Here is a 72,089-nt window from a genome sequence, read left to right on the forward strand (position 1 = left end):
GTTTTCTTTGTATTGTTTTGTTCTGAACTTGTTTGTCTGACTGTCTGCAATTGTTTTCTTTGCCATTGCATTTAGTGTCTATGTGTATACATGATTCCCCATTTGTTCGCTAAACGTCTGTATTGCCGTTTTAGATTTCAAATGACGTAATCTATGTATGATTGGTAAATTTTAAAGTCGGATATTTATCTACCACAAGTTTAAGTTAAATGTTCATTTAAAATGTTTTACAAATAATAGTTTTAAATGGGATGTAAAGATTTGGTTTAGCAGTTTGTCTGTACCTGTAAATACCCTATACAAAACGAAAGTCACATCCTTAATTATTTGAAATCATAATGCACATGATAAGTCCAAGCTCAGTGATAAATCACATTCGATGGTGTTTTAATCGCAGCAAATAGGACAATCATCTGTAATAAGACAATCATATTAACCTTTTTAGAATAAAAACATGTTTCATATAATTTTAAGTATCTATATAATTTAGTTTCATGGTGATTAGTGCATGCAAATGCAAACAGAAAGTCAAAGTAACACTAAACGACCCAAATAGTGAAATTGATAACAGGAACAAGATTATGGTCATATAACCATATAGGGTTATAAATAGATAATTACATTATGCTTAATTTGCAAATAATCGAGGAAGAAGTATATAAATGTAAAATGCACAAGTTCCTCGTTGTATTTAAATTAGTATTGTTTGTTTTCAAAATTCAATACTATTTAAAACATACCATAAATGACAAGGAAATGTTTTGAAGTACAAAATTTAGTTCCTCTATATTTATGAGTACATGTGAAAGGATAACCAATTTAAGGTAGGTGTACAACTACATGTAAGACTATAAATCAACTTATTGTGAAGCATTGGAAACTAAATGTATATGGATAAGTTTGTCTTTCTTTTAAGATAGTCATCTCCCTTGAATAGATTTTGCCTGATGTTTCAATGAAGATTACCTACGTTTCCTTTCATGAAGTGTCAAATCATTATAAACTCCTCAGTGTTACTGTGGTGGATCATTTAGGGAGCATAATGTTCCCGAGTTTAACCCGTATTGGTACAAAAGTGTTCTTTTAGAGACCCTTTATATCTTGCTTTTCGGTGTGAGCCAAGGCTCCGTGGTGAATACCATACCTCTAATGGATTACTTTTATGAATTATGACTTGGATGGATAGTTGTCCCATTTACACTCGTACCACATCTTCTTATATTCATTTTTTAAGCTGTGTTTCTGACCATACAACCGCTAAAGTTTGTATATATGTAATTTCTTTGATGTTCAAAGGAGAAGCAAAATATCGTGGCATTTTTACAAATTTCTAAAATCGTAAACTTTTCGATTTTTATTGGGAAGTAAAATACTTTTGTTATATAAATAAATATGTCATCGATTTTAGTTTGAAACACAGATTTTTTTCTCTCAATCGATGCCAATTCATTCAATTACTAAAACCTTCACAGTTTTAGCATTTGTGCTAATTTGTGACGTTTTTGTCTAAAATGGAAGTAGCCGCACTTGTATCCAGTTTTAGTATGTATACATGCTTTATTTTTAAAATATACTTTTCACTTGTTTGGTCTTCTTGAAAAGGTTTGTTTGTGCTCTATTTAGACCACACTACCAAGAATGTTTTTGCATGCACACGTATAACAAATGCGGTTTTTATCCTATGCAATCATAGGTTTGAATGCAGTTTAGACATGCATATGCGACCACTTGTAAACATGTTATATATACAATAAAATCAGTTGTAAAATGACGTTTGACAGTATATGTATATTGAAGCTTGATTTTGAGCGTCGTTAATGACATACTCAGTTTGAATATTTTACACAACAAATTGAAATTATTAAAGAAGACACTTTTAGTGTTTAAAATGTAAACAATCTTTTCATCAGATGCACTTCTAATTTTAGGTGAAATTAGTCCTAACGGGATCTTCTACTTTCTGTTATTTAGAAAACTCTTCCATTTTATTTGACCCTATGAAGGAAAAATAGACTGGACAATTTGACACTTCTTCATCGATTAAACTTCTGCTGTTTGAGTATTGTCAGTTTATAAATCGATTAAGAGTAAATAAGCGTTGGCTTTAAAAAAGTATAACTTTTAAAATGAATGTGTTTTTAATTTGTTTCATCAGGTTAAGATATTTATTTTGGATGAGTATTTATTTAGAATCTGAAACGACAACATATTGTTGTGTGCCAGTTCCAATTGCACTGTCTTAATTCCGATTTTGTACATGTATTACAATTGATAGAAGTGGATTGGTCTGTGTTTAAAACCACCTTCTCATATAACACTATTTCTACTACCGTTAAAATCTATCTTAAATACATATTGCAATCAATATCGTAACCGGCCTTGAAATGATGTCGTATTAATTTTCTAACACACGTGGAATATCCAGATTTAAAAAATTAATACCCGTTTCTTCCTGCTCGAAATATTTAAAAGTAACTCAAGGAATTAAAAATCATACATTTATAAAAAGATTTCAAAGCTTTGGTCTCAAAGGGCAAATGTTACAACAACCTAAAGAAAAGACGGAGAAAGAAAATCAAATATTAACAAAAGACTACAGAGAAGTGTGTACAAATTTCAGATTTAAGGAGGCTTTTGTTAATATTTGTTTTTCTTTCTCTGTCTTTTCTTTAGGTTGTTCTTTAATTGTGAGATGTAAAAACACGCAGCCACGCCCAGTCGGAATGAGGATGTTAACTCACTTTTGAGGTGACCGGTTGGGCAGTGACGATTGCCTCTGTAACAAATTAAATACCCTCGTCTACCAGTGACATTTGAAACTGCCCTTTCTTTATGAATACGGACGAGCTACATGTATTTGCTACAGGACTTTAAGTAAACAAAGCTACCAACAGTCATTCAATCAATCAAACTTGTTTACGTATATTTCATATATTTTGTTCGTTCAATTGTGCTTATTTCTCTTTTTCGGATACATACTATATGACATAAATCATTCAATATCATTTTAATTATTATTTATGTACAAACAGGTTCAAATGCTATATACATCGTACATATGAAAAATTAATATATTAAAATGTTTTCCTTTTTTAATGCAGGAAGTACTAGTATCCTATGACGAATATGAATGTAATTGGTATTGAAAAAAATGTATTTTCATTCTTTTTGATGTTCACATTGTACAATGTTTATACTGAAGCCATATCCCTCCAGTAAGTGTCAAATATTTAATATCTAGAAAAACGAATAACATTATTAATATATATTTTTTTTATTTTAAGAAGATTACATCGTTACATACAAATATACTCTCATTAACTCGACATCACAAAACTTAAAAGATAAATTTGGATTTTTAGTGAAATGTTTTAACTGTACAGTTATCACGATTACCATACATCAATAATATCATACACAAAACAATACTTTATTAGGAAAACAGTTATAACTAAGTTTACGTGAAATATTGAGTTGATTAACATCTATAAGATCAAGTTACCTACTGCGCATAAACAAAACGGACTAAACATTTATGATTTTAGTACTTAATACAAGGTAACTGCAAAAAAACTTTTACATGATGCTTAAGTGATTGTTTTCCGCATACCTATGTTTTTATGGTAATAAACTAAGCGCTTATTTAACGTAAACAAAATGAAAGATTTGGGCAAACTAGAAAAGTAGAGAACATTTTTTTAATTTTATAAGTCTTGATGTGACAGCTTCAACTACTTGTATAAAACTTTAAATTTCAGAGTACAGAAGACATTGATGCCCAAAAAAAATCGTTTACACATGTGTTATGATACAAAGTTTCCGTATGTCAATTGTTGTTGGCATCATATTTATGGTTCAGCAACTGCTTACAAAACTTCATTTTTGTTTTCGTCATGTGATTGTTACTAAAATTATGGATTGGTTATATCTGTCTTTCTGGTAGGTTTTAATTAACCTTGCAGATTTATTCAGTTCATAGGTGAATGCAATATGTTTGCGATTTGAATGTTTCTCTGATATTTTGAGCAATATGTTAACTATATTTGGTGTATGCAATGATTGTACGGTTTGGCAGGGTTAATATAAGCTTGACGTCATGTTTATGGTTCATTGTATAATAGTACAATTTATTGTTTTTTGAGTGTAACATCAGATAATATAAGCATGAGATCAACAACATTGGAAGCATATGATAAATTATATTTTGAGTTAAGGCCGTAAATTATGAACAATAGTTAACTTTATTTTGTGTATGGAAAGATGGTGAGGCCTACATGACTGTTTGACAGGGTTAATCTCACTGTAACCTCAAACACATGGATAATGATAACTTTGAATATGTAATACTTTCAAAATACATACAAACAATCAGTAGAGAAGGCTATATATTTGAGCGTGTTAACTTTTCTATTTTGTTACATATGTTTTTATTAAACTGTTTAACCTCCTTACTTTGCAACACGATATCATATTATCAAAGCTATCCTCGTATTATCGATATTCATTTTGTTTTAATTTATTTTCAAAAATGTTAGGCGACAAATTCTGCAAGATATCATTAAACACAGAGATTATGACAAAAGGATCCCACCTGGCATAGATTTGGGCGGTAAGTGCTATACATAATTTACTTTGGAATATAACGCAGACTATCGCCAATGCCGAAAAATAAATGAGAATTTTCTTTCAATAGAGCGTGAGTTCAGATGCTTTCGTTTGAATGGATTGATACTTTACAAACGTTAACAGTATCAACAGTGCATACTTATTAGTGGTTTAACAGTATGCATATTTTAAATATGTCTGATATAGAAAAGAAGATGTGGTATGTAACAACAAGCTAAGAAACAAAATGAAACAGAAATTAACAGTTATAAGTAGATACGTACGGCTTCAACAATGAGCAAGTCCATATATTTGTTGTCTTCGCAAATTCTTTTATCGCAATCATTGACGTTCCACATTTGATTTTACACAACAGTCATTAAATGGGAAATTATAGCAAGATGCAAAACCAATTCTATTGACGCTTTTCTTTTGTCGTTATTGTTTTTAACGACCAAGAGAATCGTTTCAGCTAGTAAGTTTCTCGCTATTACTACTTAACAAAGTCCTTATCATGACTACAAAACTTGATTTAACGACTTGGTTTACTCGAGTATAAAGCTAACAAAAAAAGTACACCCTGGTCCAAAACGGATTTATAGACTTTAAATAATAGTTAATCAAAAGAGATGTTTTAGCTCACCTGGCCCAAAGGTCCAAGTGAGCTTTTCTCATCACTTGGCGTCCGTTGTCCGTCGTTAACTTTTACAAAAATCTTCTCCTCTAAAACTGCTGTTCCAAATTAAACCAAACTTGGCTACAATTGTCATTGGGGTATCTAGTTAAAAATATGTGTCCAATGACCCGGTCAACTATCCAAGATGGCCGCCATAGCTATAAATAGAGCACAGGGGGTAAAATGCAGTTTTTGGCTTGTAACTCAAAAACCAAAGCATTTGGAGCAAATCTGATATGGGGTAAGGTTGTTTAACAGGTCAAGATCTATCTGCCCTGAAATTTTCAGATAAATCGGATAACCCGTTGTTGGGTTGCTGCCCCTGAATTAGTAATTTTAAGGAAATTTTGCTGTTTTTGGTTATTATCCTGAATATCATTATAGATAGAGATGAACTGTAAACAGCAATAATGTTCAGCAAAGTAAGATTTACAAATAAGTCAACATGACCGAAATGGTCAGTTGACCCCTTTAGGAGTTATTGCTCTTTATAGTCAATTTTTAACCATTTTTCATAAATCTAAGTAATCTTTTTCAAAAATCTTCTCTGAAACTAATTGGCCAAATTGAACTAAACTTGGCAACAATCATCATTGGGGTTTCTTGTTTAAAAGTTGTGTCCGTTGACCTGGTCAACCAACCAAGATGGCCGCCATGGCTAAAATTTAAACATTGGGGTAAAATGCATTTTTTGGCTTATAACTCAAAAACTAAAGCATTTAGAGCAAATCTAATAAGAAGTTAAATTGTTTATCAGGTCAAGATCTATCTGCCCTGCAAATTTAAGATGAATCAGACAACCCTTAGTTGGGTTGCTGCCCCTGAATTAGTAATTTTAAAGAAATTTTGCCGTTTTTGGTTATTATCTTGAATATTATTATAGATACAGATAAACTGTAAACAGCAATAATGTACAGCAAAGTAAGATTTACAAATAATTCAACCTGACCGAAATGGTCAATTGACCCTCTAAGAAGTTATTGCCCTTATAGTCAATTTTTAACAATTTTCATAAAATTTGTAAATTTTTACTAACATTTTCCACTGAAACTACTGTGCCAAGATAGAGATAATTGTAAGCAGCAAGAATGTTCAGTAAAGTAAGATGTACAAACACATCACCATCACCAAAACACAATTTTGTCATGAATCCATCTGCTTCCTCTGTTTAATATTCACATAGACCAAGGTGAGCGACACAGGCTCTTTAGAGCCTCTGGTTTTATTGCGTCACATTATTTATTGTTGGTACTACAATAGGTTGTCAAAACAATTTTTAAGACATGATTTAATTTAATATAACCAATGAACAATCATTAGATTTTTTTAAAGAAAAAAAGTATTCACTAACTAAACTTGTATAATCATATTTTAATATACTGAATGATGCCATAAATGTTTTAGATATATACGAAGAACAGCCCACCAATGTTAGCGTGCAGTTATTTATCACAGAAATGTACGATGTCAACGTTAACGAAATGGTATAATTCATTTTTTTTATATATTTAAATAAACTCATCATACATTTAAGTCTTTTTCAAACTTCTTAAATATAAATGTATCATTTGAACTCCACGTTCTATGTCCTTATTTCGATTTAAATTGAGAATGGGGGAATGGTTCAAAGTGATAATTACCCGACCAAAGAGCAGAAAATAGCAGAAGGTCATCAATGGGTCCTCAGCACAGCGAGAATATCCCACATCCGTGGACGGGTTTCATCTGATCGCTAAACAAAATGTGTACAGTAGTTAATAAAACGGGATGTCACACCAAACTCTAAAACCTATATAAAATAACGAACTAATTAAAAAAAAAAAAAAAGGTCAGAGATTTCTGATTTGGAATAGGCGCAATAAATGCGGCGGGGTTAAACATGTTGTATGGGATCCTAACACCCATCCTATACCTCTTGCCAATTAAAATTAACAAACACACGGTCAAACTCGGTATTCAGATTGTATGTACTTAATGATCGATGTAGTCACGTGCAATTAAAAACTAAATTTCACTCCCCCAATTTTGTGCCCATACTTCTGTTTACTTTTCTTGCAAAAGACAACTGACATTCAATGGGTGATTAATTTTATAATAAAACTTTTTCCCCTCTATATTTCTGGATGAAGTATATTACACCTTCAAAGTAAGACGTCCTTATCATAAAATAGAACAAATGTATGCGTTCTTAATTTTAGCTACCAGTGGCAGATCCAGAACTTTTTGTAAAAGAGGGGACGCTCCAGTCCCACTTCAGTGATTCCCTATATAATCAACCAAATTTTTCCCACATAAGAGGGGGCCCGGGCCCCCTGAATCCGCCTATGGGCTAAATATTCAATGCGGGTTTTCTATTACAGGATTTTTCCATCACTTGTTATTTACGGCAGAGATGGGTAGACCATCGCCTAAATTTTAGCCATCCAAACATAACTCTAGAATTGACTCAAGATGAAATTAGTAGTATTTGGACCCCAGATACATTCTTTCCAGAATCTAAAAAAGGAGATCTACACACCATCACAAAACCGAATACATTGATGCATATTTATCATAATGGAACGGTTCTGTACAGTTTGAGGTATGATATACGTGCTGTAAACAGGATTATTTCGTAAAAAAATGAGACAAAAAAATGAAATTGAGTAATAAATTAATGAAAGGCAATGTTTATTTTGTTTTGCGATGCTTGAAAATGACGACGATTCGTTACCGTAACAAAACACGAGAATAGTGACCTTGCTCTGTCTTTTCATATTTTGAGATCACATATGAAGGATTTGCAGCTCCTTATTGAATTATAAAAAATGTAATTTACTTTCAAGTCATCTACAATGAAATAATTCGAAAAATAGTGGAACTATATACATGTTTATCGCTAGATGCTATCAACCGTTAATTTGTAAATTTAAAACCGACAAACTTTATGATACAAATCGTAATGTCAACACTAAATAAGAATGACCGCAAGACTATAGTTTGTTAGATTATAAACAGTACATACATGGAACAGTATACTAACAGCTCTTTGGTTTAACGACCGTAAACCGGTCTTCCGTAATATGAAGTCAAAGAACAATGTGCACACATTCCGATAAGTTTTCACCAAATACAACTAGTTAATGTTAATATATTCCTGGTAAAGAACAATTAGAAGGTTTATTTAAAACTATATCTTGTAGGTTGCATTTACAGCTGTCTTGTTCGATGGATTTCCACTTATACCCTCTTGATCATCAAAGATGCAAAATTCATTTAGAAAGCTGTAAGTCTGGTCGTTTATCTATTGATTGGAGCATAAATTCATCAGTATTTGTATAATCGGTCCAATGCAACGGTCGAATTTGATATTAGTGAACCGTTTTGCAAACACTATCGAGTTGTCTAAGGTATCAAATTTAAACAAATTTATTCTTTTCCTTTATGCGTTGACAAATATATGGCATATATCCATTAAACAGCAAGACAACACCACAATAAAATTGAACATGAGAACGGTTTATGGCATCATACGGTCTTCAAACACATATAAATGTCTTAAACAAACTTTACGGATCGCCCTGAGTATAGACAATTTATATGTAAATGCAACAGAAACCACTAAAGACCCATTCATATAAATAAAGAAAAGAGTACTGATCAAATTACTATGGCGAGTTCAATCCGGTTAGTTTAGTTCTCAGTTAACTTGTCCTACTTTTTGTCTATATATATATATATGAAATAGTGAAATGCGATGTCTTGATATCAATTCACCGATTATATAATACGTTAAAATATCTAAGAAACCTTAATAGTTCGTGACTGTTACTCAAAGTCACGACTGGAGGTGACTTTATTTCTGTAGTACAATCTAGTATTCATCAACACTAATGCAGAAACTGAATATGGATTATTATATATAATACTAATTCTCTTATGTCCAGTTGGGAAAATGCATTAGTCTAAATTTATTTTTTGTTTTTCATTCAGTACCTTTACTTTTCAAGTTAAGATTAAAAAGTAATAGAATTGTCGTTTCACTCTAAAATTATGCCATTAGCGTAAACTTCCAAGTTCTACGATGATGTGATTTTTTTTTATGTTGAACTTTTTGTGCACGATACAAGCTTAAGGGGTTTGGACATTTTGGGTCTCGGCGTCAAGCTGTGTGTGTTTTGACTCATTCCTTAATACACATATTTTATTAGATGTCTAGCACAACAATTTACGATAAATTCCCTAACTTTGATTGACTGAAATCAGGAGACAGTTTACTCTATCTCACGGTTATTATAATAGTATGACCTTTCATGGAGACACTTACTCATTAATATACACGTTTTACATTAAACATAAAGTCAATGCTTAAAAGTATAACGTGTTGGCTACATGCAAAAACGGTCAGGTTAAGATTGTAACACTCTACTTCTTTCGATACATTTCGTTACTTTTGTTATGACTGTACATGTAACATTGCTATGAATGATGTCATAGCTTACAACTTTCAATTCATAATGTTAATTATAATAACTACAGAACATGCAATATGATAAATTGAAAAACATTAATCCTAGCTGGTAATATTGCAGATGTATTTACCCCTCGCCACGATCGATTAATTGATTGATTGGTGGATTGATTGTTGATTGCTTAACGTCCAGTTGCAAATATTTTATGCATGTTGAGGAAGAGAACAAATTAACAGTAAACACAATAAGTGGGTGCTGTAACAGGTCCGTCTGGGAAGAAGGTCGGGACATTTGGACAGTCACTGTAAAATGAGGGAATATGGATAATGCATAAAGACAGAAATTTTCCTGAAACAGGTCACTTTTGGAACCTTTCTTGATAATAACCACAGCTCTATCACCTTCTTTGATGTGTTTTTGTCTAAATAACGTTGCATTACCATACGGCACTTTTATTCTTTTTCTCTACTTGGGTCCAAAACTGGGCTTTTTAAAACGACTAGATAAAAGAAGTCCACAACAAATTACATTCCCACTAAATCTTGTATTACAAGTTCATATAACAAGATAACTAAATATACTATGGAAAACGTTATTGTCCAAATGGGCCATTGCTATGCATTTTTTCGTTACAATGTAATAGCTTTCAGAAATTTACTAAAACTTCTGAATTTGTGAAATTTATATAAATATCTGTATAAGTCATTCCATATTTTATTCAAAATGTTAATAAAACTCTTAATAATGTCATACAGACGGGCTGACTGCAACCAAACTTTTGTATTCATGGATTGATGGAACGCCAGTACATGTGCTGAACGAAAATCTACCATTGTATGATATAAACGGAAGACCACCAACAAGTGTTAGTTTATGCCACACAAGTCTGTTTAATGGAGGTAAACATCAATTGTGAAATATAACGAAACGTTACATGTGCTTGTCACTTTAAAGAAACAAAACAAAAATTGATATGTGTTTGTTGACTATCCTTTTTCACAATTCATATATAGTATGAAATTTCTTTCATGAAAGAATTTTAAAATGTCTTCCAATTTCGCCTACCACTTTCAAGACTTTTATGTACAGATTATACTGCCATAAGATGATAAGCATAATTGTGCACGCTAACATTATTAAAGTATGATCGTCTGTTTGACTCATTCATTGTCAAAATAATATTCATGGATTATTTTAAAATCACAGTAAGAGTTATAGATGATTATATCGGGAGTTACTCGATGCGTTCTCTATCACATTTAGTCAAAATATTCTTGCCATAATCCTTATGTTCTAAACTCTGACTTATACATATCATTTCAAACTCCGAAACAATAGTGACAGTGATTTACTAAACTCTCAATGTCAGTTAAGGTCAAGGAACAGAAAATTGGTTCTGTCGCAGATTTTGCTTAAATTAAGCATACAATCTTGACTCGTTGAACTACAATTGAAAATTGAAAAAAATAATGCGTTTATCCCTTTTATTTTCTGAAATATCGCAGATGGATTTATATTTAATAATCGTGAAAAGTTGTATAGAAACCATGTAAAATCGGCGGAAAAACTTCTAAAATTTGTCTTAAAATCGATAAATCTTTAATTCTACTCCATAGATGTTTCATAAAAAAAACTGTATGTTGTTGACATAAATTTCTGTTTAATGATATACATAATCATATGAACATCGAATTCGTTTATAGTCAAATAATCAATTTATTTCCTTGAATATCATGATATTTACTACATTTTCAGGTACTGGTTTTTCTTGCCTTGAAATGGTTATTGAACTAAAGAGATCCATTGGATACTACATGACTGAAATTTTTATTCCCGACATTCTCATCGTTGTTCTGTCGTGGGTCTCATTCTGGTTACACCCTCTAGCTGTTCCAGGACGTGTATCACTAGGTGCAGTAACTGTCCTGACGATGTCATCTCTAGGATCAGCGTCAAGACGGAATGCCCCACGTGTGTCGTATGTTAAAGCTGTAGATGTGTGGAGTTTGTTTCAGATCCTGTTTGTGTTTGCTGCACTAGTTGAGTTTTCTGTTGTAAATGTACTTGCAAGAATAAAAGTGTCTGATGCGAGAGCTTCACAAATAGCACAGGAGAGGGTATCGAAGCACAGAGAGGTGAGTAACACGATTTGCGCATATATTGCCTGAGAAAAGAAAAATGTTTACCGGTAACTTGTATAGAGTTAGAAGTATCGATATAATATTAACACAACATTTATAAAGACATAAATTAAAAAATATAAAAATCGACCTCCAAGGTAAACAAAAAAGGGAAGTTTATAATACCTGACAAAACCAAATGTGAGACTATATCAGCTGACAGAACGAATGGAAAACAGCTTTTATTTTCCTTTCTTTGTACAATCATTTCCCGACAAACACATGGTGGGCTAAAACTGTATTTTATCTGCAACCTTTGTTGTTCCAATATGGCCAGGTTCTTCTCTCTCATCTGGTCGGCCTGTAACTGAAAACTAATTACCATTTCAGAGCGATCCTTTTCAATACTAGATATTTTATCCCTTAGTAATGCTACCTTTGATGCAAGATCTTCCCCCGGTGGCTTTACTTCTTTAAAAGTTATTAAATTATCTTTTAATAAAGATGTCCAAAGAGTACTAGAAATTTCTGTAATATCAAAGATGTTGTCTTCAGTAAGAGTACCTTTTTCTTCCCTTGCCCTTAGTATGGCATTTGCTTTAGCCTCCCCTATGCCTTTTAATGACTTCAGTTGTAAAAATGTAGCTGTGTTAATATTCAGTGGTTCTGTCATGATTGAATAAATCTATTTCTTAAAAAATGATAATACACAATGTCTTGCTATATAATTAATCAGTAACACTGACTAAATTGTTAATAGGATAAGTTTCAGTAACACTGACACTTGCCTACAGGTATCTCTTTGTCATTGACAATGACAAAGAAAAAATAATCGGGCAAACTTCAGTTTCTAAAATGATTAAATAATTGCCAAATAAATAATCAGTGAAACTGACAAAGGATTATTGACAATTGTTTTAAACACTTAGAAAATTCTCCGTATATTTCGTCAATTTCGAATCTTTTCTCGTTTCAAAATTCGAAAAGAAAAATTTTGCCGCTACAAAATCATTTCCGGTATTCTCCAGGTGAGTTGAAACAAACTTCTGACACCAATATAGTATTTGCAACTAGACTGATATAATAAGTAAGGTTACCTTGAGTTATCCAAGTACGTGTATGGCAAATGGCAGATACGAGTTGAGGGTTAGACGTCTGTCTTCATCAAGCTCTCTGGTTATTCTGCAATGATCAAAGTACTCACCACAGGAAGTTGACAGTCGCACTATAAGTCAATGTCCGGTTTCGGTGATATCAGATCCGGACAAGTCGATTACAACAATATACTCAAATTTGAATACGTCGGATATCTTTTTTAAAGATAGTTCTTGTTAAACACTAGTAGGCCTTAGTATACTTAAGCATGATTATTTTTTACTACATGAATTTTTATTGCATTTGACTATATATTTCAGTCTCAGGGAAATGTCCAAGATCCAGATAAAGATGAAAACAGAAGACCTTATTTAGGAAGGGCCAAGAAGATAGATAAAATATCAAGAATTGCCTTCCCTGCAGTCTATCTCTTTTTTAACTTTCTTTTCTGGGTCATTGTGCCAAATCTATGAATTGTGAAATTAAAAATTTTGGAATTATGATAATGGTTAAACAAAATGATTAACATACAACAACATATGACGTTCTTTTTATAATCTAGAGATTGAATGTAATTGTCAATGAAATTAATTATTTTACCTAGAAATATAACAATGCTGCCTGTTTATATAAACTGTCCTCATTGGCAATGTAAGCCATCATTTGGCATTTGTCGTCGCAAACATTTTGGTCGATACAACTTGTGGTGGACTATCATTTTTCGAGTGAATAATTAGTTCTGTAGTAAGAAATTCCGCCTTGAAATGATTTACATCAAACCTTTTTAAATTGTCTGTTCATAAATTAGAAATCATCAAGAAACTAATTAAGTTTCAACTCCCTCAAGCACAGTTGACTTTCTTGTTTTTCATCTAGATCTTCAGTTTTAATCATGTTTTTTCTGATGAGTTTGTCTTCAATTGTATCGGTTCTTGAACATATTTGGCTTTCACATATTCATCTTTCGATCATTGTTTCGGATGATGTATTTTCAGAAAAGCGATTCTGACGGAAGAAATTTATGAAGTGTTGTTTTTATTTATCTAAAGAGTAAATTTTTCCATGTTTTCCCCCTTTTATCTTAAAAAGTTTACAAGGTGGAAAAAAATTGTAACGGCAAAAATGACCACCAAGAGTAGATTGTCGAGTATGTTTATATAACTGAAGACGTCAATTTACTCCGTATCGGAAGGTTCGTGTTGCTCAGTCTTTAGTTAGTGTTTTGTTAATATCCAATGAAATGTGTGGCTCACACTTGCATAGCAGTGTTCATTTGAAATTACATTGACATTTGTCATTTATGTAGATTTCCAAAAAAAAAAAAAATCTGCAGATAGTCGGTACGTCATCACTTTTCTTATTTTTCAAACTCTCTCAAAAAAAAATTGTGGAGACAGTGGCATTGGAAATTTACTATTATGTTCCTTTTCAATGATACTGCCTGGAAACTTAATCAATAGATAAGTTATGTTGATTGTCAAAATTATTTTACACATTTTTGGGGGTATCAGGAACGAACAAAGGCAGTAACAGGGAGGACAAAGTTGTTACAGTAGAGACAAACATAATTTATGTCACAAAAATCAATCACAAAAAAATCGATTTTGAATTTCCTAGGGATACAAACGAGAGATATACGTATTTAAACATTATGCACGAACCATTTATACGTGTATCATCCCTGTCCGGGTAAAACAATGTGTGTCATTATAAAGATGAATAATGCACACAGATTTGCCGCTGGTATGGGTATTTATATTTGGAATGGCAAATAATGGCAAATATACCAATGACCTGCAACTTTAAGAAGGCAATAAATAATCAATCGGTAGAAATTCTTATACCAATTAATGTGTCGACCCATACGTACATGATGTGCACCAACTGTAGACTTAAACTGTGTTCTAATCTTAACTTTTTATCATCCTATAATCCTAATATCATCTCATTTGAGTAAGATAGTGGTAGCTGTGAAATATATATGTGACGGAGAAGGGATTTTCACATTGTTATTTTATGAATAGGGACGGGGACTTCACACCACAACCGAAGGTATAATATATACTGACATTTATATGTTGTGCACCCCCTTTTTTTGGAATAAAAGAAATTAATGTGTGTCATAAGTGTTGCTGTCGTCTCGCAAGGTCTGTACCTCTATTTGCCTGTAACGAGAAAGTATCATGTCTCCAAGAAACCAGTACAAAGTTGGCAAAAAATGATGATAGTTTTACACCCCAAGCAGAACAAAATATCAGACCAAGGAAAGAAATAAGCCAAATTAGGTTCATTCACTATTTAAAGAAAATTTCTAAGTACAAATCGCAAAGGGTAAAGCATTCAAAGAGTATTGAAAAGAAACAATGCGTATTTTATATGACACGCTTAAATAATAGCTGTACAGTAAAATCGGCAGCTGAATTCTAAATAATAGATGCACAATTAATAATTTTGTCCATCCTGTTACCAGTTAATCTAATCCAAATAATTATGACGTCTTGCAATGCTATTTTTTTTCTGGGACGCCTTCCTACGACGTCATAACGCCGAAGCCATTTTTTACGTCTGGAGTTTGAGAGTAAATTTTGGGGGGAACTTTGACACCTAATTTTGACAACAAATTTTATTGCCAGTTAGAAATTTTTACGTAGTTACAAAGTCCTACCTTTTTTGTGCTTATTGGTGTAAAATATTTCCAGAAATATTCCAAAAAAAGGATAAAACAAGATACGATTCCATTTGAAGTGGGGGAATATTTATTTTGTTTGGAAAAGATTTCCCACAATTATCAACGGCACGTGACTTCCGGTAAATATAAAATCCGGTCAAATTTGGCAGACCCGAATTTCCGGATAATGTAAATCGAACGTTCCGGAAATTCGGATCCATTAAAATTTGACCGAATTTGATGAAAATATGCGAATTTTCATACTTTCAACGAATATAAAAAAAATATGAAACATTTTGCACACTTATATTTATATGTACTATCTTGCACAATGTGTAAACTCTTATGTTAAATTGAAAAATTATGTCAAACTTACAAATAAATTAGACAATAGATAATAACCGAAAACTGTACATTGTATCGAAATGACTGGTTTAGACTTGAATCAGAGCGTTTCTCATGACTTAATCAGTTAAAATCTTTCACATAAACTAAATGAATCAATTGAAATAGACACAAAAGTGTTTAAAAAGTGTTCAAAATATTTCGTTAGATGAACCTGAAATTTGAGGCCAATATCGGCCCTTACCGGACCTACTCCTTTATCTGAAACAAGTTTATTGAATCATAGTAGTGTTGCATGTTGTGTAAAAGAAATAGATGAATACCCAAAAATCCCAAATCCAGTTCCCAAATGCCTATGGACAGCTGTTTTACAAGCAGCTTACGGAAAGTAAGGACAATAGTTAAAACGGCTTCTAGGATCAGAGTAGAGCCAGACTTGTTAGAATGTGCACACATTAATCAAAGATTATCGTTGATTACTCAACGAAATCGATTTTCTCGCTTACACCGGTACGGTGAAAGTTAGTAAAGCAATCGAGTTGTGATGACCAATGATGATCTGTTTATCGCTATTTTACCTATGCCGATGTTGTTAATTTCATTGACAACGGACACAATAACTAGCGATAATGGTATCTATAATTATTGGGAAACAGTTCTTTCAGTCATATATTAAACTAATATTGATAACTATGAAAAGTATATCGCTTATTGTCTGTCCCTCGCGTCCAACTTTTGATAATAGTTCCTTTTGCATTAGATCAGACATTGTTCTTACTATTCTCATATGCACGATAACATACACATCATTCTTCTTTGAACCTTAACTCGTTTGAAATATTTCACAGTATCTAATTGTATTGTGACGATGATTCAATAACCCACTACTGATATCCTCTCCGTTTGTTTTGCAGTGTTTTAATTTATACTTACATGTACATGTAATGTGTAGGATTTTGTGGCTCGTTGCTAGCCAATTCTTCGTTTTCTCTCTTTGTAAATATCTGCAAAAATCAGCTCTGATGTTCCTATTCTTTACGTTGATTCGTCGTTAAGCTTCATGATATTTATGAATTATTCAACGAATTTCAGACATTGAAAAGTGGGATTCTTGATTAAATGGAATCTTCTTAATTTGCATCGATAACTAGGGAGCACTAACTACATGTGTATCAGTGATCAAATATCGAAAAACATTTGATCTGAGTAAAACATTTTGAACATGGTTAATTGAAAATTCTTTATGATATTGAAATCAGAATCTAATTTAGAATATTGCGAGAGAAAAAACAACCATTGAATTGCGAACCAAATCTCACAGTATATATTGTGATGCTATAATATTGTTTCGGGTAAGGATGAAGGTTGGTACCTATTTAAACGTTTAGAACCGCTGCATTTGTTTGCACCTGTTCTGAGTCGGGTACCTTATTTTGAGTATTTTTCGTTTGTTGATGTTGTTTTTAAGTGTTTCTCGTTCTTCTTTTTTTTCTTTAGATAAGACAGTTGAATGGTTTTACACGAGTCATTTTTAGGGCCCTGTATATCTCAATGTTCGATTTGAGCCAAAGCTCCGTGTAGAAGACTGTAATTTAACCTATAATGTTGTTCTTTTACAAACCGTGACTTGGAATGAGAGTTGTCTCAATGGCACTTATACCACATATTCTAATATCTATATAAATATCGTTTTAATAATGATTTTAATGACGACAAATACATACTTTACATTCTTTAAACCAAGATAATATTTACCTAGTTTGATAAAGCAATGCAGTATAACAGAAAATATCTTTAAATGTTTACCTTCCCACATCATTCACTTTGATTTTTGTATGGGTAGATATCGTTCCACCCCTGTATCGTTTTTTTATATTTGTGTCTGTATCCAGGTCAAATGTCTTATGGGTTCAAAACGGAATGTAGTATTAAATGCGGGAAGTGGTTTAATAGCTATCTCGTCACGATAGTATTTTTGTTAAACCAGATATAGTATGGCATAAGGAAGAAGATGTTTATAAAGTAATATAATACATTTTAAGGTAGGAATTTGCCGTTACGTTTGTTGTTGAGGTTATATATATTATAGTCAGTTGCATCATATATGTTGATGCTTACAATTTCGGAACTGTTTGCTAAAAATATATATAATTTATGTAGAAAACGGTGGACTAAACATGGTTTTATAAGCTAGCTATACCTTTTTTTTGTTTGAAATTCGCATCAAATATTCCCTTATATTGAAAACGATGTATGAAATAAATAAACTAGCCAAAATAGGCTTACACTTTGGCGTTGTAAACATTTAGTTGCAGTTTTTACTGAGCTCAGAATACGCCAAACCTTGAAGTTGGTAAACTTATTCTTACTCGCCCGATGACTCTGGCAATTATATCAGTATTTATTTTCATATACAAAATCCCATCACCTTGCGTGCGTCGATGTCCGTCGTCGTCGTCGTCTGTCGTCGTCGTCTGTCGTCGTTTTAATTAACTTTCACAAAAATCTTCTCCTCTGAAACTACTTGGCCAAATTAAACCAAACTTTGCAACAATCATTATTAGGGTATCTAGTTTAAAAATGTGTCCGGTGACCCGGCCAACGAACCAAGATGGCCACCATGGCTAAACATAGAACATAGAGGTAAAATGTAGAATTTGGTTTATATCTCTGCAACCAAAGCATATAGAGCAAATCCGACAGAGTGTAAACTTGTTTATTAGGTCAAGATCTATCTGATCTGAAAAGTAAAAACACAAAAATACTAAACTTCGAGGAAAATTCAAAAAGGAAAATCAAAAATCAAAAGGCAAAATCAAAAGTCCAAACACATAAAACGAATGGATAACAACTGTCTTGGTACAGGCATTTTCTAATGTAGAAAATGGTGGATTGAACCTGGTTTTATAGCTAGCTTAACCTCTCACTTTTATGACAGTCGCATCACATTCCATTACATTGTCAACGATGAATGAACAAAACAAACATACTCAAAGAGTAAAAATGTCAAAAATAGGGTACAACAGTCAATAATGTGTTATCATCTTAATATCAGTGTAAAAACATCAAACGCACGAAGAAGCACAAAAAGGCATACATCAAATTTAACATACTAATGTTTTTTTTTCTAATACAACTTAATTTATGTATGTAAAGTCTTCCCGTAAAGGATAGACGGTTTTCAGTACTGGTGTAAAATTGGGCGCTTGAAATTCGCACAGGTAGACATAAAAATAATTTGTCGTTCAAAGTATGACGGATACATACATGTAGAGTCACTTAAAGTAGATATAACAAAACAGATTTAACAGTAAAAGTAATAATAATAAATAAAATAGTTGTGTGGTTCAAAGTATGACGGGATACATAAGTACAGTTTCACGTCAAATGTATATCATAAAAAACAGACTTAACAGAAAATGTAGTATTATTGAATAAAATAGTTTTGTCATTCATAGTATTCAAGATAATACATAAAAGTAATAATAGTAAATGAAATAATTTTGTCGTTCAAAGAATGATGTTTTATACAGCCACAGAGGCAATCCATAAAAGCATATATCAAAAACCTGACTTAACAGTACAAGTAATATTAATAAAGACAAATAAAAGAATACTATAACACGTTATTAAGATGATAATCCAACGTCAGTACGCAAAATCTATACTTCAAGACCATCTTGTATTATTTGTGAAGTCGATATGGAATATTTATCAACAAGTTCTGGGTATCTTCCGATGAACTTTTTTTTAGAAAAAGGATGAGACGTTCTTTGACATACCCCTGGTTCATCAACTTTCTGCTCAGACAATGGTGACGTTTTACAAAGTTCGAATAGGAGCTGCAAGCTCTTGAATACCTAATAAGTTGGGAAATGTATATTCCATATGAATTTCAGAAGAATCGAAGAACCCGTTGTTGGGTTGCTGTCCTTAAATTGGTAATTTTGAGGAAATTTTGCCGTTTTTGGTTATTATCTTGAATATAATTATAGAGGGTAAACTGTGAACAGCAATAATGTTCAGCAAAGTAAGATCTTAAAAAAAAGTTGTACATGATAAAAATGGTCAATTGATCCCTTAAGAAGTTATTGCCCATTATATTCAATTTTTAACTATTTTTTCGTAAATTTTTGTAATCTTTTACAATAATCTACTCCTCTGAAACTACTAATGCAAATTCACCTAAACTTGTCTACAGTCATCATTAGGGTATGTAGTTCAAAAAATGTGTCCGTTGACCCGGCCAGCCAACTAAGATGGCCTCTCTGGCTTAAATAGAACACAGGGGTAAAATATAGATTATGGCTTATAACTCTGAAACCAAACCATTAAGAGCAAATCTGATATGTATTGAAATTGTTTATCAAGTCAAGATATATCTGCCCTGAAAAATGCCGAAACGACAACATACACTACATAGAAGAGTAGACTGTACACAACTCGATCTCTAACACATAATTGGGTGATTTCAGATATAACGGAAGTGTAAAGAGCTCGAAAATTTCAGTCACAGGTGGCACCCTTACATGTGGAGGTAGTGTTCTTTGTGGCGATCAGTATCGTGGTTTGAAAAAAAAACCTTATTTAATAAAACCAAATACTACTATGTTATAATCATGAATTCATTATTTTCATTACAGGTTTTCATTTTACCCGGCTGAGCAAAATACACGCATATAAAGCTAATCTAAGATGGACATTCGAATGCAATTCATAGGATTGAGTTTTCTGATCGGCTATACGCTGTCTGTATCACGTCAGTTAGTACCAATTATACTTTCATTCACAAAACAAATAAGAGGGGATGCAATGGATGAATAAAAATCCTTGAATGCAAAATTTCACTTTTGTACATATTTCCGCAGTTTTGTTATTCATTATAAAATATTCTTTTAAAAGACAATATGTACAAAAAAATATTCAGAAAGTTATCAGAAAGCTAAAAGATAGTTAAACTCTTAAGTCAATCCCAGGTAAAAAACGAACTGACAATCCAAGGTCAAACAAGAAAGACTACAAAACGACCACAACATTACAAAGAAAAATAAAGACTGAGCAACGCGATCCCCAGTACAAATACGTGATGATCTTATGTATTCCGTAAAGTTATGCAGATCCTATTCATATAATAATTATAAATCGACAAATAACAAATTTGAAATGAGCGCCCAGTACGAATAACATCTGGTATTATCATTTGAGAAGACTAAAGGCAACAGTAGAATACCGTTTTTCAATAGTCATAAATCGATTAAGAGAAAACGAATCCAGGAAACCTATCAACAATACGAGGAAAACAACGGAAAAACAAAAATACTTAATTGCTACAAAAGCAAACACAAACACATTCATAAACTAACTATTTAATACAAATGCAGAATACCTGACTTGGAAATGGACATTTTATGAAACAAAATTGTTGGTTCAACCAGGTTTTATTGCTAGAGAAACCTGCCGCTTAAACGAAGACATTACATGACAGGAATACACAGTACATATCATAAATGCGAGAAGACTATGAACAACGAAATACATGAACAAACATCATCCATAAATAGAGTGGCTTGAAGAATAATCTTTCATGGTTCTTTCATGTTTTCTAGAGAAATATACATATATATAAACTTGAAATTCTAGACTTTTGGTCGGTCTGTACTATTGATTACATGTATGTTAGGTATATGGAGTTCTTGTCAACATATCTAACAACATCAAATATATGAATATGAAGTATATGTATTATTAGACAGAACATTCTCAACTCTTTGATGTTGGATACAGAGTATGATAAAAGGATACCTCCAGGAGTTGATGTCGGTGGTAAGTATATCATCTAGAACCACATGCTCCATAACAATTCAATTATGAGAAAATTATTACCTTTACCTTGTTGTATATACCGATTCAAACAGAATTTTGATTACACTTGAGTCATATTACGTTGACTAGATTTTATGATGATTGGTGCGTTATTTCCCTCCCATTCGATAATATAAATATTAAAGCATCATGTTGAAAAATAATTATTAGAAATGTATGACATGATACACGTTCTCAAAGATTTCACAAGGATACGAATCAATACTTGGTGTGTGTGTTAATCTTTAACGTAAATGTTTTACTGGTCTCATTACGTGTTTACTCGGGGTAGGAAATTAAAAAAAAAAATTAAGCTCTTTTCTAGATTCATCTACATACCTCCATTATATCAATCATTCAAGACGAATGAGAGACAAAATATATCAAAACAACAACCAAACTCTCTTTACGTAAAACTAATCTGACAATTTCATTGTAAAACAATCGACCAATAGACAAACAACATTACTTAAAAATCAACACAGACAACTAAATGCTGAGTAACACGAACCCCACAAATATCGGAAGGTGATTTCAGTTTGCGAAGATTAGTATACATAAACTGCTCTACATATGTGCCCGTCGTGTTGCACATGTAATCACTGGGACGGGGTCTAGATCAGTGTGTCCCATTCGAAGAAAAAAGGATGAGATTGAGGTAACAATTAGAACGTATTTGTTGCCGTCCACAACAATTGCCAAGGAACTATCCAACTTTACTATTACACCCCAGTTCTATTGTTATACTTCATAGTTTCTATTTTTGAAACACGTGTAAATTGAATAGATCTTTTGTTACGAATAACAATGGATTTTGACCACAGGCTGTGACAAGCGGGGTTTCTGGAAACTCCTGCTTTTACATCCCGCAAACAAAGTCCATTGTTATTCGTAACAATAGAAATTGATTATAATTCTTTAAATAGCATGAACACAAGAAATTACTTACAGTGTTCACTACAAATTGTTTCAAGATGTTAAAAAAAACATTTAAGGAAATTCCAATAGCGAAAACAAAATTAATAAGCATTTATTTTGAATGAAAAAAAAATCCTTTCAATTACTTCCTTGCTGAAAGTAATATTTTTTATCCTAGTCATATGTTTCTTTTAAAAAAAAGAGGGATTCTAGCTCTCGACCCCCCCCCCCCCCCCGTTATCCAGTGGCCGATCCGGGGTAGGGGTTCCGCGGGTTGGACCAAATTTAAAGATCAATGTATTTGACTTATGTGACCCCCCCCCCTTTCTTTTGAGTTGGGAACCCCAACTGGATCAGTCCCTCTTCCTCAACCTTGACCTGCTGATCCATATCAACCCAAGGATTTATGCCTTTGAGATATAAATACTACTAGCCTACATGGGTAGAAGAATATGGAAGTCACAGATGTTCCAGTGGAAGTCGACGTATCTGACTTTCAAAACGGTTGACCGAATTCCAGGATCTTTCTATATATAGGTGTTCGTATTCATTTAATTTTCTTTACGCTGGAAGAGATATATTCCACCTGACGTTATCTGACCGAATGTTATTTATTGAATATGAAAAGAGTTAAGATACTCATCTATTTTGATTCAAAAAAACTTTATGTGTAATAGGTTTTAAATTACCAAAATCGGTGTTGTATACATATATGGTTTTCGGGTTCTCAAATATGGGTAACAAATAATTGGCAAGAATGAATATTCGTAACTCTGTGTGAGAAACGGGAACAATGCATTTTTTTTTACATTTGTGCAAGTTGATAAGCGAAAACAGAAGTTTGATGTGTGTATCTTGTTATATTTAATATAAGTGTTGATTTGTCGGATCACTATCTGTTTGTAATTTGAGAGGAAGTCTTAATTTCCTCTCGATTACCACCTTTCCAAAAAATAACAATGATTAACAATACGATTTAGTACATATTTTAGATTCTTTTGTTAAGAATAAATAACAATTTGTACATGTGCTTCTATACTAGTGTAAATATATAACCCCGTGAATTTCCGGTATAAGTCTGTGAAGTTCAGCACGCGTTACATCTAATCTGTAGGGGTATAACCAACACTTTTATGAATTATAACAGATGAACCTGGTTTGCACGCTAATACAAATATAAACAAAACAACAGAAGATGTCAAAACAAGGTTGTTGCTATATGCAATAATTACCATCATATCATCGATTATAAAAGTTAATATTTGTATAAACATGCCAATAACATAAAAAGGGTCTGGTCTGATATCCATTCTAAGTCTCGAAAACAACAATTAGACTCATCATTATAATTCCTATCAAAATTCGAAGTCTGTTTGATTTGTTTTTAAACTTTGCTTGTTTTCTAATTCAGGTTTCATGTAAAGTTTGCGTGTTCTAGGGATTTTCATTTATATCCACTAGATGTACAGTCCTGTGCTATCCATCTAGAAAGCTGTAAGTCGAAAGGAGAGAGAGGAAGGATAAATTTACAATTGCATTGGGTTAATGAGTCATTGTCTTACATTCTGTTTAAACATATCAAGAAATAAAACATGAATACACAGTCACGTTCTCTCAGAATAGGGATGTTTATTTGTGCTATAACGCCATTATTCAAAGTAACAGGAGGGCAAAGATTGAAAATACATTTCTACCCTATAACAATCAGAAAACCCCATCTGATAAGGAGATGTGTACTTCCAAAGTCCCTATTATATATCTTTAATTGCAGAAGCGTGATATTTACCTTCAGAGGACAAAAATAACAGCTACATATACAAAAGCTCAACAACATTACACGATCAATTATGGCGTCCTTATATTGAACTATCTGAAAAAGCTGTTATCGAAATTTACGCGTAGCTATATTGTTCAGTATAATTGTGTCCCATTTTATATATCTTTGAATAAAAAACTTTAAATTAATGTCAGGTATATTATATTCGTTTAGAGAAAGTGAACGTCAATTTTGAATCACTCACGATTAAGAAATAATATTACGTAAAAACACCAAATAGTTCTGATCTAGTAACATGTTTGACAAACATTCCTGCTTTTGTTATACGTCAATACATATATCTTATTTCAGATGGTTTTACCTCGGATGTGGTTGTGTATGATTGGATTAAAAATCAGCCTGTTACAATACAGAACGCGATTTTGCCTTTGTATAATATACAAAATACTCCTACAACCAGTGTTGAGCTATGCGACGTCAACTCATTTCCAGGAGGTTAGTTACAAAGATAAATATTTTTGTTTATTAGACTTCAGAAAAAATGATAATCAACATAACTCTGATTTACCAGGGATTCAAAGATCAACCCAAGAAAAATGTACATGTATATAGACAATAATAGTGCATTGTTAATTTGACTTGACATATCAACGATATAAGGATGAGGCTTAGAAACGGGGAAAGCGAGGCTATGCCGAGCATTTTCCCCGTTTCGTGCCGAATCCTTATATCGTTGATATGTCAAGTCAATGCTCTATTATTGTCTTTATACTGCAATCTAAAAAAAACATTTTCAATTACAACTTAATGTGTTAATTTTATTACTTGATTTAAATATTGGGAAACTCCCCCTTTTATAAAAAGGCCTCAATTCATGTAGGTGGAGAAATAAACGACACAATGAAATGTACATTTCCTAATGAAACCCTTAATCGTTGGTGAAGGAGTTATTGCTTGAGAATGAACTAAAATATCAACAATAAGCATAAAACATAATGATTTGAGTGAAATATTTTTTTACTAAAAATTGTAAAAGAAATAAGTTTGAGTCGTCGTATACATTGGAAACAAGAACAGGTTGAATAGGTCGTATGAATAATTAATTACAATTTCGGCAATTTCTATTTAAATATTCATGAGGAAAAGTGATATCAGGTCAGTGACTGTATACGACATAGAAATATACAGTCAACGCATTTTGACTGCTCAAATAGAACGAGTGCAGTATAAATGGAAATTGGTCTTTGGTAATTGAATTAAATATTTTCAAGCTCGAGTCAAAATCATTATGACAAAAGTGTGTCAGAAATCATATCTGATATTCTTCCTCAGTCACAATCACCTTCCATCATTACCGAACTGAACAAAGAAATAACGCGACGGGTGCCGTTTACGGTGCAGAAAAAAATGCTTACCCTTCCGGAGCACCTGATTTCACTCCCGGTTTTTAGTGGAGTTCGTGTTGTTTCTTATTTATTATTTATACCTGTTGATGTAATTGTCTTTTGGTTTTATGAGTCTTTGTTTATTCCTTGGTTTTGATTGTTGATAAATGATTGTTATTGTCTTCTCTTGTCAACTACTTTTATGGTAATCAATTCTGCAAATGATGTCATTCATCTTTTATATGGTACATATTTAAGAATGAAATATACAGATTAATAGAAGAGCGGTTGTGATTGTCTTTACTCATAGATTCTTGTCTGAAAACGACATTCTAATTAGTGGCGATTTAAATTTTTATTTATGTAACTATTTATTTTACAGAAAATGAATTTTCCTGTCTACAGTTGACAATTATTTTTCAAAGAGCCATTGGATACTACATGCTAGAAATTTTCGTTCCGGATATGCTTATTGTAATCATGTCATGGGTCTCGTTTTGGTTACATCCACTCGCTGTTCCAGGACGAATATCTCTAGGTGCCATTACAGTCTTAACTATGTCATCTCAAGGTTCTACCGCAAGACTCAATGCACCGCAGGTCTCATATCCGAAAGCAATCGACGTTTGGACTTTATTTCAAGCTATGTTTGTATTTGCGGCATTGATTGAATTCTCGATAGTGAATGTATTAGCTAGACGAAAAGTTTCAGAAGAAACAGCTGCCGAAATGGCTGCTAAACGTAAGGAAGTTCATGTTTATGACAACGTATTAGCTAGTAAACAGATGTCAGAGGGGGAGGCAGACAAAATAGCGAAGAAGAAGTATAGAGAGGTGTGTAAACATAAGTTTGAATATCAATTTAGATTTCAAACTTCTGGTAACAGATGCATATCGAACCGTTGCTTCCATTAATTTTGTTTTTTCAGTAAGTCTCTTAAAACGTTGTTTCCTGTAATTATTTAATACTTCCGTTTTATCATGTATTTCTTTTGTATGGTCATTTTATCAAATTTACTGTTTGCAAAAGTACAAATTATTCTAAATTATAGGGATGTTCTGGTACCTAACAGAAAACCCTGGTCGTTTTTGGCACAATTTTGTTTTAACTTTTGGTCCTCGATGCTGTTCAACTTTGTACTTTTTTCGGCTTTCAAACTTTTGTATCTGGGCGTCACTAGTAAGTCTTGTGTGGACAAAATGCACTTCTGGCGTATGAACATTTTAAACGTGTTGCCTTTTGTTAGCTATTATTCGTGTGTTTCTTTGTCATCTGTGTTCTCCTATTTATTGATATTGTAGTCCTGTAATGTTGTGTTGTCATTTTAATATTATATTTCACATGATCATAAAAGAGGGAGATTTGGCATGCCACAAAACCAGGTTCAACCCATCATTTTTTCCTTTAAAAATGTCCTGTACCAAGTCAGGAATATGGCCATTTTTATATTATAGTTCGTTTCTGTGTGTGTTATATTTTAACGTTGTTTTTTCCGATGTGTCTCTTATTTTTGAGTGTGAATTCACATTACTATAAGACGTGTCACGGTACTTTTCTATCCCAAATTCATGTATTAGGTTTTGATGTTATATTTATTATTCTCATCGGATTTGTCTAATGCTTAGTCCGTTTCTGTGTGTGTTACATTTTTATGTTGTGTCGTTGTACTCCTCTTATATTTAATGCGTTTCCCTCAGTTTTTGTTTGTTACCCCGATTTTGTTTTTTGTCCATGGATTTATGAGATTTGAACAGCGGTATACTACTGTTGCCTTTATTTAAACCCGCTGCACCTGTACGCACATTTTCAGTCAGGAGCCTGTTGTTTGTTTTTAATGTCCATTTTTTAAATTATATATTAGTAAATGAGACCGTTGGCTTTCCTGTTTGAATGGTTTTACCCTAGGAATCTGGGGCCCTTTATAGCTTGCTGTTCGGTGAACTATCGTCGTTTACTTTCAATACATTGTGACTTGGATGCAAATGTGTCTTATTTGCACTCATACCAAATCTTCTCGTTTTTATATTATTTCTGAATCTAGTGTTTGCTTTGATTGACAATCTTTGTAATTATCGTTAAAAAATTATTATTGCTCTAATATTTTTATAAGATTATTTATACCACTACCATTATGTTTTTTGGCATTAATATGGAACGCCAAAACTGTCTTGTTATGACCATTTTCATTATATGATGTGCATTTACCTTTATATGATGTGCATTTACCTTTATATGCTGTGCTTTTCCCTTTATATTATGTGCACTTGTCATTATATGATGTGCAAACACCTTTATATGATGTGCAAATATCCTTATATGATGTGCACATATCCTTATATGATGTGCAAATATACTTATATGATGTGCAAACATCATTATATTATGTGCAAACATCATTATATTATGTGCAAACATACTTAAATGATGTGCATATAAACTTATATGATGTGCAAATATACTTATATGATGTGCAAATATACTTATATGATGTGCAAACATTCTTGTATGATGTGCAAACATTATTATATGATGTGCAAATGTACTTATAATATGTGCAAAGATTCTTATATGATGTGCAAATATACTTATATGATGTGCAAATATTCTTATATGGTGTGTACATATCCTTATATGATGTGCAGTTTCCCTTATATTACGTGCAAACATCTTTATATGATGTGGTTGTGTCATTATATTATGTGCTTGTAATCTTATATTATGTGGTTATGTTTACTTCATTATATGATGTCGAAACTTCTTTGTATTATGTGCTTTCATCGTCTTTATGGTCAATGAACATGATTACGATTAGAATGATTACTGTTTACGTCATAACTGATTCCGATCTGGTTCTGTTAATTTTAAAAGTATTAACCCGGCTCAAGTATGTGTCTATCGCTAGCGAAAGTGCAATTTATAGGGAAAATGAAACAAAGCATTTAACAAAATCAGCGTTTCAAACATTTCGGTTGAAGATTAAGATCAGTTAATACAGGAGTTAGTTGAAGAAATTCCCGGTTTTGGAGAAATTGATAACAAATTTAAGAGCCTTTTATAGCTTGCTATTCGGTTTAAGTATATGCTCCGTGTTGAAGGTCGTACTATGACCTATAATTGTTTCCTCTTACAAATTATGACTTGGATGGAGAGTTGTCTCAGTGGCTCTCATACCACATCTGCTTATTAATATTCATTGCAAAAGACACCATTGAAATCACAGTCTGTTTCAAAAATATTTCATAACAATAGCTATAAAATTATCTACTGATGCATAATATATCATATAATCTATGCTACTAAAGGAAGAGACCGATTTCATTGAGCCGCAACTCCTCTAAAACCATACCAAGTCGGAAATATTTGTGATATGACGTTTATATGTAGTGTTTTTTACTTTTAATTTGTCTTTGAACCAATCTTTTTTCCACGGAAAACTCCAATTATGTGAGAAAATACCCATTTTCAAAGACTGCAAGCTTAGTCAACGCAGTGCACGCGAAATGCGAAATGGCAATGTGGGTTATTATAAAAAAAGAAAAAGTGGCATCTTTGCTAATGAGACAACTCTCCACAGCAGACCAAATGACACAGAAATTAATAACTATACATTGTAGGTCACCATATCATGGTCTTCAACAATGAGCACATATTGGCATATATAGATTATTTATTTTCAACTTATTTAAATGGAGATTTTTTTAATTGCTTATAAAATTCTGAAACATGAGTACTAGCTATGTCAACAGATTTGGAGTAGCGTCAACGATTTCTGAGAAACAAGGGGTTGATTCCTGATGAAGTGTTTTAGATTTAATTTTTCGTCCGATTAGATCGGATTAAACCCATTGTGGTACTTATTTTGATCCTTTTCGGTAATGGCAACGAATTTTACGTAGACGATACATTTATTGAGTTTTAAAAAAGGGGAAAAAAACCCACTGAAAATCACACTTTGCCACACTTTTTCCAATTTAGGGTATTTAATTTTTTTATTTTCTTACCGAGATGAATGGGGTGACGCCCGTCTTTTGCATTTTGTTCCTCTTTTTTGTCTCTTTAGAAAAATAGAATAAAAAGCATTAACTTTGTCATTACTGTGTCCACCTTATTACTGTGTGATCACTCTTTGTTTCAACACTTGCCCACTGGCTGGCATCTCTGTGTATCATCGGTACAGCGGATATAGGTACTAACCAAGGTGTCGTGATCGATTTTTCTTCTGACACGGTACAAAAATCTTTGTTTTGTTTACATTATATCAATATGTACCTCAATCTAAACATATTTGTTGTTTTAAGAAATGATTTGGTCGTAGGTTGGTGATTAGAGAAGTCTCACTATCTGCCCAAAACAAGAATCCTTACTAAAAACATGTGCAAATACTTGTCAAAGAAGTTGGCGCTCGTCTCATCCGATATGATTCTATATTCATTGCAACTCTTTTTCTGAAAGAAGGCAACTGTTTGTGCGTAATACGTATGGTCCGATAAGTATAACATTGAGAATGGAAATGGGGAATGTGTCAAAGAGACAACAACCCGACCAAATAAAAAAACAACAGCAGAAGGTCACCAACAGGTCTTCAATGTAGCGAGAAATTCCCGCACCCGGAAGCGTCCTTCAGCTGGCCCTAAACAAATATATACTAGTTTAGTGATAATGAACGCCATACTAATTTCCAAATTGTACACAAGAAACTAAAATTAAAATAATACAAGACTAACAAAGGCCAGAGGCTCCTGACTTGTGACAGGCGCAAAAATGGGGCGGGGTTAAACATGTTTGTGAGATCTCAACCCTCCCCCTTTACCTCTTTCAATAATTGGCATTGAAATATTTTGTACATATGTTATTTTTCGATATTGTATTCCGACAAGAAGCGTTGTGTATAGCTGAACACATGAATACTTCTGTACGGTGCATAGTTAAATATATGTACGGTATATAGTTTTTCACGCTTCGAAGTACCTACAATGTTATATCCGCTGTACCGATGATACACGGTAGTAATTATAATTCGGAATACTTTGCTTGCTTGTGACAATGGTGTTCGACAAGGAGAAAACTTATCACCTTTCCTATTTTATTTACTTTTGATTGACTCACATAATTTCTTAGTGACTAAAAATATTACAGGACTTAACAGAACTATACCAGAAGATCTGGAAAGAGAATAAAAAATATATCTTAAGTGTTTTGTTATATTGTTTGCGGGTGACACGGTGTTTTTGTCTGACACAGCACAGGACCTGCAGACTCAACTCAATGTTTTCCATGATTATTGTTAGGCTTGGAACTTGAAAGGAAAGTTGACAAAATTAAAGTCTTAGTGATATTTTTTTTTTGGACGGAAGCCAAAAAATCTCCGATTTTCTTACAATGATACGAACATTGGGATGATAAAACAATATAACTATTTTGGAATTGTTATTACTAAAACGTGAAATTTTAATATGACAAAAAACCTTTATCCGATAAGGCTTTAAGCCATGTACGAAAACTTGAAAACAGGAAGGATGTATAAGATTTCTGTTCAGCTTGTTCGTTTATAAAAAAGGTTTGTCCTCCAGCTGGCTTGGTAATTTTGAAACCTCTCTCTCTTGTTTTGTATATACTGTAAATAGTTATTATTTTTATCTTTGTATACTGATGTCATACATTGACTTTGTGAGACTTAATATAAAGATTAAGAGGCCATAAACATACCGGTATGGATGATTGATTGACTGATTTAGCGCCACTTTCAACACTTTCATGCTATTTCGTGGCGGTGAGTTTATTGGTGGAGAAAGCCGAAGTGCCCGGAGAGACCTCCTGACCTACGTTTGGAAAACAGACAATTCTGGTCAATTAAGATTGGAATCGAGCTTACCTGTCACGTGCGGGATTTGAAATTGCACACATAAGTGTTGACATGCTAGTGATACAACAGTTCGACTACTTATAAAAAAGAAGATGTGGTATGACTGCTAAAAAGAAAACTCTCCACAAGAGGTCAAAATGACACAGAAATTAACAAATATACGTCACCGTACGGCCTTCAACAATGATCAAAGCCCATACCGCATATTCAGCTATAAAAGGCCCCGAAATGACAATGTAACCACTCGACCTCCGAGCGCCCATCACTTTCACCCGAAATGTATTAAAGGAAATATTGAATGAACATGAACATTTACGTGCAGCTTTTTCTCATGTTTTTGTGCATATTTCACAGTTTCAACTATAATAGATGATTATGGGTGGATTCTTGGGGTCCAGCGGGAAATTGATATGTGCATATTCGTACAAGAACATATTAATGTGATATGAATATTAACCCTGTTTTGTACTAGACTGACACCCTGAGCCGGATTTTTAGCTCACCTGGCCCAAAGGGCTAATTGAGCTTATGCCATCACTTGGCGTCCATCGTCGTCCGTCGTCCGTCGTCTGTCGTCTGTCGTCGTCGTCCTCGTCTGTCGTTGTAAACTATTTCAAGAATCTTCTCCTCTAAAACCACTAAGCCAAATACTTCCAAACTTTAAATTAATGTTCCTTAGGGTATCTTGTTTATAAATTGTATCCGAAGTTTTGATCTTTCAACAAACATGGCCGCCATTGCTTAAAATAGAACATAGGGGTCAAATGCAGTTTTTGGCTTATATCTCCAAAACGAAAGCATTTATAGCAAATCTGACATGGGGTAAAAATGTTTATTAGGTCAAGATCTATCAGCCCTGAAATATTCAGATGAATCAAACAACCCAATGTTGGGTTGTTGCCACTTAATTGGTAATTTTAAGGACATTTTGCAGTTTTTGGTCATTATCTTGAATATTATTATAGATAAAGATAAACTGTAAACAGCAAAAATGATCAGCAAAGTAAGATCTACAAATAAGTTATATGACCAACATTGTCAATTGACCCCTTAAGGGGTTATTGTCCTTTTATGACAATTTTTCACAATTTGTACATCCTATTTGCCAACTTTTAAAATTCTTCTCCTCTAATACTACTTAACCAAATTCAACCAAACTTCAACTGAATGATCAGTAGGGTGTATAAAATAAAGTTTGTGTTTTATTTTCTATTTCGTCAAAAAACATGGCCGTCATGGCTAAAAATAGAACACAGGGTAAAATGCAGTTTTTGGCTTACATGTATATCTCAAAAACTCCAGCATTAAGAGCAAATAAGTTAAAGTATTTATTAGGTCAAGGTCTTCCTGTCCTGAAATTTTCAGCCGAATTGGGTAACTGGTTTTTCAGGTATAATGCCCCTGAATTGATGATTTTAAAGAAATTTTGCAGTTTTTGGTTATTATCTTGAATATTATTATAGATATAGATAAACTGTTAATAGCAAAAATGTTAAGCAAAGTAAGATCTACAAATAAGTCAATTTGACCAAAATTGTCAATTGACCCCTTAAGGAGTTATTGCCCTTTAAAGACTTTTTTTCACAATTTGTTCATTATGTTGACTTACTTTAAAAAATCTTCTCCTTTGAAACTGTTGTATCAATTTCAGCCAAACTTAGGCTAAATGAGTTTCAGAGTATCTAGTATAAATTTTATATTTTATTTCCTTGTATGTCAAGAAACATAGCTCCTATGGCTAAAATAGAACATAGGAGAAAATGATTTTTTTTTGCTTTTGAAGAAAATAGGACGATTCAATGAACATTTAAATAAATTGAAAAGCCAAAATAATCATTGATGCGAGATTTTACCAAAAAAATTAAGGTGAGCGATTCAGGCTCTTGAGAGCCTCTTATTTAACATGCCAGTTCAAAAGGTAGCATTCCGAAGGAAGACATTTATATCACCTTACCCGGACACAATTTTGTGATTCCGAGCCGACCAGCTTTTGCTCTTAATCCTTTATCCCGCGTGTTTATATAATTAGCTGGGAAGCAGCATGTAAATATGAATTTTAAAGTCTTTGGTTTTGACCCGGCCGCGGTTCGAACCCACGACCTCTCTCACTCAAGGCGAACATGCTACGACGAAAGTACCACCACTTAACATGCAGTAACCCGCAATATAAAAGGTTTCGTGGGAAGCCGCTCATATACTAGTACATACTTTAGACTCAATTAAACAGGGCTAACGTACCGACCATTGTTTTTTTTTATGTGAGTGGGGGGGGGGGGGGGGGGGCAAGTTGTTTTGTAAATGTTTGATTCTAAATTTTCTTGAAATAGATTTTATCTATTATCTTGAAATAGATTTTATCTATTTCAGAAGGGAAGCGAAATAGTTTGTTTCCATATAAAATGAGGAAAACATAAAACAACGATGAAACTTAAAAAAAAACAACATGTTTTTATTTATTTATTAATTTCGAACAAGGAAATACACGGCTCCTTCCCTCAAACGAGAGTCGGTGTCTAACACATTTATTTATTAATATAAAATGTACAGATCATCTGTTTAAGCTTTGGATACAAGGATCTTACAACACGTCATTTTATTTTCTGTCCTTGTATATATTACATCAGTCAATGAAATTTCAGCCTTCAAATTTTTGAAGGTGTGTATCAATCTAACAAAACCAGATAATTTAGCGTTTTTAATCTGGTGTCTAAGATTTACGGCAGCGGCTTTTGATATTTTGCGTTTATCCTGGAAACATAATAGATTAAAAAAAAATAATAGTGCAATGTGTCTAAATTATACTGTATAGTAAAGGTTCTTTTTGGGCAATTTTGGCTTTTCAGAGTGTTGTTGTTTTATTGGCTATTACATGTATATTGATAACTAATAATAGAGAAACCTTTTCTTGCAAGGTATAGACAAGAACATATATAATCAAAGTACTCAAGTATGAAAGTTGTTTGCGACTTCAGGGAACTTTGTTTGGATTTGCCGTTTGTGGTTTCATTAATATTTACCACACCTTCATTCAATAATAGCATCAGATGAAAAATTCTCTGCGAGAAGAAATTGTTGAAACTAAATTTTCAGGTTTTAACAATTCAGGTGAGCGAAACGAGACGTAAAGATTGATGCCTACGGTTGACGAAGAATTCGCCAAAAAATTATACCGCGGCAAATTTATAACTATATAAAATTGAATGCCACTTTTCCATTCCAAAAATGATAAAATGACAGACCCCCTTTATTTCTTCCAATCTATCCCCTCATTTTTTTTTTATTACAAATGACCGGTTCCTTATATGAGCCACTACTCTATCAGAGTCAGATTTTTTCCCAATTGTTTGTGTCTATCATGAGAATATATAAAGAACAAAAACTCGAATAGCTAAAATGATCAGAAAGGCAATATTTACATAAATGAAAATACTAAACTTCGTGTATTATCTTCTTATAGAAACAATGCTAACGTTAGGTATACCGAAATTGACAAATATAATGCCTTCCCTCGTTAAAACGATCATAGAGCATGACATAAAAGAATTCTTTATTAAATTTAATAACCGTAACCGTACTGTAGACTTCGTATGTTTATTATTAAAGACCCGTCGATTTAAACAAAACTTTGCAATTCATATATATTTTTACAATTTTCCAACAATATCAGATGTGATTTTTTGCATCTTAAAACGAGGTACTAACATGCCAAGGTTTTAATTATCTCAAGTTTCAACCATTTTCCAAACGGTAGCTACCGTGAGATTTGATCCTAATTAGTAGTAACGGTTACTCCGCAGAAGCAGATCGGAATCAGTTATGACGTAGACAGTAATCATTCTAATCGTAATCATGTTCATTGACCATAACGACGATGAAAGCACATCATATAATGACGTTTCGACATCATATAATGAAGAAAATAAAACCACATAATATAAGATTACAAGCACATAATATAATGACACAAACACATCATATAAAGATGTTTGCACATTATATAAGGGAAACTGCACATCATATAATGATATGTACACATCATATAAGTATATTTGCACATCATATAAGTATATTTGCACAGCATATAAGTATATTTGCACAGCATATAAGTATATTTGCACATCATATAAAGATCTGTCAACATAAGATAAGTATATTTTCACATCCTATAGGAATATTTGCACATCATATAAGTATATTTGCACATCATACAAGTATATATGCACATCATATAATGATGTTTGCACATCATATAATGATGTTTGCGCATCATATAATGATGTTTGCACATCATATAATGATGTTTGCACATCATATAAGGATATTTGTATATCATATAAAGACGTTTACACACCATATGATGACAAGTGCACATCATATAAAGGTGAATGCACATCATATAAAGGTAAATGCACAACATATAATGAAAAATGGGCATTATAAGACAGTGTTGGCGTTCCATACATTAATGTCACAGAGGTACATGTAAGCTAAATAAATTGTCTCATCTTCTCACGCCAAAAGGGTCATTAAAACTTAATGGATAAAGGCAACAGTAGTATACCGCTGTTCAAAACTCATAAATCCATGGACAAAAAACAAAATCGGGGCAACAAACCAAAACCGAGGGAAACGCATTAAATATAAGAGGAGAACAACGACACAACACCGAAACGCAACAGCACACAGAAACGGACCAAGCAACAGACAATACACCACGAGAATAACAATTATAACATCAAAACCAAATACATGAATATGGGATAGACAAGTACCGTGCCACGTCTTATCTCAAAAATAAGAGAAAACAGAAACGACTCAACGTTAAAATGCAACACACACACAGAAACGAACAATATTATAACAATGGCCATCTTCCTGACTTGGTACAGGACACTTTTAAAGGGAAATAAAAGTGGTGGGTTAAACCTGGTTTTAAGGCATGCCAAACCTCGCACTTTAATGGCACAGTTAAATATAACATTAAAATGAAAACAAAAAATTACAGGACTACTATACAAATAAAAAGCAGAACATATTAGACAAAGAAAAGCATGATCAATAGATAACAAAAAGCATCAGGTTTAAAATTCAATACGCCAAAAACGCGTCTAGTCCACACGAGACTCACCAGTGACGAAAAAAATACAAAATTGTACAGCACTGAAGATCAAAAGTTGAAAAGGTTTTGCCAAATACGGCATTGTTTGTATGCCCAGGATAAGAACATTCATATTATATAAAACAATTCACACTATTGCAAACAGTTAATTTTAACAAATGAATATGAAAGAGATATACATAATGAAACTGAAGTAAAAACTAATTACAGAAAACTAAACCCGAATACATAACGCCCAGATATACAAGATCGAAAGTGAAAAAAGTACAAAGTTGTACAGCACTGAAGATCAAAAGTTGAAAAGGTTTTACTAAATACGGCATTGTATTATGCCCGGGATAAGAACCCTATTATATAGAACGATTCATGCTATTGCAAACAGTAAATTTTAACAAATGAATGTGAAAGATATATTCATAATGAAACTCAAGTATTAACTTATTACAGAAAACTAAACCCGAATACATGATGGAATTCGAATATTTGAGGGGGTTGCTTTAATACACATAAATAATTGAAGAATAATTGTACACAGACACATTCTATAAACATTTTATTTATTATACATTATATTTATTCAATTAGCTGATGAATTATTTCTCAATGATGACATCCTTACCCAACATGAGAGAAAGAATAACGAACATATATTGCTTTAGTTTTGGTTCAGAATGCATCCAACATTTTCAAATGCAGTTTTAGGACATATTAAGGTATTTCAATTTAGTAACATGTACTAAAATACGCCACCTTAGTGGTATTACATGAACATAGCTGTAACCCGTCACAGTAATACGTAAACCTGGAATACCCATGTGTGAAATAAATTTAGTGGGAAATGTTCCTCCCTCTGAAGTTTCAAATGCACAACTATTATTTTCTGTTGCAGTCACAAGGTAATGATATGGACCCTAATTTTGATGATAACAGACGGCCATACCTTCCACTGGCAAAGAAAATAGACATCATTTCAAGAAGAGCATTTCCAGCTGCTTACGCATTCTATATATTTTTATTCTGGGTTATAGTTGGAAATGTTTAATAAAAACGCATGTGAGGTGACTACTATTGTATTGTACATGTATAAAATTGAAATTAAGAAAGTAAATGGAGAATGTGTAAAAGAGTCAACAAAATCCGACTAAAGAGCAAACAACTATAAAAACCGGTCCACGAATTGCTCTTCAACACAGGGAAAACATCTCGCACTCAAAGGCGTGTCTCAGCTAGACCCTAAACAAAAATGTGTACTAGTTTAGTGTGATAAAGGAGGCCATACTCAACTCCAATACATATAAATGAACTATATGTTGTTTTATGCCCCACCTACGATAGTAGAGGGGAATTATGTTTTCTGGTCTGTGGGTCCGTTCGTTCGTCTGTCCGTCTGTCCGTTCGTTCGTCCGTCTGTCCCGCTTCAGGTTAAAGTTTTTGGTCAAGGTAGTTTTTGATGAAGTTGAAGTCCAATCGACTTCAAACTTAGTACACATGTTCCCTATGATATGATCTTTCTAATTTTAATGCCAAATTAGAGTTTTTACCCCAATTTCACGGTCCACTGAACATGGAAAATGATAGTGCGAGTGGGGCATTCGTGTACTAAGGACACATTCTTGTTTTTTATATAGATTAGACCGTTGATTTTCTCGTTTGAATGGTTTTACACTAGTTATTTTTGGGGCCCTTTATAGCTTCCTGTTCAGTGTGAGCCAAGACCGGGCCGTACATTGACCTATATTGGTTAATTTTTTTAAATTGTTATTTGGATGGAGAGTTGTCTGTTTGGCACTCACACCACATATTCCTATATCTATATAATTAAAAATCATACAAGATTAACAAAGGTCAGTTGACAAGAGCTTCATGTACATGTCCGACATGATATGCTCGACCATTCAGATCACCTAAGTTAACACTTGGTTTTGTGTTATTCTGTCATTTGATTTTGATGTAGTTTGTTGTGTACTTGCGGTCGATGTATGCAATCTTTTGCAGAAATGTTAAATGATAAATGTCGTCAATTAACACCAACGAATCGAAAGCGTCTGTGACACGTACACACTACTTTCATTTATTAATTTGACAATAATGAAACGACCATCATATGATGTAGACCTACCTAACAACAAAATGATCAAAATCTCCACGAAAAAAACTCATCTCATTTAATGTTTTTTTTTTATTCAATATTGTATAAATAAATCAGACTTTAATTTATACAAATTAGTTATTCAAGCATTTCTTGAACATGATACAATATTTTATTTTACTTTATTGTACAGATTTCAACTTTTATTTTACTTTATTGTAAAAAACTTTATTGGAAATGGGGAATGTGTCAAAGAGACAACAACCCGACCAAATAAAAAAACAACAGCAGAAGGTCACCAACAGGTCTTCAATGTAGCGAGAAATTCTCGCACCCGGAGGCGTCCTTCAGCTGGCCCCTTAACAAATATATACTAGTTTAGTGATAATGAACGCCATACTAATTTCCAAATTGTACACAAGAAACTAAAATTAAAATAATACAAGACTAACAAAGGTCAGAGGCTCCTGACTTTTGACAGGCGCAAAAATGCGGCGGGGTGAGATCTCAACCCTCCCCTATACCTCTGACCAATGTAGAAAAGTAAACGCATAACAATACACACATTAAAATTCAGTTCAAGAGAAGTCCGAGTCTGATGTCAGAAGATGTAACCAAAGAAAATAAACAAAATAACAATAATACATGAATAACAACAGACTACTAGCAGTTAACTGACATGCCAGCTCCAGACTTCAATTAAACTGACTGAAAGATTATGATGTCATCATATGAACATCAGGCACAATTCTTCCCGTTCGAGGTTTAGTATCATACCATTATAACATATATGAGAAGAACATAACCTGTGTCATGCCAACAACTGTTTTTAGAATAAATGTGTTTAGTTCCGACGCAAAGACCTTATCAGTGACTCAATATTAACGCCAAAATATGCAATCCTTAATGACTTGACAACAGTATCGTAATTATATCCCTTCTTAATAAGTCTATTCAGAGGTTTTGTAAGTTTCTGAGGTGAATACTGACACCTTTGTGCTTTATAAAGAATATTTCCATAAAAAATTGGATGTGAAATACCTGAACGTATAAGAAGTCTGCATGTTGGGCTATATTCACGAATGATGTTTTGAATAAATGTTTTGACTAGTTTGTGATATCAAAAACCCTGGTGTAATAATTTTTCAGTAATACACAAATTTCTCTCGTTAAAATCGAAAACATTGTAACATACACGAGCGAATCGTACAAGTTAAGATATATAAACACCGTAAGATGGTGACAACACCATGGACAAGGGAACGTCACCATCTAAAAACGGATAATTAACTATAGGAAATCATCCCTTTTATCATAAATTTTAGTGTTCAGCTTTCCGTTAGTGATATAGATATCAAAATCGAGGAAAGGGCAGTGGTCATTGTTAGCATTAGCTTTATTTAAAGTAAGTTCAGCAGGATACATTTCATTAATATACATACTAAGTCGTCATTATTGAGAGCCACAATATCATCCAAATATCTAAAAGTATTATTAAATTTGTTTATCAGATGTTGTTTTGATGGGCCTTTGCTTATTTTTGTCATAAATTGTAACTCATAACAATACAAAAAGAGGTCCACAATAAGTGGTGCACAGTTAGTCCCCATTGGAATTCCGATAATCTGACGATATTCGGAATCCCCAAAGCGAACAAAAATGTTATCTAGTAAAAATTCAAGGGCATATATAGTATCAAAGCATGTCCAATTAACATAGTTTTTTTGTTTATTGCTACTAAAAAATGCCCTAAAAGAGTTTGAACATATATATTCACATTCTGATTTTTTGAATGCTTATTTAATTAGGTGTGTGAATTTTTTCTTAATGAAAATGTGAGGCAATGTGGTATACAGGGTAGAAAAATCAAAACTTTGAACAGATTCAAAATCAACAATATAAGCATGCAATTTATCAAGTGACTTCCAACGAGTTCTTGACACTCCAAAAGTAATTTATTCCACTATTTTCGAAGGCCTTATTTGAACAATTTATTATAAGGTTTTTAATTGTACCAAGTGTGCTGGTAAGAAGAATAGACAATTTAGTAGTTGAACAATAGCTTGAAGACGAAATAAATCTATATGTGTAAGGGATTTTGTGTAGCTTTGGAAGACAATACATATTTCTTCGATTCAAACAACATATAAATACATGACATAACATTGTTCCTCTTTTACATCGTTTTTTCCCTCGTCTAATACCTCAAACGCCTACACTAATCTACAATAAACATAGCAGCAACTGTATATATACCTATGTGGTCAACTTCAATTCGACGTAACTGCGAGCACCTTCGATACTAATTATACACATAAATGTCAAACTTTATAAAGTACCAATAAACCCAACCCGTAGAAACCGCCAAAACTTTCCTCGTGCTTATCCAACTAGCATCAACATTTAGTAATTATAGTACAGTAACATATTATAAAACGTCACGTTAAAATGCCAAATTTTGATTGACTAATACGAGGGTGTTAATTGACTCACATGGCTGAGAGGATAACCATTTTTTTTTAAATGTCACCCTCTCGTCAAGACCAATCAAAAATCAATGAATTGAATTAACATCATTCTATTAAAGACAATGCTTAAGTTTTACATTTTAGCTCAGATTCTATTATTTGACTGTCAAAATAATTTTGTTTATCTTGCTTCACTTCTGTTGATTGTTCATACCCGTAACGTTGTTATGATCGTTACGTCCCTAGAAAATACTATGAAATAAAGTTTGTCTTTAACAGTTTAATAGACAATATTGAAAGGGCATTCAGTATAATAAATTAAATAACACATAAATGAGAGGATGATGGAGTAGATTGGTACCCCTCGAAAAAACATTGTCATACGCGGCGAACCGTAGTGATAGTCCGACGCTTCGTTATTCCGACATTTCGATGGTCCGACAGTTCGATGGTCAGAAAGTTCGATGGTCAGAAAAAGCTGAACATGACTTCCTATTACTTGTGTGTTGTTTAGGCCTCCTTTAGTCAGTTCTGGTCACACATGATTGTTTTACGTATTCACAGTACTCATTTGAATTACTAGGAATGGCCCTAGCTTACAAATGCTGCACTATTTCATATTTAAGCCAGAATTAAAATTGGCTTCTTTAAAAGATATTTAAATGATGTTTCCAGAGAATCCAATGTTTAACTTTGTTCGGCTGTGGTGGCCATTTTTGGTTGAAGTGTGGAGACTACGAACAACTTCTAAAGGGGACCATTGCTGCAAAGTTTAGTTCAAATTGGCTTAATAGTTTTAGCCAAGACGATTTTGAAGTGAACTTTCCATAGGACCCTCACGTTGAACTGTGTTTAACTATGACGGCAATCTTGTACTACGGATCGGGGCATCGGATGATTTTTTTTTTTTTTTATTTTTTTTTTTTTTAATCTTAGAGAGGACCACATAAAGACCGCTGCTGCCATGTTAAATTCAAATCGGCCCAGTGGGTTTCAGAGGAGACGTTCTTTAAGTATTGGTTGACTGACGGACGACGGACGCCTAGTGATCACAAAAGTTCACATGATGAGCAAAAAAAAAAAAGGGAACCGTGTTAAACAATTTAGACGTTCAGTTCAGTTTCTTGTATATTCTTAATTGTAGAGCACTACCCAAAGGGTATAACTTTAGCAACTATATACACCTTAAAACATAAGGAAACATTTAATAATATACAGATGACTGAATTTGGTTATAATAATCACTAAATAATAAATACCATAATTAATTCAAAGGATTGTCATATAAAATAAAAATAAAATAATAATAATAGTTCATAATGTACTGAGGTGTAAGAAAACGTTAAGTAACAACTGCATATATTTACAAATAAGAATTTTTAAAAGTGGTCTCAAATCAAACTGTCTTATAGTTGTTAGTTAAAAGTGCTATACATACATGATAATCTATAATGATCAGGTTATTTTATAAGACTTATGTAAAAGGATTGGGGTTTGGAAAAAGATTTAACATATATCCATAAATTATCCGTCACAGTTTAAATTTACTATATGGAGATCTTGTCATTATTCTTTGACGAGAAAACCAAAAAAAACGGAAAACAAGTGTGAAATTGCAGCAACAAACAAAAACCAGCTCAGGGTTAAACTTTTTTAAAACTCGACATTTCAACTTTTCTAAACTCAAAATTTCGACTTTTTCTAAACTCGAATTTTCGACCTCTTTTAAACTCAAAATTTCGACTTTTTTTAATCTCGAAATTTCGACTTTTTCTAAACTCGAGATATCGACTTTTTTTTAAACTCAAAATTTCGACTTCTTTTAAACGCAAAATTTTGACTTCTTTTATACTTTTCCTCAGTATTTATACGTTTGCGATTACCGCATTCACAGTCATTTATATCATTTAAAACCGTCGGACCATTGAACCATCGGACTATTGAACTGTCGGACTGTCGAGCGGACCCCTTTTTTCTCGAATCTACTCTATCGACCTCTCAGCTACATGTATGTGTTATTTATATACTGTTGTAGAACCAGTATCAAAACTAGTTATACTAGTTCCCAAATATAAATAATTACTACAAGTAGCAAACGGGAAAACCCAAATTTCAAACGATATAAAATATATATATTTTTCTTGAACATTTCTTCTTTCTAACAAAAAAAGAGTAGAAAATAACTCCTTGGAACAGAACACAAGACTCATCTTCAATAAATTTACCGGATGTATATATATATATATATATTCTAGTCTAATTAATTTCTCTGTAGAAACCATTTTCATTTACGGACCATCGTAAAAAGAAGAAAAAATGTCGAGACGTAAAACTAATTATATGCTTGAAACACGTGCATCGCAAAATGGTTGTATGGTACTGGTACACACTTGGAATCAATAACTTCTATCAAAGTTAAAGAAAAAAGATAAAAGATTGTTCTTGCTTTAGAACAGTTTTGCGTCATATCAACAGTTTTCTTTTTCGAATCATCGTTAAATAGAAGACGAGGAGACGGTAAACTACATGTATCATGTTTCAAACACGTGCGTTGCAGAGTTGTGAAAATATCCTTTAGTTAACATGTGGCGCCAATTGACCACATTGATCAGTAAAATAATACAATCAGCACCTTTATTATTTAGCCCATTGTTGCCTACAGCTATAAAATGCTCTCTGCTTATCGATTTTCTGTCGAAGTCGTAACGATTTCAATGTGAATTCCGAAAATTGTCTGATCAGGTTAAGTCAGAGAAACACGAACAAAAAGTATACACAAGATGAATTTATTCGAGTTGTTATATTTCTATCCACAATAATAAGTTCAAACAGCCAAACATTTTATTCGCAAAATGTGAAAACGGCTACCACCAGCGGATGCCTTGAAGTTGTGTATCAGTTGTATCTTTTATTTTAAGTCCATGCACTGTGTTATGAAATGTAAGTACTGTACGGACTGAAGTCCAATTTAAGAATTCTCAAGGTGCTTTTTGTGGTTTACAAAGTTCTGATCGAACTATGCCCCACAAGAACAAGCAAAGATCGTTCAGTTGGGAATACAATTAGTACCAATTGGAATACCGACTGTATGTCGGAATATCACTCCTCCAAACTCAACACATATTTTCGATCAAAAAGTTCAGGAAAGTGTTGTAAAACAAAAGTGTGTGTTCATATCGTCAGACAAGGCAGATAAGACAAACAACAACTGAAAGTTGTACACGTGTGTATTATAATTATACTAAAAATAACAAAAATATTATGAATAGTGTATTGTATTTTTAAAAGTCAACTTTATTGAAAAGATTTCTTGTATAGTTTACAGACATGACGATTCGCCCAATCGGGACAAAATGAAATCATATTACCACATTTCAGATTAAGGCCTCGAAGTATGAATAAGACCCCGTTTACACTAGGTTTTTAAAAATCGATTTTGAAGGGGCACTATCTAAGTAAGAGATAAAATATGAATTTGTTTTGTTCCATCATTAATGAAAGTAAATAGTGGAATAATAATTCGCTTTTCGCAGCAAGTAAGGTTCAATTTTGTCAAAATAAGCTAAGAAACATTGATGATAAATTATTTACTTACAAGTGAATAATTCGGCCTTTTTGAATCCGTGATAATGTGAACTTCAACTGCACCCCTTGGCTAGAGATGGATAACTAAGGAAGCCGCATAGGTAGAGTTTTATTTTAAAGTCGTTATAACGACTTAACTAACTTGTTTAAACGACTTTGCTAACTTGTTATAACGAATTAGATTAGCTAAGTTGTTATAACAAGTTAGCTAAGTCGTTTAAACAACTTATCTAGGTTGTTTAAACGACTAAGCCAAGTTATTATAACGTAGCTTTGTTGTTTAAACTAGTAAGCTAAGTTGTTTTAACAAGTTAGCGAAGTTGTTTAAACAAATAAACTAAGTCGTTAAAACAAGTTAGTTAAGTTGTTATAACAAGATAGATATACTAATTCATTTTAACAACTTAGCTTAGTCGTTATGACAATTTAGCTAAGTCGTTACAACGACTAAATATAAAACTCAAACCTGACATAAACCGGCTTCTGTAGATAACGCACGAACAGTGGTATAAGAAAGGTCAACTCGATAGTTAGTTAGATGGTGTTTAGGCTAAAATACACACGAATCAAAGTTACATATGATCATGCCAATGCCCTGTAAACTGTTTATTTTGGACTTTATAATTTGAATAAATGGTTACATTGTTATAAAACGAACATCATTTGTATGACAATTTCAGTCGTATATTTATAAACTACAAAAAAAATCAACAAACCTATGAGGACAAACTATCATTGTAAAGATGCATTCTTGATTCCACAAACAGCTCTTGGTCTGAGTATAGTAGTATGATGTCTATATTTGTTCATAAATTCCCTATATATCGTCTGTGAATTATTACAATATTCTAATTTGAAATCGCTGTAAAGGCAGTTAATTACAGGTTGTGTGTATTTCTAGTCCAGTTATATCATTTATTCTTCCAAAGTACAGAGTCGGTTTGTAGTATTTAAGATGAAAAGTTCTCTTGTACCTAGTTCACCTATATTCATAGTCTTTAGTAACTGTTTCAGTATATTTTCTGTACTTCGCCATGAAATGCATTTTTAAGGCATAAAAGAACTTTTCCTTATTAACATAAATAGGATATTTTTGATTATTGATTATATACGCATATTAAATGACTCCCATCCTATGGACAGAAGTTCACAAAGATTGACAAGTCCCGTACTGTGTATTACAAAAACATCAAGTAACATAATGGTAAATATACATAGTAACATGTCAACTCTTTTGATGACCATATTTTTCTAACTCCAAGCAAAATTGTTTTTCAGTATAAACATGAAAAAGTAGTTTACCGGTATGATTGAAAAAGGAGTTTTTGATTAAGAAAACAAGGACATCTGGTGGTCATTTATAATAGCTGTCTCATTAGCATTTTAACCACTTCCCATATTTGCAATTAATACAATAATGACAATAGAAGAAAATGATGCAACGCAAAAACAAAACTTATACTTGTAAATCTATGAAATTCTCTTTACGGTATGAGTTTTTTTCATTGTTGGAGATTGTACAGTAGTACCTGTAACTGCTTATACCCATTTCTTATGCACTTTAGTTTGATAAACTCACTAAATATCATGTATATACCACATCTTCTTATTTTTATAATAACATTTATACATGTAATTCAAATCTATATATCAAAGCAAAATGAATTGCACCACTTTCATTTATGCATCCTTTGGCAAAATACAAGTTCTTAAATTACAAAATATAAATTTATTTATATAAAAATAAAATTTAGTATTCGACTCTTAAGGTACAAATGAAAGAGCTGATAGCTCTGAGGTGGAAGAAGGTGAATAAAATGTAACTTGAATTACCATGAAAGCAGACCCACTAACCCAGGCTGCTTTGTTTCATTATCATAATGATGTATTTTTTTTCTTCAAACAAGAATGTGTCATAAGTACATGGATGTCCCATCCATACAATCATTTTCTATGTTCAGTGGACTGTGAAAATTAGATAAAATCTTTAATTTGGCAGTAAAATTAAAGAGATCATGTCATAAGGAACACATGTGTACTAAGTTTCAAGTTGATTGGATTTCAACTTCATAAAAAAACTACCTCGACCATAAACTTTAACCAGAAGCAGGACGGACGGACAGACCAGAAAACATAATGCCCAGAAATGGGACATGAAGATAGTAAGACTTGTTACACAGATACCCGCCAATTTTTGAAATTTCCCATGTTTTTTTTAGTGCGCAACAACAATTTTAAACATTACAATATTTAGCGAAGTATTTTGCACGATCTGGAATGTCTAGAAAAAGTGTCAGGGGCACAACCTGTTTTTGGTCTTTGTGAAAAAAGAATAGTACATTGTCCTTAAAATGATTTAATTGCATACAAAAAAATATAATACAACAAGTATTATGTCAATAAATTAGTGAAAAAAAATACTATTTATTATCTTTATGGTAGTTCAGTAGACTCGGCAAATCTGATACCCAAAATGTCAGCTAAAAATATCCGATTACCCGATATATTCAATTTATAAGGACTTATATTCATTTTGGGCATTCATTTGCGTAAAGGAACATCAAATTTCACTGTTATAACTCACAGTTTATAACCAAATTAACTAAATGCCTGTCTAAATGGCACTTAATAAATTCAACAACACTGACCGTTATCTTTTATTGTTCGTTAAATAAACAAGTTTTTTTCTCCATATATTGCCAAGATTTACCAAAGGGAACTTCACTCTAACATTTACAACAAAAGGAACGATTTTTCGTTTCTGTTGTTAATTTTCCCTTTTTTGATATTTCTTTGGGACCATCTTACGGGGTTTATGTTTCACAACTCGTTCGCTATGTTCGTGTCTGTTGTGACGTTTTTTTTGTTTTATTTTAACGAACGTAATCCTTGAGAGTTATTGTAAATTTTTCGTAAAACTAAGGATTTTCTTATCCCAGGAATAGATAACCTTAGCTGTTTTTGGCAGAACGTTTTGGAATTTTGATATGAGCGTCACTGATGAGTCTTATGTAGACGAAACGCGCGTCTGGCGTACTAAATTATAATCCTGGTATCTTTGATAACCAATTAAGCCAGGGATTTCGTTACCACAAATTATTTAAAACCTTTACCATATTCTGTTGTATACATACACATTCATAAATCTACAATCTATCGATACCTGTATCTTGGCAATGCACAATGTCATAACTTTACACTAAATCCATTGGATGTTTGGATGTAACATGATTGATAATGTTGTCTAAGATGAATGATAATTTTTGTTAGTGACTTTGAACTAGCTGTCAATAACTGCGAGTACTCTCCGATCTGTACTTAGTGTCTTTTTGTTGTTGGGATGTAGAAGTCTCAGGCCATGTCCACGTTGTGTAGTATTTGTATTTGTATCCATCTAATGAGTTAAACCTTTTTTCAACTGATTTGAATAGGTCGTTCTTATGTTGTACTATTGCACCACTGTTTCAGGTGAGGAGTGGCTTTGGATCCCGCACACATTCTGTTTGTATTGGCATGTTCCAAACCAGGAACCTGTAATTTAATGGTTGTCGATTGTTTATGTGTAACGTATTTGTTGTTTGTTCATTTTCGTTTTACATAAAACAGGCCGTTTGTTTTCTCGTTTGATTATTTTTACATTGTTATTTTGAGCCTTTTATAACTGACTATGCAGTATGGACATTGCTCATTGTTGAAGGCCGTACGGTGACAAATGATTGTTAATTTCTGTGTCATTTTGGTCTCTTGTGGAACGTTGTCTCAATGGCAATCATTTCACGTCTTCTTTTTTCTATATTTAACCTTTTTTATATGTGATCTGATATCCAATTAATAAGTTAACTGTATACATGCAGACAGTCTTAACTGATTTAGATAGCATGGATAATTTAAGAAAATAATTGGTTTACTGAGCTTTGTTTTACTATAGGCAGTACGGAATGCAATCAGGGCGCTGGATTTCATTATATAATGTCATTTATTAAATCACAATTTAAATATATACATTAACAAACGTTGCAATATTAGTTACATGTAAAACAAAGTTCTTGGTATGTCATTGCAAAAATGTTACCTTTCAAAAAATGTGTGGTTGTATAGGTTTATTCTTTTAATGTTTTTGTACGTTTGTAATTGTATAGCTTTTTTATTGTGTCCTTCCTTAAATTGTGATTGCTTACACGAGAATTGAAATAACAACTTATTTGTGGAGCATTAGTTCAATTTCTAAGTATTGAACAAAATCGCTTGAATTTTTACACGTTTGCCTTTGTTCTTCAAAGTGTCTAATAGTATCTTCGTCTAATGCTTTCAGATGTTTACAATTCGGTGAAAACCTGTAATGAACCTCCCAAGGATTATGGTGTTCTTTAATTTTTGTTAGACCAAGATAACACGAGTAGCACAATGTATCTTCTTTCGTGCCTAAATAGTAGAAGCCAGCTTGAGCAAACTGCATCAAATGGTGTACACTATATTCGCTTGGACTCGGTAAAAGTGTGTATGTAAATATTCGTGCAAAAATATCATCAAATGAAGCCCCCATCATCTCATCTCTGATTTCTTTCGAACTTATTTTTTCAGATATTTCTAATTTCTTTTCACGTAAGGCACAATTTTCAAAATAAAAACTGTGCTCTGTTGAAGCGATATTCCAGGTTCGAAGGCATATACCACAATGAAAGCACTGTACATAGTCCAAATTCTTGAGACTGAAAAATCCGCTCTCTGCTATTAGCTCTCTTATTTTTTGGCTTTGAATTGGGAACAGTTCGAGGGATTGTAATCTAGACGTGTATGTTTTAAATTGTGGCGAGTGCGGCTTCCCTTCGTTAAATACAGCAATTCCGTCATTCACAGGTTTATATGCTAGTTCTGCACCATCAGCAGGAGCTAGTCCATTTCGACGATATTGGTACCAATAACGATAGCGTTTGTCGTTAGTTATCGCCGTAAAAATACTTCTGTAAATTGTTATTAAATCATTGTATACTTGCCCGTTTTCAAACAAAGTCTGAAAGCTGAATTTCTTCACTCCAGTTAGTCGAATAATTCTTATTTTATCATCGGAATGGAAATGTCTAAATAAATCATTTAGACAAATTCTATGATAAGCAGAAACGGTTTGTAACTCTTTCATATTCACAGTTATGCAATTGCCATTTAGTGTAACACCCCAGTGTTGCATTGTAGACAGTGCCAAGGTTTTAATTTGGTCAGAAGTGCTAGAAGGCAGCGCTAACCTGTTCAATCGGCGTAATTGGTTTTCTTGAACAGACAATCCAATAATCAATCTCACATACTCCGTTAGAGCTTGTTCCTCGGAAACAACAAACAAACACTGTACTAGTTTTGAAATATCCTCCGCGTATAGAAGGAAAGGAACGTAGCATTGAAGTAAAAATGGCATATCGACATCTTCGTCAAGTAACAATGGAACGACATCACACATACATTGTTCATTCAATATTTGTGTCATGGTACAGCTTATTGTATGTATATAGCCAGGGTTACGAGATGATGTTTTTGAAATTACCACTAGAATTTTTTGAACTTTTCTAATAATGCTTTTGAGTTCTTCAAAATAATTGACCCCTATAAATTGAAAATCGGTTGTAGAAAAAATATTATGGAAACCATCTAGTCGAAGACGATGAACAAAGTTCCTTGTCCATTCGATGTCTTTTGTTCCAAGGCATGTCAAAAATAAAACAGAAATAGTGTTGGAATTCTGTACCATTGCCATTGCCACTCTAATCAATACCGAAGTGAAAGAAATCTAAATAGACAAATACGGTATATCATCATGAAAGGTTATCCAAATAGTATAGTCATGACCTTTACTATTAATTAATTAAAAAAGATAATAACAGTACAAACTTACCGATTGGTTCTTTAAATCACTCGTATGTATGACCCTTGTTTACCTATGTGGAGCAGGATCTGCTTACCCTTCCGGAGCACCTGAGATAACCCCTAGTTTTTGGTGGGGTTCGTGTTGCTTATTCTTTTAGTTTTCTATGTCAAGTCATGTTTGTTTGTCTTCTTTCATATTTTGCCAGGTGTTGTCAGTTTATTTTAGATTTATGATTTGGCTGTCCCTCTGGTATCTTTCGTCTAGATCTCTCTTTTAGACCAAATAGCAAATTAAACGCGTGCTTTTATTTTATATATTTTTTATCATTTTTAAACCGAATATTTGTAGTTTCTTTTTCACATTGGTCCTTATTAATCATGGTGCTTTGATACTTGTTCTTTTTGTGTAAATAAAATATATTTTTTCGTCCAGGACAATAAACCATAGTTAATTTATTTTGATTAGGGTTCGTCTATTTGATATTAGAAGGTTGGGAATCAAGGGATATTAGACTATAAAGTTTCGGTCTGTAATAACTGGGGACAAAATATTTGTCAAATACACGATAGAAATACATAATCTTCTCTGCACAATACAAGGCAATGCATTAGTTAGTTTTGTTCAAAGATTAAAATAGGTAAGTCGTACTAGTAGTAGGTAGATATTAATACTTCATAAACACCGTTCGTTACATTTTTTATAATTAAAAAGTCTTATACACATTACATTGCTCTGTTGTATGTCTGTCTTAACGATGTATATTACATGATTGTGAAACCTTGAACTTTCTAAAAACTTCAACATAAATAGTAAAATCGTAACTTAAGAAAATATGAAGATACCTACCGTTTGTGTCCTGTCCTCATATCAGAATTTGGAAGTCTAATATTAAATATACTAAATGTATTTTGAAAGAAAGCCAATAGTTACATGAACGATAAAAATAGAACACAAACTTTGTTTAGTATAAGGACATATTTCTTTGTTAATTGATATAAATATGTAGGTCTAATTTACACAGGTGTATACTTCTTTCAATTTCAGTGAAGCGTTAAATGTCACAACAATTGAAATACCTTTATTCAAACTGTTTTCCGTCGAGAATTTATGAAGATCAATAATTGTCTTTGGTTATTTTTTTTACCCATCTTTAGATGATTAAATGCTAGGCATAGAGAGTATATGGTCATTTCTAAAACTATGTATTTCACATTGAATGGCTTTTGTTGTGTTTCCTGTTTGATTGATGTATCATAGAAAAGAACCAATGTTTCATATTAAATTCACAATTTTTTTTGAACAGACAGAAGGTCATACGTGATGGGTGAGAACTTATGATCAAGATTGGCATTATGATATTGTAACTGTTTCGCTGGCGTTCTGTCCTCTATTCTATTTAGATTTTTATTTGACAGGTATTATTCTAAAGTCTAAAGAGAGCACCTATCTTACACATACAATTTTAAATGGTAGTTAAAGTTTTGTGTCGCCCATGTACATGACTATGAAGTAGTTATAAAGAAAGTTTCGTCCATAACATGCATGTACATACAATGAGTGTTACTGGATGTTGGGCATATTGATATTAAACATCACCCTTACATTCATATCATTTCCCAGAACAATGCAATTTGTTGATCGAAAAAAATCCCGATATATTCGTTTCAAAGGATTTCGAGGCCAACAGCAAAAGCAATTTCAAAAAGTAAGACAATCCAAAATTTGACAATAAAAATAATAAACAATATATACATCTTTCATCGTATTGGAGATTAATAATAAAAGTATTAGACTGGGAAATACTACGGTCAATGTAACTCTTGTTTTAATCATCATTTGTCCAAAATAAACACTGGAAATTTAAGAATAATTATTTTCACACCATCTTTATAGTTCTATGAGAAGCTTAAGAAAAGTAGGATATTGTTTGTTTTCTTATGTCGGAAGTCCCTATAAAAGATCTCCATCTCACACTAAAGAGATTAACCAACGCGATAATGAGGACTCATAGGAATATATGTGTAATTGTATCTGGAAAGTAAACTCCAATGTATGAATGGTTTATGGGGGTAACTAACAGAATATACAAGGTTATTGTTTAATTTGAGATGTAACGCGTATTCTGATTGGCTGACGTTATGAGCCCATAGACATAATTTAGTCATGAAATGGGAATTTTGAATTAAATTATAAGAAATGACTGTTATAATATTTTCTGTCTATTCGAAATAACATATAAAATGTCGCGCACACTGTTTAATATAACCCGCTGTGATATCTTCATAGACAGAAAAATATTACAGTCATTCCTTAATTAATAATTAAGGTTATTTAGAGTTTTGCATTTGCAGCATTAGAAAACGTATACATTCGGAAGAAATTATGGATGTATTATAGGAAGTAGTGTCATGGTATACAGTAAATCCTTACAGGTCTGTCACTATGAAAAGAAGGTATCAAATATATTATAACAAGCGACTGTAAGGTTTCATGTTGCAATTACATTAAAAATAATTATATTCACGGGTTTAACTTCGTGTATGTATCAAACAACTATTAGCATGATTAACATCCCTTTGTCAGATGTTATGTTTTTTTTCTCACAAAACTACTTATGCTTTGGAAATTCATTAATTGTCAACATAAATATTACTGTATAAACAGCTTATAAACATATTAAACCGTTGTTTTATTATCTCAAACCATTCTAGCTCAATTGGCAACCATCAGGTGCTAAAGTTTATTACCAGTACAGTAATTAGCTTTCATTAGGCAGGTTAATTGATACATAACACAATTTTGTCTAAATCCATTCCGATATTTGCTACATGACCTTGTACTGTACCATTATTCATCACGTACTATAACAACTACGTATACTGCCTTTCGATTTTATGTTTCGTAAATAGTCCTTCACAATAGGGAACGAAAATGGTACCTTTTGTCTTAAATATAAGCGAAGAGTTTCTCCGAGGTAAACCGAAATATCTAATTTTAAGAAAAAGGTAGTCATTATCGTTTAATTTTGGTTTATTCAAAGTAAGTTCCTTTCGGTAAATTTCGGCAGTATACTTATTTAGAAAATCCCTAATTATTTAGCAAAGAAATGTCATCAAAGTACCGGTAAGAATTGTTGAATTTATCAATTAAATGCATTTTATACAAATCTTAACTGAGGCCGTGTTCACATTGACTTAAATTCGGTGTTGTGTTAGTGTAACTCACACGTAAACTTAACACAATTGCGTTCCCATTGATAAAACTCAATGTTTACATGTAGTTTAAATCATGTTTTACCTACACACAGTCGATAGTCAATGGCCGTGTTCACACCAAACGCCGTGTAGAGTAAACATGTTTACAATTAGTTTAGTGTAGTGTACACTGGTTTCACATTACCTTTGTTCACATCTATACACCCTGTTTAGCTACCTGTACATAAGATTGGTTCCCACTTGTAAACTATATGTCATTTAAATGTTCATTACGTAGAACTGAATTCAAAATTTTTGGAAAATTTTCCAGCGGTAAGGGAACAACCATTTGAAAGATTCCGATCCCCAATTTGATAAAAAAAAATGGGTCATACAGATTATTCTGAATCAAGAGTTTCCCCACACATTATAGTGTTAAATATTGAAAAAAAAGTATTTGATCACCAGCATCGAAAAAAAAGGAATAAAAACGTACGCGCGAAAATAATCTGACTCAGATAAAAAAAAAAACAACCCTCCCCTTTTTTAAGTTAAGTGGTTGCTACTTTATGAAAGCCATTTTTATAATTTGCAGTAGTTTGAATATACTAGAGATGTTTCGATAACGCGTTAGAAAACGTTAGCTGCAACAGCGTGCTTACAGCCGAAAAAAAAAGGCTTGAGGTATTAGGGATCACTACATTTTTATCTTTTCTTTTCGTTTCAAATGGTACTTCTTCTCCAAGGAGTATTTGGTAAAGGAATAGGGTAACGTTTTTTTTTATTTATTTTACGTGTTATTTGACGGAACTGAGATACTAGACACACATATCATTTTCATTACACTTTTATTAGTCATGCATTTATGCGTAAATCGTTATTTGAGTAAAGACCAGTGGCGAATATTTCTGTGTACGTCAAGTCGATTCGGGAAGACCTTTTCAAATGAACTAGGCAGCAACCATTTACTTCATTTTTTGTGGAGGGGTCGGGGGGGGGGGAGGGGGGGTTGGGGGGCGTGAGCTATTGATTTTTTTTCAGGATAAATTTTGGTTACAAGTCGAAATCAATTTTAGCATTATATATAATGACAGCTGAGGGTGAAACAAACAAATTTTTTTTCAGGGCCAAAAACTGGAAACGTTTTTTGTTTCCAAAACAAAATCCATAGCTCACTTCCCCACCCCCTTGCCTTTATGTTTTATACTCGACTATAATAGCCCCCCCCCTCCCCCCCCGAAAATCAATTGGTTGCTGCCTTATGAGTTCGACAATGATGCTGCTTTGAGTCTTGATTAGGGGTTAATAAAGTACGTTATTTTTTTTCAACCAAAAAAAAATCTGTAAAATTTAGACAACTAAATAATTATCAAAAATATCAATTTTACTCAAAAAAAGTTTGCTCCTTAAATATATACACGATAAAACTTATGTCCTAAATGCCTAGTTTTGTGTACACTTAACCTACACAAGGCCTACATTGACTATCGACTGTGTGTAGGCAAAACATGATTTAAACTACATGTAAACATTGAGTGTTATCAATGGGAACGCAATTGTGTTTAGTTAACGTGTGAGTTACACTAACACAACACCGAATTTAGGTCAATGTGAACACGGCAAATGTAGGCCTTGTGTAAGTTAAGTGTACTCAAAACTAGGCATTTAGGACATTAGTTTTATCGTGTTTAAGGATATTTTTGATAATTATTAGTTGTCTAAATTTTACAGATTTTTTTTGGTTAATTTATTTTAACGTAGTTTATTAACCCCTAATCAAGACTCAAAGCAGCATCATTGCCGAACCCATAAGACAGCAACCAAATGATTTTCGGGGGGGGGGGGGGGGGTTATTATAGTTGAGTATAAAACATAAAGGCAAGGGGGTGGGGTGTTGAGCTATGGATTTTGTTTTGGAAACAAAAAATGTTTCCAGTTTTTGGCCCTGAAAAAAATTATTTTTGTTTCACCCTCAGCTGCCACTATATACATGTATAATGCTAAAATTGATTTCGACTTGTCACCAAAATTTTTCCTGAAAAAAATCAATAGCTCACGCTCCCCCTCTACAAAAATGAAGTAAATAGTTGCTGCCTAATTCATTTGAAAATGTCTTCCCGAATCGACTTGACGTACACAGAAATATTCGCCACTGGTCTTTACTCAAAAAGCGATTCACGCATAAATGCACGACTAAAAATAGTGTGAGGTAAATGATATGTTTGTCTAGTATCTCAGATCCGTTAAATAACACGTAAAATAAATTAAAAAAAAAAACGTTACCCTTTTCCTTTACCAAATACTCCTTGCAGAAGAAATACCATTTGAAACGAACAGAAAAGATAAAAATGTGGTGATCCCTAATATCTCAATCCTTTTTTTCGTCTGTAAGCACGCTGTTGCAGCTAACGTTTTCTAATGCGTTATATCGAGACATCTCTAGTATAATCAAACTACTGCAAATTATAAAAATGACTTTCATAAAGTAGCAACCGCTTAACTTAAAAAAGGGGGAGGGTTATTTTTTAATCTGAGTCAGATTTTTTTTCGCGCGTACGTTTTCATTTCTTTTTTTTTTCGATGCTGGTGGTCAAATACTTTTTTTTCAATATTTAACACTATAATGTATGGGGAAACTCTTGATTCAGAATAATTCTTTTTATCATCTGTATGGTGATTTTTTTTTTATCAAATTGGGGATCGGAATATTTCCATTTCCATCCCCCACCCCCTTTTGAAGTCAAATGGTTGTTCCCTAACGACTAGAAAAAATTTCCAAAAACTTTTGAATTCAGTTCTACGTAATGAACATTTAAATGACATATAGTTTTCAAGTGGGAACAAATCTTATGTACAGGTAGCTAAACAAAGTGTATAGATGTGAACAAATGTAATGTGAAACCAGTGTACACTACACTAAACTAATTGTAAACATGTTTACTCTACACGGCGTTTGGTGTGAACACGGCCTGAGTTTGATCATACACTGTGATTCATAACAGTACAAAAACAGTCTGCTATTGAAGGGGCGCTACTAGTTGGAAAACGACATGTCGATAAACTTTGTTGTCGAAATGAACATAATTACTATCAAGGAGAAAATTTACAGCTTCAATCATCTCATCACACCTCCAGTCTATCCTCGTCAAGTACTACCGTGGATTCATTATTATTCTTTTGATACCAATTTTCGTTGGTTTCGTTGGTACAGGTCTACCACGAGTTCAATTTAACAAATATCATACTTTCTGTATACAGAGATTGGCAAAAAACGATATCAATTATCCACGAATATGCAGGATTTCGGCAAAACATTTAACATGAAGGTTAAGTGTGTCGTTTGTCTTGTTGGTATGTCCCTCATATCTTACTTCATATCTGCTTTGGATTCATGTTTATCGCCAGATAAAACCATATTCATAATATAAAAATGTTTAGTTAAAAATTTGTCGAAATATAAAGGAAACAGTAGTTTACCGGTGACCAAAAGTCATAAACAAATTGGAATAAAAAAAATCTTTGTTACAAGCAAAAACCGAAGAATACACATTAATCAGCTATCAACATGATCAAAAGAAAACAAGGGAACAACAGGAACACCAAAATGTAATTGAAAGAAAACATCCCGCGTTAAGACAATGCTGGGTTCGTGTTGTTTATTCTTTTGTTTTCTATGTTGTGTCATGTATACCATTGTTTGTCTGTGTGTCTTTTTCATTTTTAGCCATGGCGTTGTCAGTTTATTTTTAGATTTATGAGTTTGACTGTCCCTTTAGTATCTTTCGTCCCTCTTTTGAAAATTATAAATAAAACAATACGCGACAGAAATACAACACACACGCAAGAACATTCATAATAACCCCTCGAACAAATGATATAATAGTCGACAATACTTTGAACTAACGGGAAGGATTGTGCCTGATGTTCATATGATGAAATTATAATCTTTCAGTCAGTTTAATTGAAGTCCGGAGCTGGCATGTCAGTAAATTACTAGTAGTCTGTGGTTAGTTGTGTATTATTGTCATTTTGTTTATTTTCTTTGGTTACATCTTCTGACATTAGACTCGGACTTCTCTTGAACTGAATTGTAATGTGCGTATTGTTATTCGTTTACTTTTCTACATTGGCTAGATGTATAGGGGGAGGGTTGAGATCTCACAAACATTTTAGACCCCGCCGCATTTTTGCGCCTGTCTCAAGTCAGGAGCCTCTAGCCTTTGTAAGTCTTGTATTAGTTTATTGTAGTTTCTTGTGTACAATTTGGAAATTAGTATTTATCACTGAACTATATTATTTGTTTAGAGGCCAGCTGAAGGACGCTATCGGGTGCGGGAATTTCTCGCTACATTGAAGACCTGTTGGTGACCTTCTGCTGTGTTTTTGTTTCTATTGTCGGGTTGTTGTCTCTTTGACATATCCCCCATTTCCATTCTCAATAATATATAATGATAAACATGATAAAACTAAAATATCAACTAATTACATAAAACAACTGGATACATTACATAACCCGACAAAATTCTACACATTAATAATTGAAGGCGGTGATTAATTTTCACTGCCATAGTACATGAATATAGCCGAAAAGACAATTGACAAAACCCGAAGAGAATTAAAACTAAAACATAAACACTAAATACATGAATTTGGGTAGCAAAGTACCTTAACACGTCTAATAGCTATGCGAATTCAGACAAATTGAAACAGTTGGTTTTAATTTGTTTCATTAAGAAGAATGGTTTACATATATATAAGTATCTTGTCTTAATTAAGGAGGGATACATCAAACTTTGTAAAGACTCTCTCTGATTCAAATAAAAAAAAACGCTCTGAAACTAACATTTTCAAGATTCTTGATTTCATGGTTGGAAACATATTGGTTACGTTTGGAGGACGCGTTTTTCAACAGACAGCCGGAATTCCAATCGGAACCAATTGTTTCCCTATTCTTGCCGATTATTATGAGGCTGACTTTTTACAAGATTTTTGTATGTAGAAATGTAAGAATTTAGCACTACCTTTTAACTTTACGTTCCGCTATATAAATGATGTACTCTCACTAAATAATACAAGATATGGTGACTTTGTTGAACAAATCTATCCCATCGAATTACACATTAAAGGATACTGCAGATACTGTTGAGTCTGCCTCATATCATATGCTTACATATAGAAATTGACAATGAGGTTGAAAACAAAACTTTACGACAAAAGAGATAATTTCAGCTTCGGAATGGTGAACTTTCCCTTTCTATGTAGCAACATTCCAGTAGCACCTGCATACGGAGTATATATCTTCTCTTTGATACGATATGCAGGGGCTTGTATTTCCTATAATAATTTTCTTGATAGAGAATGGCTTATCACAAAGAAGCTATTAAATTGATAGTTCCAAATAGTGTAGTTGAAATCATCGCTTTGTAAATTTTACGGACGCCATAACGAATTAGTTGACCTTTATGGAATCACGGTTTCACAGAAGATATTGGATATGATCCTAATGTCGTTATTACAATATCGTGGTCTAACGAATTAGACTATCTACCGGATTTATAATAACATAATCGACGCGACGGATGTCACTTGTGGAGCAGGATCTGCTTAAACTTCCAGAGCACCTGCGATCACTCTCGGTTTTTGCTGGGGTTCGTGTTACTTAGTCTTTAGTTTTCTATGTTTTGTCTTCTGTACTAATATTTGTATGATTGTCTTTTTTTTTTAGCCATGGTGTTGCTCTTTGATTTTCAATCTATAAATTTGACTCTCCCTATGGTATCTTTTATTCCTCTTTTTATCTAGATTTCTGAACTTTGTCCTTTATAAGCAATGAACAATAACCAAGAAATTGCTTTAAAGAAAATGTTGCAAACATTTTTATCATGTATCTAAACGTTTGTTTATACATAATTTGGATTATGCATAGTTTACCGAGCGGCCTGGATTCAAAATAAATATGCATATTTGTAATTTGAATTGTTTTGAAGTTCTTTTATATCATCCTTGCAATCAATTGAAACTAATAGATACTTCCTAAATATTGATTCGGGATGTTTTTGTTCTGTTGATAACAAAATATAAGCTGTAACACCTCAATGTGCTTTTTTGTTACCACGGCACAAACAAATACAAGTTAGAATTACAAAATCATCCATGTGAAACTAACAAAAAAGAAGATGTGTATGAAAGACAATGAGACAACTGTCCACAGCCTTATTTATATAAAAACAAAAATGAACGAAAAACAAATATGTAATACATAAACAAACGACAACTACTGAATAACATGCTAATACTAGTAATAGTGTGTTAATCCTTTATATTTTCGTAAATATTCCGTATTTACAAGCAGAATGATTTAGCAAATGTGAGGCCCCAGCGGCAAAAAAAAAAGAACAAAAAATGTCAAACCCCATGTGACAAAAAACAGATACTTACACCTGTAAATGCTATGAATTTATTATCTGCAAGGCGTTTTGCATAGAACACATAAATCGTGCTTTGAAATTGTGCAAAAAACAGATGTAGGCAGTCAGTTCTTTCAAACTTTTAGTTAAGTCATACATTAAACTGGTAACTTCATGCATACGACTTTTGAAAAGGATAGTTATTACCATTTTTTCTACTTATTTGAATTAAGTTCCTCAGGGTGAATTTCGGAAGTATATTTAGGGAAATCCTGATTATAAAACGAAATAATATCAGCAAGATAATGATAAGTGTTGTTTAATTATCAATTAAATGCAATTAAGACGGGGTTTTACTTAGCTTTTTTCATAAACTGTGATTCATAACAGTACAAACAAGTCGCTTATTAAAGTTGCGTAACTAGTGCCCATTGGAATACATACAACCTGTCGATAAACATCGATCCTCGTCATGTTATCAATGAACTCTTCGCGACTTTATTCTTACAACAGTTTAACACCTTTTGGCATTTTGTCGAACTGAGTCTTGATGTTTTGTCTTCTTTGGGTAAAAGCAACTATCAATTAACCAATCGAAATTTAAAATGTAGGTAGTGTGTGTCTCTGTGTCGTTTGTCTCGTTGACATGTTCCTTATATCGTACTTCATATCTGCTTTGGATTTATATTCATATTATCTCCATTTTAAAGCCATATGCACGGTATTAGAATGTTTATAAAAACAACATGTCGAAATATAAAGACAACAATAGAATACCGGGGTTCAAAAGACATAATTCAATTGAAACAAAAAATCTGGGCCACAAACGAAAGCCGAAGGAAATGCATTGATCAACTATCAGAGGAAAAACAACGGAACAGCAGGAACACCAAATGCAACTAAAACATCCTGCTGTAAGACAATGCTGAAAAGTATCAATCAAACAATTCGTGACAGAAATACAACACACACGCAAGAATATTCATAATAAACCCTCAAACAAATGACATAATAGTCGACATCATTTATATAGTCTTTGTTTAAGGTATAAGGTAAACGCAATAACGCATAACTAAGAACAAAAACACGGTTTATTATAAAATGCGTCTTAAAACAAGATTAATACTAACTAAATGTTAAATTCTATATAAAAGCATTCTTCACAGTTTTTTTCAAGATATCCAAACTGCACTGAAAGTGTTATAAACATCAAAAAGACTCGATGCCTTGTTGTTCATTTGTACCCAAATCGTGTCATTTGCTAACAGTCGCATATTGATGGTTTGGGATGCCATATTATAGTATTTGTCAGTGTAGAGCCACGCCAAAATCGCACCATTCTTCCGTATAGTAGTGTGAGCGGTTACAAGGCCTGACATCATGGTAACAGATACCGAGTAAGAACCGTCCATGTCTACAGTAAAAATACCCGTAGAGGGATCGTATGCATTTCCACTATTATCGATGACTTCGCTGTATTTAATAATACTATCTTTCTGGTATGGGTGCACACCTCCAGGTAATGTCACTGTAAACGCAGCTGTAAATGATTTAAAAATGTATTATAAATACACATGAACATAGTTCTGTTGTTGTACTTTTCAAGACTGTCCTATTTTAAAGGAGGTCTCGGTTCAAGCTTACAAATTTACATCGCCGCTTGCTGTATATATGTGCCTAAATCAGGAGCCTACATTTCAGTGGTGGCCATACTTTAAGGTTATAACCAAAAGATAGACGAAAAATACCAAAGGGACATGTTTTTTTAGACGCGTCATTAGAGGGAAAAAATGCATTTCAGGTCATCAAATTGGCTGAATTTTGCCTATATTGAATTTTGTAACTTAAACATGTTAATATATGTTAAAAATATTAATTGTTTACAGTGTATATAAACATCTTTGTTAAGTTTGGAGGACTTTTTGTCAACAAATTATCGACAAACCCAAATGAATCAACTGTGTCCCTCTTCTTACCGAATTGTGCCTTTAATCTTTTCAGGCTGACGTCATGAAGGAACTATGAAAGGAGGGAAACAATAAGCAGTATCCTTTGATTTTATTTTCCGCTATAAGGAGTAGGTTCAGTAAGATCCCTTTTTGACTCAAAAATATAGCAGCTTTACAAAATTGTGAAAATGTAATCTATGTAAGCTAATTCCTGGACAGTAGATGCTTCTGCTGCATGACTATGCACTGTTTTTGACAATACAATGTACATATATCGGGTACTAGCATCAAAAAGTCATGCTATATTACTGAAATCTTCACAATTTTAGCATCTTAGCTAAATTTTAGACGGTTGCCGTCTTAAATGGAAGTTGCTGCATTCGTGTTCATTCCTAATAGTTCAATGTAAGTTGTATATGATGATAGTACATAACATACATAAAGGTTGAGAATGAACATGGAACATGAACACTGTCATGTTATCATATTTAAACTTGATTCTGAGCGTTTTTAAATACTAAATCAGTTGCAAGCTTTCACAGAAACTGATTGAATTTTTTGAAATAGACACTTTAAAAAGTGTCCAAAATCTTTCGTTAGATGAACCTGAAATCTGAATCAAAAATCGGCCCTTACCGTATCTATTTCTTTTTCAATGAAGCAGTTTAAACGCGGACCGTGGAGAGGACCCCCAAAATTAACTGGTTTACAAAAAGAAAAATCCACATTACCCCTTGCCCAACAATGAAGCGGGATAAAAGGAGACTTTATTCGTATATGTACAAATAAAGACAAAATGTATTTGTTTACCTGTTATTTGTACAATAGATTGCTGATTGCAGGATAAAATGGATTGATCAGTTGACACTATTGCTATGTATCATGATAGTTTTATTACTTGGAACATATTTGTATTTTATTATTACTTATTTATTTTTTTATGAAATAAAAGCATTGCGTCCATTTTTCAAGAGAGTATTTACACATTTGAATATGAACCTTAAAACTTAAATACACTGTTTTATTTATGGGACAGGTTAAGGATGGCTTTCAAAACAAATGTAATAAAGCAGGACATAAATATCAGATCAAAAAATGCAAAACGAAAAAAGTCACAAAAAGCAAAGTATATAGCTTATTACTATAAATGTAAAATATTATATGACTACGAAAAATACGCTTTGACAGAACATATACAGAACACATAACTAAGAACGCAAAATCATTAATAATGCTATATATCAAACTAATCTTACTAACAAGTAAAGTAAATATAATAGAGCAAAATAAAATGAAACAGCTCCAATTCTTTAGTTTTTGATGTCTATAATATTGAGAATGAAAATGAGGAAGGTGACATTAAACCGACCAAAGAGCAGAAAGCAGCCGAAGGCCACTAATTGATATGCAATACATAGTTAAAATTCAGCAACCGGAGGCGTGCTTCAGTTAAACCAAAGTATAATTGAACTAACTTATGAATTGATATATACTTACTTGGATTTGGAATGCCTGTAAATAGAAATCTTACAGTACAAAATCCTTATTTGAATGTGAACACAAAATGGGAATCAGGCGAAATACCTTTGCAATTATTTATGATGCAACGCTATGACACATCCCCTAACTTAAGTATTTTGTTATGTGGTAGATTGATTCCTTGCTGTCATATTAAAAAAATCATTGGTAGGTAAAAAAAAGTCCATCATTTAGCTCGGACTGTCGTCAGATAGTTCTCTTTAAAATAAATTATAAACTTTTCAAATCGAGATTTTCACCAGTTTGTCAGCTATTTTGTTATTATATATTACTCTTACAGACAGCCAGATTTTTGGTAGTTTGGTTTATTACTTACAAATGTAAGGATTTAATTAAAGGTAAAAAAAGCTAGAATGTTTAGTTTGAACAAGATTTTAATAGTCACCTTTAAATCCTTTTTTTAACTTAATCACTTAATCACTTTGAATATTATTGGAAGTCCAGGTTAATTTGAAAAAAAGTTATATAACAATTTAAAGATAACTGTCTTAATACAGGTCAGAGACCCACACTATTCCGTAGTAAATTTCTTTTAGACAATAAATACAAATTGCGCTTTCTCAACAAAATTTGGACAGTGTGCTGTTCTACTTTTGGACCAATATGATAAAATTATAGAAAACTTCATCGGCTCTGCCTTAAATTAAAATATGGACAATTTTATGTTGAAGGAGTCTTGAAATCTTTTGACAATCTCCAATGTGCTGATTATTAACCTTTGTCTACTGGACCAAATCACTACTTAACTCTAAAACTCATGACCCAAATATTTTGACAGTGTCATTTGATCCCAGACTTGCTATTTGAGGCATAAACATGGATAATTACATTTAAAAGGGGCATAAAAAAAGATGGCAAGTAACAAACTGTCAACACTTGGGACTATATTCAACAAAAAATCAAGGGACGACAATTGAGTGTTTGGACCTATAGTCCGGGCTTAAAATTCTATCGTTTTTTACTTATATTAATTAAATCCGTAGACTTGACAGCAATGAAACAAACTATATTACAACCTGTAATTCAGTATAGTTTGATGGTTGATTTAAAAAAAAAATGCAAAAAGTAAAGTGTGACTATTTGAATTCAGTCCCAACTGAAAATACAAAACCTACTTAACAAGATTAAATCCTTAAATTTGATTTCAATAAACCGCCCTAAAGTATTAAGTTTTGTTAGCTCAATACATGATTTTATTTTGATGAGCTGATTAAAACAAGAGTAGACAAAATTTAAAGGTCAATACGGAGTCTAAGGTGGTCGACACCGGTCAAGACAGGTAAAGACCGGTAAAGTCAGGTAAAGACATGTCAAGATTGAGTAAAGACTGGTCGAGACTGGTGAGACTGAACCGAGACTGGTGAGACTGAACCGAGACTGGTAAGATTTAAACGAGACAGGTCGAGCATTTGTACACACCATTTCGATTTCATCAATATTATCAAATAATGAATCAGACTTATCAAGTAAAGTGCAGCCCAGAGCCGAGTATAGTAAAATAAGACTTTAAGTACTGTCGAGATAATTTCGAGTCTTGTAAAGTAAAACTTGTGTTCGGCCTTACTGTTCGAGCTCTAAATATAGTCTTTTCTTTTCATTGCCCACTGACCCACATTTTCCTTGTTATAATTCTTTTACATGTATTAACAAGCATCTGAAAAAATCTTTGTTAATTTTTAATATTTTTTTAGTATATAAACTTGTCAATTATAAAAAAAACCAAGAGAGAACATTTCCATCCAAAATTTTACAGGCTATTATCTCAAAAACAGGCAAACGGACGTACATTTTTTTTCTTTTTGTTCATGATACCCTATCAATATATATATATACTAATGTTATGCAAACGATATATCTCGAAACTAAGTAGCAAACTTCTCTAAAAGAAGACAAAACTGACACTTAGTATAACTATATAAACATAATATATGGGACAAAACGGCTGAATGTAAGTTTTTTTTATTGCGGTACTTCATCATTAAGTTAAATTACATCTCATTATAACAAAACCTTAATTGAGATATGCTGGTCATATTTAGATTGGAATATTTCAAATTAAAATAAATGGTCTCCTAACAATCTGGTTAAAATCGTTAAACATTGTGCAATTGTTCTAATACGGAATTTATCAGGTCAATACAATTCTTTAAGTAGGATAATTTGCACACTGTGTATCTAATAATATTTATTATGAATGTTGGAATATAAGCCAATCGATGTTTCTTTTTATTTTAACCTGAAATAAACATGAATGTAAAAACAACTTCATACAATAGAAATATGTATGCACATTTTTGCCATGACTGCTGCTTAATGAAAAATAAAATTAGTAAACTCCTTATAAACAAAATGTACAAAGTGTTCCTACCACAGACTGGAGGACTTCCACTCCAGGTTTCATCCTTCATACATTGACGAGTCAGATCACCAGATTTCAATACATTATCACTATCACAAGCGTACGTAATATTGTCGTTTTCGTTTATACCAGTCTTATTCGTTATAGTAGCGAAATTTACTTCTGCAAGGTCAGGACATTCTATTAACTCTACAATTTAAAACGAAACCAATGTACATACATTTGTAGTTAAGAATGATTGATCTTAGAAAAATTATCTAAGCATTTCAGATAAAGGAAGAATGATATAAAATAAAACAACGGCCAAGACAGTACAACATAACTTTTTTTTTTATTTAAAGTTGATAAATCCAATAGCATCAAATCGCACCCTGCAACAGGGTGGATCCTGAAAGATAAATGTTTATTTGCACAAAATAATTAGATCAATAAAGTGAAAAACGAGTGTGGCCAATAATTGAAAGTCTATTAACTATTAGGATTTTTGTGATGATAAAGTTGCAAATATTAAAACAAAACATACTAAATATTTGCCAATACAATGACATACATATGTTATTCTGTGAGAAAAACATAAATGGAGCGGTTATTGCATCTTTTCAATTTCGTCAACGACTTGCTATTCAGAATTCCAAGACGAATAACACTGTAATCTCGATATTTTGTTAATTTGTAATTTGAAATAATTTGAATATGATGAAAATAACATAACTTAAAACAAAAAAATTAAATCGAAATTCTTCACATTCCCATCGTTTTTAAGACTAGAATATATCAAAATAAAGTTTTTTCTGATGTTCTTTTTCAAATTTTTATGAACTTGATTGAGATAACATCAAAGTTTTAAAAAGCACCACTCCGTACTCTCTTATTCGAAAAGTATACGTCATAAGAAACTACCAGGTTAATAACTTTTATATATAGCTACCCTTTAATTTCATTTTTAAGAAAATTTGGGAAAATCATATTTCCCTTAAATACCTCCGAAAAAAGTATCGTACATTGAGAGAAACGTAATACACGGTATGTAAGATGTCCGGTTGACATAATGCTTTGTTTTTGTTTTTATTACATCGATTGATATGACATGCTTATTGACCAATTTACTGCTATTTCGCAAGTATAATAACGTTATAACTTCTACATCTGCCTTTGTCTGTTCTATGGCGGGTTGTTGTCTCTTTGACACATTCCTCATTTTCATTTTCAATTTTATTATTTAGAAATTTGTGTCTTGGGTCAGAGTAATTTTTTATAAAGTGCTTTTTATCTTTCTCTAAAGCAAGATACTTTTATCTTCGTTTGTTTTTTAAGAACATGACAGAACCATATTTTTTAATTGTCTTTAAGTTTAGAAGGATTAATACTTGTGAAAAGTAAAAACGTTCAATGTTAAATTCTATTGCAAATGAAAGAGTCTTAAAATCACGCACTCAAAGATCTTAGGATTATTAAAGTATTCACATCTAGTGACAAGTAGTTATTAAACATGTTCTCTTAAAACAGACATTTACCAGTAGTACACACAATGTGCACATACATCTGATAATGACATGTGTTCATATCACGACCTACATGTATATTTACCATATGGCTTAAATAAAAACTATTTGTATTGATTTCCTTTTGATTTTTCTAATATATGCAATCAGTTTAAACAATATTGTAATCAATGTAGTGTACTTAACATATTTATTAATAAAGGATTAAGAAACAAGTTCTTGCAACTTCTATTAATCCCTATCCCCCTTTGTAGCGGCATAAGCCTGTCCCTTTCTTTCTACAAGGGTTTCTTTTACGTGCAAGAGATAAATAAACTCATCATAGATACCAGGAATTAAATTTATATTAACGACAGACGGGCGTTTTGTCTACAAACGGCTCATCTGTGACGCTCAAATAAAAAAATGTTGAAAAAATAAAATAAAGTACGAGGTTGAAAAGCATTGAGAACCAAACCTTTCTAATATGGCACTTAACACGCGTCAGCCATGTACCGTCCCCTTACGATGGACTATCATCGTTTCTAGAAGCAATACCGTGTTTTATCATTGAAATAATGGAAAATACATTTAATGCAATTATTCATCACAGCTTTGGGTGCTGTGATTATATTAGCATTAAAACATTATTCCATTTTATTCACGTCATTCTAGTGAATAATAGTGTTGTATAATTCTATTATTCATGTTTAATATTTATTTAACATACATATTGTTTAAGTTGAATATGGTCTCTCATAAATCTGATTTGTTTATGTTTACAAACTTTATCTTTTGTAAATGAATTGTGTAATTTTATACATCAGGTGTGAAGTAGATAAAATATGGAATTGGAATTGAATTTCTATTCTATATACGATATGGAATCCATATAAGTATACTAACCTAACAATTGTTCGTATGACATACATAATTAACTAGAATCGACATTAGAATAAGTTTGTGTGAATCGATTAAGCATGTTTACCAAGGCGATGCCATGTTAACATGATGGTTGACATTTTAAATCGAGACATGAAATCATGAAGGTAGAATACAGTTGACGTGCTTGCAAGGTGTGATGTAACGACAAGAATTGATGAAGTGTCTGTTTATCTAAATATTCTATAATAAAATTGGGAGTGAAATAAGAGTTAAGTCAGAGAGACAACACGCCAATTGACGAGTATTTCATTTTGACAATGGCATTGATATGTGTATGAAAATGGCTTATATATTATATTTTTTTGAAAAAAGTTTTTTAAGGTTAAATAAAACGTTATGAAAACACGAAAAAGTTGACTAGATAGATTGTTTTTATCACAACTACAAAAATTTAATTTCTATCATTTTGCATACAATAATTAGGTTGTAACATCTTGTTTACGTCTAACCAGACAAAAGTGTGTCGTCAAGTTCGACAAAATCTGCTCAAATCACTCGCCAAAACACGATACTAGACAGACACTTTATCTAATGTTTAAATAAAATTAAAAAAAAAGAATATGTAAAACCGATACATATTATTATATAAAAAAAAGATGTGGTATGATTGCCAAACTATCCACAAAAGACCAAAATGACACAAACATTTACAACTATAGGTCACCGTACGGCCTTTAACAATAAGCAAAGCCCATACCGCATAGTCAGCTATAAAAGGCCCCGATTAGACAATGTAAATCAATTCAAACGAGAAAACAAACGGCCTTATTTATATAAAAAAAATGAACGAAAAACTGATATGTAACACATAAACAAACAACAACCACTGAATAACAGGCTCCTGACTTGGAACAAGCACATAAATAAATAATGTGGTTGGGTTAAACATGTTAGCGGGATCCAAACACTCCCCCTAACCTGGGACAGTGGTAAAACAGTACAACATAAGAACGAACTATAAAAATCAGTTGAAAAGGCTTAACTCATCAAATAGACAAACAATAAAGTGGACGTGGCCGGGTACTTATACATCCCGACTCAAAAAGACACAATGAACAGATCTGAGAATACTCGCAGTTATCTGACAGCTAGTTCAAAGCCCCTTACAACTAACAAAAAATCATGCCTCTAAGACTAAACACTCAATTCGTACACATCCAACATACAATGGATTTAGTGTAAAGACGTCATAAACAGTCAGAGAATAACATGACCTTATACCCAATTTTTAAAATTGTAGTTACCACATGGAGTTTCTTTTTCGAAAGGTCTGTCTCCTATCATGGGATCGTTAGTACCTAGAGTAGAAAAAAATATTACACATCAGAATAAATCGTTAGTACCTAGAATAGATAAAAATATAACACATTAGAATATATCGTTATTACCTAGTGTAGACAAAAATATAACACATCAGACTATTTTGTTAGTACCTAGAGTAGAAAAAAAATATAACACATAAGAATTTATAGTGATGCAAGATTTCAGTGACCTGAACTTATACCTAAATGTTAATATGTAAATTATTGTGTCTAATTTAATAAAAATAAGATGTGGCATCAGTTCGAATGAAACAACTATCCATCCAAGTTATAATATGTAAGCAGTACAAAATCATAGGACGGCCGTAAAGTCTATAACACGGAGCCTTAACTCAAAGCGAAAAGCAAGCTAGCATGATCCCCAAATTGTGTAAAACAACTCTAAGCTGGACACTGAACGTTTTAATCCATATAAAAAAAGGAGAAACGAGAAAACACTAGTTATCTACATCAACAAACGACAATCACTAAACAGGCTTCCAATTTTGGACAGGTGAATAAAACTGAAGCTAATTTAAATGTTTTAACGGGTTCCAACCTTCACCCTCACTGTAAACAGCAGTTTAACATTACAACATAAAAGATCACACTATGAAATATCAATTGAAACGACTTAAATTGATCAAAATGAACGACTACATTTCATTAATGACACAATATAAGTACATTGTATCTGCATTTTGTCTTATATATAATTTCATAGTTATTATTAATAAAAAGCGACTTATTCAACTGTAAAAGAACACTTGTTTCTAGGTCTAACAAAAAGGTAAATCACAAAAAAAAATGAACTCAATTCAAAATGCAGAAAAGAAAGATCCTCAACATATTGCAAAATCAAAAGCTCAAACACATCAAATGAATTGACAGCAACTGACGTGTTATATTTTCCTGAATAACTAATTCGATTACTTTCAGTGATGGTTATTATCTTATTTGCAATTAGATATTAATTGAAATTTTGTAGTTAGTACTGGACAGGATAAACGTTTACTCGTGCAAAGAATTTTCATTTTCTTAGCTTGAATCGAAGATACATTTGTACATTTTTTTAATTAACAAAGATTAATAGGCTAATTTCATTGATGGTAAAATAAATTTAATGGGACAATTTCCAAATGATTCATGACTATTCCCTTTCAACTATGTTTGAACTATATAAGTAATTGCGAATTACCTTTCTTTCGTAGTATGCGCCTTTTTGGATTAGTTGCGTGTTTACAAAATGAACTGCAAATCGGGGCATTATCAGCTGGTGAACGGTCTGCTGGTGGATTAAACACCCTCTCATTTGGAGATACAGTTGTTTCCACATCTGAATGGTCAAAATTGAATTATAAAACAAATTTTGTAATTAAAATTTTCTATAACTATGATCGTTTTCGCGATTTACAAAAATATATACATTTGTCGTGAAAACATGTACTTATGTTAATATCACACTAAATTCATGATCTAAAATGAATGTCGTATATCAAAAGTGTTCATAGTGTTGACAAAGAATTTTGAGAGAATGACTTAAGGTGGTACCTAACACTACCGGGAGATAACTCTGTAAAATCGGCTAAACGTTTTAATTACGTTGTGTTGTTAAGGGAATATCAAGCTTCTCAATGATCAAAATCAGTGTTTGTCAAACTGCTATATAACCAGTGTAATTTTTATGATAAAATGCTTGGTTCAAATTTTTTAAAAGTTTTATATGTTTGTCAAAGGGTTAAAGTAAATACTTTGTCAAAATTTTATGAAAATTAAACAAGTCAAATTCATTTTAGTGAAAGTGTTGGGTACCACCTTAAGGAAATATTAAAAAAAACAACATATGTAACAGGAACATCTAAGCAGTTTTAACATCATGAATGATATGAGTGTTACTAAAAAAACCTTATTGTAAATATGAAAGACATGATTTTACTCAGAAACACACATTATCACTCAAAACAAAAATGACTATTCAGCAGGAAACATATAGTATAAAATGTAGAATATTACTCCGAAACAATTTGTTTAAC

General features: G+C 32.5%; 2 protein-coding genes across 2 annotated transcripts; both read left to right on the plus strand.

The window, feature by feature from the left end:
* Positions 1 to 3,099: 3,099 nt before the first annotated feature.
* LOC134695853 (glycine receptor subunit alpha-2-like) lies at positions 3,100 to 13,461 on the plus strand. The gene is made up of 8 exons (XM_063557300.1): positions 3,100 to 3,215; positions 4,536 to 4,609; positions 6,686 to 6,765; positions 7,642 to 7,862; positions 8,464 to 8,546; positions 10,488 to 10,631; positions 11,488 to 11,867; positions 13,268 to 13,461. The coding sequence occupies exons 1-8, from the start codon at positions 3,118 to 3,120 to the stop codon at positions 13,418 to 13,420; spliced, it is 1,233 nt and encodes a 410-aa protein (XP_063413370.1). The 5' UTR covers positions 3,100 to 3,117; the 3' UTR covers positions 13,421 to 13,461.
* A 9,717-nt stretch (positions 13,462 to 23,178) lies between these two features.
* On the plus strand, positions 23,179 to 37,927 carry LOC134697628 (glycine receptor subunit alpha-2-like). The gene is made up of 5 exons (XM_063559910.1): positions 23,179 to 23,225; positions 24,152 to 24,234; positions 24,869 to 25,012; positions 26,285 to 26,736; positions 37,775 to 37,927. Exons 1-5 carry the CDS (start codon positions 23,179 to 23,181, stop codon positions 37,925 to 37,927), a joined length of 879 nt encoding a protein of 292 aa, XP_063415980.1.
* The last annotated feature ends 34,162 nt before the right edge of the window (positions 37,928 to 72,089 follow it).

The sequence above is a fragment of the Mytilus trossulus genome, chromosome 14 (genome assembly GCF_036588685.1).
Source record: "Mytilus trossulus isolate FHL-02 chromosome 14, PNRI_Mtr1.1.1.hap1, whole genome shotgun sequence".
Taxonomy (NCBI): Eukaryota; Metazoa; Mollusca; class Bivalvia; order Mytilida; family Mytilidae; genus Mytilus; species Mytilus trossulus.

Excerpts from the sequence above, each read along its gene's own strand:
- LOC134695853 (XM_063557300.1), top strand. The coding sequence starts at position 3,118 with ATGACGAATATGAATGTAATTGGTATTGAAAAAAATGTATTTTCATTC. Across the intron at positions 3,216-4,535 it reads ACTGAAGCCATATCCCTCCA|GCGACAAATTCTGCAAGATA; the intron begins GTAAGTGTCAAA and ends CAAAAATGTTAG. Across the intron at positions 8,547-10,487 it reads CAAAATTCATTTAGAAAGCT|ACGGGCTGACTGCAACCAAA; the intron begins GTAAGTCTGGTC and ends AATGTCATACAG.
- LOC134697628 (XM_063559910.1), top strand. The coding sequence starts at position 23,179 with ATGGGTAGAAGAATATGGAAGTCACAGATGTTCCAGTGGAAGTCGAC. Across the intron at positions 23,226-24,151 it reads ATGTTCCAGTGGAAGTCGAC|GTTTCATGTAAAGTTTGCGT; the intron begins GTATCTGACTTT and ends TTTCTAATTCAG. Across the intron at positions 24,235-24,868 it reads TGCTATCCATCTAGAAAGCT|ATGGTTTTACCTCGGATGTG; the intron begins GTAAGTCGAAAG and ends ATCTTATTTCAG.